This window comes from Perognathus longimembris, chromosome 17, assembly GCF_023159225.1.
Source record: "Perognathus longimembris pacificus isolate PPM17 chromosome 17, ASM2315922v1, whole genome shotgun sequence".
Classification (NCBI taxonomy): Eukaryota; Metazoa; Chordata; class Mammalia; order Rodentia; family Heteromyidae; genus Perognathus; species Perognathus longimembris.
In genome coordinates, this window is record NC_063177.1 from 15,391,887 (window position 1) to 15,463,975 (window position 72,089).

Consider the following 72,089-nt stretch of genomic DNA (forward strand, 5'->3'; position numbering starts at 1 on the left):
TAGCCATGGTTGACATAATTCCTTCTTCTGTCTGGTCCTTGAATTTGGCAGTCATTGGCTGGATGAGGTTTAGTACATACAATGTGTCTTCACTGGCCATCCCATAAATAGATTGTGATATAGTAACATTTCTTATTTTATATTTGTGCATATTAAATTGCCCATTATAAGTATGTATGCCATGATTTCCCTAAGATTTTTAGACAGAGTACTTGCTGCTCTTGTGTAGAACCATCAATGTTTCCCCTAGTAACCAGTATTATTCTCCCAGTAGGCTGATTGGCACCTCTGCTCTTCATATATTGACTTATATGACCCCAAACAGTGTTTAATAGGCTCACAGGCCAATTCAGTGAAATGGTTGTTAAGTCCTCACATAAAAGCACATAGTTTTGACAACTAGCACACATCCTTATAAACTATACTGTTAAATCTTTGTATATTCAGAGTTGTGTAGTTCCACATTCAATTTTGGAATCTATTCATGAGGACCAAAGCATTTCTATACCTATTAATAGCTTCTCTCCATTTTCTTCAGTGCGACCCACATTCATCCTGGGGAAGACCTTTCTATTTGAAGATTTTATGGATTTTATGGACTATTCTTGATATTTCATATAAGGAATCATACAATATATAAATTTTGCAACTACTTTCTTTCAATGAGAGTAATGTTTTCCAGGTATATTCATGAAACAATATGTGCTCATGCAGCAGTTGTTTGTTATGTAATACTCCACTGAATGGATATACCACATGGCATTTATTTTACCTAGACATCAGTTGATAGCTCTTTCCTTTTGGGGACTATTACAGATATTGCTCCTGTGGACATTCATGTTCAGGTATCTTTTGGACACATTTACTTTGGGTATATATCTATGAGTAGAATTTCTGAGTCCTATTTTGGTTCTATGTTTTAGCTTTTCAGGGAATTGGCACATTTTCCAGGGCAGCTGTACCAGTTCATATTCCCACTAGCAATCTGTTTAGACTTAAAATTTATTTACATTGCCACCAACATTTACATTTCATTTTCAAAACCAAGAATTATACTTGTGGATAACTATTTTGAAATGTGTTCCTTGAAAATAGTAATATCTTCAGAGAATGACTGATGATATAGAATATCATATATGTTTGTTCACTGCTTCTACATGTACCTTGGGAAAATATTTGCTAAATTCTATTGTCCATTATTTGGGCAGTACTGGGTTTGAACTCAGGAGCTTGAACCTGAAAAGCAAGCACTCTATCATTCCAACCATGTTGGCAGAGCCAACAGTGAAAATGATATAATCTTGGAAGAGTATATTACACAGTAACAGTAATGAACCCAATCATTAATAAAAAGATTAAGCCATGACCATGAATTCAAATGATATTAAATTGCAACAAAACATCTCTGCTAACCATCATGGGGCCCAAGAGTCTCTACCTCCCAGGGACGTCAAGTCTGGTGGAACTAATTAAAAGCTAATAATTACCCAGAACTTCTCTAGGGCCAATTCTGTCTTAATCCTGTGGTGGTTGATTACAGTCACTGATCCTAACTGAGTGTACTTTTGAGGATAGTAAGGATGGAGAACAGCTCAGAGACAGATGTTTACTCATTGTCTCTTTAGGGAAAAGGATTGGAGGCTTTTCAGGATAGCGCTTATATCCTAGGAGGTGAAGAAGGATGACTGAAAAAAGCATGAAATGAACAGGGAAAGACTGTGAATGCTCTCATAGATCTTATGAGAGTAAAAATTTAGGCTTTTTCTTGCAGACAATAGGAAGCAATCTGTGGTTTTCAAGCAGACACCACGAAAGAGCCATGCTTTGGCTTCAAGGATGGCATATCTTTCACTACAACCCACTTTTAACGGCTACAAAGAGAAGAGAGAAATGCATTTAAGAAGGACCAGATTTGCACAACTTAACCATATATGTGTATAAAGTATAGCTAAGAGAAATATAGAATAAGAAGATAACATAAGAGAAAAGCACTTCTATATTACTTGTTTTTTTTCTTCTATTGAAAAAGTATCCTGGTTTTTTTTTTTACCTCATTCAGTTGCTTTGAATTCTTTTTCTCTCTAGAATGTCTTAATATCACCCAAACACTCTTCCACTTCTCCATGCATTTCATATAACTTCTTAATTCTAAGGTCTTTGTTTCCCTGCACCTCATCATGTGACCATATATGGCACTTATGATTTAGTTTCACACTACTTCATTTCATATTTATCTTCATCTGGGCCTTCATCATTTGCATCAGACCATTACATAGTGGCTTAGTGGAAATTTCTTTCTAGGGATCTGTGTCCTCATTGGTATTGCATTTATTGGGCTATTTTAGTTTTTATTACCATTTGTTGGTGGCCTTCAAAATATGAAGTGTCCAAAGAATTCTCCAAGATTTTAAAACATGTCTTCCCTCCTCTGGTTGTATAAAGTTAGTTCTCCCACTGGTAATAAATACCATTTAACTCAAGGAGGGTGATAGTTCTGTTCTTTGTGTATTATTTATTTTACATGTACATAAAGGAGTCCATGTGATAGGCTCATCTTCCAGAGAAGAGAAGCCATTTTTCCATCCCTCAGCAGAACATATCTCTTCAAGAACTACATTTTTGTTCTTTTTGTTCAACCTGCATGGAATCTAGAATTGTTTCACAATTCTGTGTTTTCACAACTTTATTCAACCGAAATCATAGCACTCTACCATGCACCTCTTTTAGATGCCTTTTGTAGCTGTGACTTAGCGAGCACCGCACTGTCCCCGTCTATCCACTGATTTTCTTTTTTTTAAGCTTAAAAGCAGCTATTTATTCTAAATTTCCTTCTTTTTAAAAATTTTTTGATTTATATATATTTTTATTATCAAACTGAATTACCGAGAGGTTACAGTTTCATACATTAGGCATTGGATACATTTCTTGTACTGTTACCTCGTCCCTCATTCCCCCTCCCCCTCCCCCTTCCCCTCCCCCCCCCATGAGTTGTTCAGTTCATTTTCACCAAACAGTTTGCAAGTATTGCTTTTGTAGTTGTTTGTCTTTTTTTACCCTGTGTCTCTCGATTTTGGTATTCTCTTCCAATTTCCTAGTTCTAATACCAGTATACCCGGTTTCCAGTATACTCAGATAAGATACAGAGATAGTGTAGGTACAACCACAGGAAGGTGATACTACCCACTGATTTTCACTCTGGGACATCTCTGGCTCCACAGAGTAGATGTCATGGGAAATTTTCAGCATTCACAAAAGTACTAAAGCCTGTGATCCATCTCATACTGTTGCCTAGAGATGACATATTGATTGACATTATTATTTTTTGCATATAGATTGTCAGTTATGCCAGCACCATTAGTTGAAATGCCTATACTATTAATAAAACGTCCACCACTGCAGTGAAAGATCTGACACTTATAAATAGAGGCTTGTTTAGTTTATAGTTTGTAGGGAGTATAGGCCTATGCCAAGAGCAGCTTCAGAAATTGCCACCCTTTTGCCTATATTGCTTTATGGAATGGACAGTGATTGCAGAGCTTATGGGAAGGAAGTATCATATTCCAAACTGGAGTAGAGAGAAATAGACAGGAATCCCAGGATCCCTTTCAAGGTAGCCCACACTTTGATCTCTAAGAACTTCCAACAAGATCCTACATCTCAAGCTCTCACTACTGCAACCCTGGCTCTCATCCTTTACATACGGATTTTGGAGACATAATATCCAAATCATATCGACCATATTCTGCTGATTTGCTTTGGCAATTTTACTTGAAGATTACTTTATAGATTCTGTCCTCTCTATAAATTTTATAATCAGATTATCAGTTTGTACACAAAAACTTCTTTTTGAACTTTTTAAGGACTGCTGCATCTCTAGATCTATTTCAGATCTGACAACCTCTTTACAATGTTCAGACTTATAATCTATGAACAGAGCCTGTCTTCATTTCCTTACATTTTCTTTGAATTCTTGAATCAGTGTTTTTAGGATAGAGGTCTCATATATTTTATAGGGTTAAAAAGTTTAATTCAATTTCATTTCTTAATTTTATTTCAAAGTACAAAGTAGGATAACATATTTATGTTTGATTACATTAAGGAATGATTAAATCCTGCTGATTGACACACCTCACAACACTTCTTTTTGATTTAATTTACATATTTGTACAAAGGGGTTTCAATTCACCAAGTCAGAGTATGACTACAATGTATCTTGGTCAATGTCACCACTTCTATTGTTCTTCCCCATTTTTCCTAATTCCATTGTTACCCTCAATTTATGTGGTTCCATGTTTATATAGGTACATTCAATATAATGATTGTGATTGCCACCTTTCCTCTATCAATTTATCTTCTCTCTCCTGTTGCCTACTTCTCCTTGACAAAGCATGTTTCCATTTCCTGGTATTTTTTGTTAAACTGTTAGGTCAAAATAATAATTATTTTGGGCCTTTAGTCAATTTGGTTTTGTACATATGCACATAACTGTATACGTTTTCATGTATGTTTATATTTTAGACCAACTTTTAGAGAAAACTTCTTGTGGGAACATTTCATAGTTATGCTCTTGGAATTTTGGTAGTTCACATTACTTTTTAAATTATGATCATAAGATGCAACAAATCTTAAAAATGTATATCTCCTGTTTAAAGAAAAACTTGTACTCTTTCACAAACATTTCTCCAAACCTTCTCAGTCTCTGGTAACCACTATCCTAATGTCAGGAAGTTTGATAATTTGGGATGTTGCACATATGTTTATTTATTACAGTTATTTGTCTTTCTATACTTGGCTTATTGCACTTTATGTACTATTCTCTGAATACACCAGTGCTGTTACCATTGATATTGATTTTCTTCCTTTCAAAGGCCAAATATACTTCCATGGTATATATATGCCACATTATTTTTTTATCTATTTATTCATTGATAGGCACTTAGGTTACTTCTGTAGCTTGGCTTTTGAGTTTCTGGAGTACTATCATATCTGTTTGAATATATACCCAGGAGTGAGATTGCTGAATCACATGGTAGTTTGAACTTCAGTTTTGTTTATTGTTGGAAGAACTTCCATATTGCTTCCATAATAGCTGCACCAATTTACATGCCCATCAATAGTGATCAAACGTTTCCTTTTTTTCACCTCTTCATCATTTGCCTTTCATCATTTTGATGACGATAAGTCAGGTCTTCATTGTGCTACTCAGAATGGCATATGATTTAAAACTTAGAGAGAGCTAATTTGTGGTATTTTCTGTTCAATCTGAGGAACAGTTGACTAGAGGCAAGTAAAGCATGGTAAAATAGACAGCTATTAGTGGGAACAACTCTATATGTGATACCTATATTTTTAAAACAACAAAATACTGATCCAATATATCAAAGGAGATTTAAGAAATGGATAGATCCACCATTTTCCTGGACTGAATGTTTCAACTTTTCTTAGTATGTTGTGTGTTACAGTACTGATCTTGACATTCAACAAAATAATTCCAACAAGAACTTTTGTGTATAAGTTGATCCTAGGCTTATAAAATGTGTAAAGGCAAAGAAAGTAGAACCCAAATCAGTTTTGGAAAAAAGGAACAAAACAGGGGAAATCAGACTGTTTTCCAGTCTTACCAAAAACTGAAAATAATCAGAAAATGTAGTATTAAAGATTTAAATGTTATATAGTTATATATTATAGAATAGTGATATCTGTTTGTCTCTCTGAGTATTGAGAGTACAGAATAGAAGACAGAAATAAATCCCCTCATATATCTTTCATTTACTTTGTGTATGAGAGAGAGAAGAAAGAGAGAGTCAGTCCTGAGGCTTGAATTCAGGGCTTGGGTGCTGTTCTTGAGCTTTTTTTGCTCAAGTCCATCACTCTACCACGTGAGCCACAGCCACAACTTCACTTCTGGCTTTTGGGGGTGGTTAATTGGAGATGAGAGTTTCATGGACTTTCCTGCCTGGACTGGCTGTGAACCATGATCCTCAGATCTCAGCCTTCTGTGTAGCTAGGATTACAAGTGTGAGCTGCAGTGCCCAGCTCTTCTGTCCACATTCAACAAAGGCACAAACATAGTTGAGTGGAGTGTAGACTTTCCAACAATTGGTGCTAGGAAAAACAAATTTCCTTATGCAATAATCTCCTCAACTCATAGGTCTCACTCTCTTAAGATAATTCAAAGTGAATCATAGGCATTAGTGTTTGCATGAGTGTTGAGGAGGGTCCTCATGATCTCATTCTCTGTGGAGCCAAAGACATCCAGAATAGAAATAAGGAGCATGTGCAGAAGGATTAAAGTTGCATCTAGGAAAACCATTTGAAGCCATTGAAAAACTTATTCCTGAAACTGTGGTTGAAATACGAGTTGGGGCTGAGAGAACTTAAGGTAAAAGTAAGTTGTCAAAGGCTATCCTTTTCTGTCAAGGTATGTTTTACTGATTTGGAAGTTGAATATTTCACCCAAGCATTTTAGTATTATATTTGTCAGTTTTGCAACACTGTGACCAAAAAAATCCCCCTGACATAGCAAATAAGATGTATTTATTTTCAGAGGCTTCAATTTGATAGTCACTTGGTTCTATATAGGACTGTGGTTGGGCAATATACATCATGGTAGAAGGTCATGAGAGAATGAAACAGCTCATATCCTGACAGCCATGAAATGGAAGAATGAGAGAACAAGAGGGATGGAGGGAGGGAGAGAGGGAAAGAAAGGGAGGGAGGAAAGAAGAGAGAGAGAGAGAGAGAGAGAGAGAGAGTTAGTTAGACTGGGATAAGGCTGTGCAAGGGCCCAATCCCAGTGACCTACTCCCTCTGACTATGCCCTCCCTACTACTCCCTCCTTGTTCCCATCACCTCCCAGTAATGCCATCAAATAAAAAATCTATCAGTTGATCTACCCATTGATTAAATCAGAGTTGTCAGGATCCAATCACTTCCCCTGTGCCTCACCTGTGCACATTTTATTGAGGACAAAGCCTTCCATATGTGAGATGTACAGTGACATTTCACACTCACATCACACACATAAACATAGATCTCTTGAGAGTGAGACCAAGTGGTGGGGGGGAGAGCTAGAGATAGATAATGGGATGGTAGTGTAGTGATGGTGATAGTGGATCTTTTGAGATATTTTTCCTAGACAGATAATGCAGTGAAAGTAACAAAATGTGTGGTAATTCAGTTATTGGGTTTCTTTTTCACCCAAGAAAGAATGGAATATGAGCTGAGGGAAGGCTCTGACTCATGCCTTCCCATGCATTGGCATATATACAAAATTGGATCATAGAAGGCTGACTCCTGTTAGCAGTATAGGATGATGTACAGGGAGGCATGTTGTATTGAGAGACTGTGACTTGGAAATCTTTCGGAAATAAGAGCTTTTCATAGTGGTAGTCTAATTCAAAACATCTCATGATTTCATGTAAGCTTTTACATTGCTATGATATTTGAAACCATTCACAGTTTCACAAATTTCTTTTAACATTCTCAACCTTACCCCACCCTAAACTACACTCCAGCTACAGAATACTCCTAACAGTTCACTAATTCAATGACTAAGGAAGCATCTATGATGCTCTCCATGCCTTCCATATTCCAAAGAATGATGAGTTATGGTGAAGAGTCTAGCAAGTCACTGCTGCAGGACTCAAGGAAGATTTGCCCTACAGAGGTCTTGGGAAATCACTTTGTCTTTGAGTTACTTTAGGATCTGGGCTCCTCTGGGAGAAGGTTCCCTTAGGCCCAGGGATGAGTAGAAAGGGAGTAGCAGGAGTGATGCATAGATTGTGACCACAGAGACTATTGTTTCACATACCTGAACTGAATAAAAGGAGGAGGGTGGCAGGCTGGGCCACGGGAGTCATTCTCAGACATCCTGGGTGAGTCAAGCATGATGGTGACTGTGTGGCCTTCAATGGCCTTTGACATGATTTTCTCAGGTTGTATGATGGTCTACAGGATAGATGTTTAGATGTGACAACCTCTCTGTGTTATGGTTTTCTGCCGCTCAAGACTTTACAACATCCTACAAGTATTTTGTCTATTGTTTGCCAGTTACATTTCTTAAAGATAGCACCCATTAACATCACTGTGTAAGATCTTCATTAAGATGATGTCCCTAGCATGTAATGACAGCTCTCTGAGCGAGGTGGGCATTAATATTGTAACTCTTAAGCTCTGTTTCTTTTAAATAATCTGTAGTTTTAGAAATTCAAACAGTTCTCCTCAATTTTGCTTTGATTTTATGAGAATTCTCACCTGCAATTTAAAGGCAGTGTATGTCCAGCTCAGAGCACTTACTGTAACACCAGCTTTATTTAGATGTCAAATTGTAAAAATTGAACAACAGAATCAGAACTGATATTTTAACAGACTTCCCAAGTGATTCACATTTACGTTAAATCGTAGACACTCTGTCCCTGTGAATTCTTCTGTGTACTCTAGTCTCATGGGTCGGGGAGGTAGGAAGCTCATTTCCTTCTCAGTGAAGCTTCTGTAAGTGAGGATTCTGGTTTGTGACTCCAGCTCATGCACTTGACACCAGAGTTGAGCTCTCTGCAGGTATGAGGGAAGTGAACTGAGAAACCAGGTATATTATTTCAGGAGACATTTTTTTCCAGGTATAATGGGAGCAGAGAACATTTAAGTGCACTGTTGATGCACTTGAATTAAACACCATTATCACGAGGACGAGCCAAGCTCTTGGCCTCGGGCCTTTTCAGTGGAGGAGCAGCCTTCTAGCTCTTGTATTTCTGGTTGTTTTTTTCATATTTAGAGAATTCTCGGGTTTATTAGAGTTCTCAAGAAATAAGACCCATGTCATACCCATATATGTTCATGAATAGGAAGAGGGAGAGATGGAGAAACCAAGAGAAACACAGAAAACGAATTTGTTTAAAGAAATTAGCTTTTGCAAGTTTAAGAACTGGTAAATCTGAATGCTCAAGGCAGCCTATACTAATCTTGAGTCTGAAGGGAGCCTGCAGCTGAATTTTTCTCCTCTTTATAAGGCTGCAGACTTTGTTCATAAGATTCCCAATTAGCTGTGATTTTTTTTTCCAAAATGTAGTTTTATTATCAAGGTGATGTACAGAGGGGTTGCAGTTACATATGTAAGGTAGTGAGTACATTTCTCATCAAACTTGTTACCTCTTCCCTCATGTTTCTCCCACTTTCCCCCTCCCTATTTTTTACATAATGAAATTTAATCTGACTGAATCAAACTGTACTGACCTAAACACTAATGTCATTACAAAATGCCTTCATAGAAACATCAAGCCTTGTGTTTTCCTAAAGCTAGGAACCAGAGCCAAGGCACATTGGCACATTAAACTATCAAATAGGGGTATGGATATTGGAGAATGAGCTAAAATGAAAGCTTAGGGAATATGTTTTGTTTCTGCAGAATGTCTAAACTTACTGTATTGTATTCCCCTCCAATACCACTATCAAAGTGAAATGAAGATATTTAACTGCTGTTATCTGAATTAATAGTAGTAGTATATCTAAGTTATCTGCTATTTTCCATGCTTGCAAATTTACATCCATGGAATTTGTCACAGAACATTATGTAAAGTAAGCCTAGTAAGTTCTTGTTTTGGAAGAAATCACAAAAGTGGTTTCTCTAACTTGATAGACCTTTTCTGACTTTTTAGGTACAGGAATATATGTCTCATCCCAAAAGGCTAAATGTTGCCAGGTGCTAGCTTTGATGCATCCTTGAGGGCAGACATAGCATTTTCTACATTGTGTAGCGCCTAGTGGTAGGTCAACTCTAAACCTGTGATCAATAGTATTGTGAGCTGTGAGATGAATACAAGGAACTATGAGGTCATAGTAGCAGGTCTTACATAATCTGGAGAAACTGGGAAGGCTCAGCTGAGCAAGTCACACGTGCTGTACCTGCAGAGTAAGGGAGAGTAAGCCAGGTAAGATGAAGCAGAGGGAAAAGGGCTAGGAACAATGAAAGGAAGAAGCCTGGAAATTATGACTTAAACATCCAGCATTGCCTTGGGATGGCTGTGAAGGCAGATAGGGTTGTGATAGTAGCAAAGGATCTACTGATCAGATGACAGAAATGTCATTTGTGCCTAGAAATGAATGCTCCTTTTAAGAGCCGTGAAAATCTATCAAAATATTTAATCAAAAGAGAGATGATTAGATTTTCATCTTACAATGTACACTGTAAAAGAACATTGTTAGAGGGGAAGGGTATTTAATCAGAGAAGCAGACAGATGATTTGAGAGGTTTGAGTAGTCTCTGATGAAAGGTATCCATGTCTAGGATAGTGATGTGTGTGATAAAGACCAGATACATTAGGAAGCATATGATGTTCAGAATGGACTAGACTTTCTAAATTTGTTGTGCATTATGAGTGAATAACCCAATGGAATACAATCTCATTTCTCTGATTTGAGCCTGAATTCTTTTTACTAATGAGTGACTGGATCAAGATGTATAGGAAGGAAAGCAGACTGAAATTACCACGTTTATTTGGAATCCATTGTACTTTTCCTTTTCACTGCCTGTGGTATATTCCAGGGAAGATCATTATTTATCCTTAACCAGAGTTTGAAGTTGAAATCTAAGCCATTTGAGCACATGAGTTGTTTTGAGGGGGTGTATGTAGAATTAAGAGGAGAATATTTAGACAAATAATGGAGGAACATCAACATGAAAGGGAAAGACAGGGCAAGGCAAGATATAATTCCTTACTACTGTCATTCGGACAGGTAACAAGAAATCTAGTATTTGCTTGTTACAGAAGCAAATAGAGACAATGGAAAGGAAAAGGATCATGTTGAAAGAAGTGTTGAAAAAAGTCATTAAGAATTAAACAGATTATATATACAAATTTAGAGTTTAGATATTGTAGTTATTGTGATGATCATGAAATCAGTTATTACAGAATGCCTAAAAGACTATGTCTTACTAAATATGTTCTTTTCACTTGGATTTTTAAAGCACTTTATTTCCTTAAGAGATACTGGAACCACATCATGATGGGAAGGAATCAAACTGTCATCTCAGAGTTCCTCCTCCTGGGCTTGCCCATCCAACCAGAATACCAGCACCCGTTCTATGCCCTGTTCCTGACCATGTACCTTACCACCATTATAGGAAATGGCCTCATCATTGTCCTCATCCGACTGGACTCTCATCTCCACACACCCATGTACTGGTTCCTCAGCAACCTGTCCTTCTCTGACCTCTGCTTCTCCTCTGTCACCATGCCCAAACTGTTGAAGAATATGCAGAGCCAAGTTCCAGCCATCTCCTACTCAGGCTGCCTGACACAGATGTATTTCTTCCTGTTTTTTGCAGACCTGGAAAGCTTTCTTCTTGTAGCTATGGCCTATGACCGCTACATGGCCATCTGCTTCCCCTTACACTACACCAGCATCATGAGCCCCAAGCTGTGTGGGGGTTTGGTGGTACTGTCCTGGGTGCTGACCATGTCCCATGCCATGGTGCACACCCTGCTCGCGGCCAGATTGTCTTTCTGTGGGAACACTGTGATCCCCCACTTCTTCTGTGATTTGTCTGCTCTGGTGAAGCTGGCCTGCTCTGACACTCATGTGAATGAGTTGGTGATATTTATCGTGGGAGGGCTTGTTGTTGTCATCCCATTCCTACTCATTACAGTGTCCTATGTGCAGATCATGTCCTCCATCCTGAAGGTCCCTTCCTCTCATGGCATCCGCAAGGTCTTGTCTACCTGTGGCTCACATCTGTCTGTGGTGTCCCTGTTCTATGGGACAATTATTGGTCTCTATTTATGTCCATCAGCTAATAATTCTACAGTGAAGGAGACTGTCATGTCTATGATGTACACAGTGGTGACCCCCATGCTGAACCCCTTCATCTACAGCCTGAGGAACAGAGACATGAAGGGAGCTCTGGGAAGAGTTCTTTGTAGGAAGATTCCATTCCTTCTATGATGGAAACATTGGAATTGTGTATAATTTCATTCATCATATATAGTATAAACACAAGGATGCTTTTCTTGATTTTCCATTCATCATGAGGGACTTCTGTTAAAGAGGAATGCTTCATAATTGTTGAATATATAAAAGAAAGTTTAGCTGCATAAAGTTTTGACTTAGCTATACCTTCCTGTTTCTTCCAACCTTGGGAAACTACAGTGTAAGAATGACTGATCTTATGTGATCCCCTCTCCTTACATTCTTAAATGTCTCTAGGATCTTATCATCTATGCAAAACTCTCAATTTTGTGATTTATAACTTATTTCTCCATAGTCACAGGTTGGTAGTTATTGATATACAAACACCTCAATCTCTTAGACCCTATGTCACTGTGCAGTGAATTTTGCAACACTTTGTGCTATCTCCTCACCACCTTCATTGTGTGTGTGTTTAGAAAATTTCAATCTCTGTTTGCCTAACAATAAATTGTTTCTGATTTCATTGCTATATTTTTTATTATGTTTATATTGGAATTACCTCATACCCTGGAACTTTTTCTTCAGTAATAGAGAAAGAATGAGAGACTTGTTTTTAAAAAGTTCAGTTTTAAAAACAACTCTCCTGTACTTGGTATTTTGAACTTCACAAATAAATTTTAAACTTTTGTTTTTAATCTTCATGAAAAACCAAAGAGAGAGGATGCTATTATTGATTCACAGATTGAAAATGGAGTTAAGAAACTTCCCAATATCAGACTATTTATAGCTGAACTTTGTAGGATGGAAGACCATATGATTCTTGTTGTTGTTGTTTTTACCTCATTTTCTTCCACTGCAACAAGAAGGTGAATTGCCATCCTTTTAAAAAATCTTATTCATGGTCTGGGGATATGGCCTAGTGGCAAGAGTGCCTGCCTCATATACATGAGGCCCTGGGTTCGATTCCCCAGCACCACATATACAGAAAATGGCCAGAAGTGGCGCTGTGGCTCAAGTGGCAGAGTGCTAGCCTTGAGCAAAAAGAAGCCAGGGACAGTGCTCAGGCCCTGAGTCCAAGCCCCAGGACTGGCCAAAAAAAAAAAAATCTTATTCATATTCTAGCCATGGTCTATTTCTTTCATTGTTTCTTCTAAAACTTTTGTAAGTCATACTTATTTATCCTTTCTTATATTGTTCTGCCTCCCCAATCTCTATGAAGAACCCAGTTTTCATTCAGAGACCTTCCTAATTGTGTTCTCACCAGTCTCATTGTTGTCTTCACATGAAACTATAGGCAATTCAGTAATAGCACACCTGACATTGAATTCTATGCCCATCCGAGCCTTTTCTTTGTCTCATTCCTTATTTTGACATATGACCAAGATAAGGAATAAATATATCTAATTACTGCTGCTTTTTTTTTTGCCAGTCCTGGGGCTTGAACTCAGGGCCTGGGCACTGTCCCTGAGCTTTTTTTACTCAAGGCTAGAACTCTACCACTTGAGCCACAGTGCCACTTCCAGCTTTTTCTGTTCATGTAGAGGTATCAAACCCAAGGCTTCATGCATGCTAGGCAAGCACTCTACCATTAAAGCCATATTCCCAGCCCATTGATACAATTTTTTATATGAACTCACTATATGGCCATTAAGGATATTTTTATATATATATATAATACGCATATATATTATATATTCCAAATATATACACATTAACTTGGTTCTCTCAAGTTCATAAAACAAAATTGCTAAACATAAAGGGATAGTTCCACATACAATAATATTATTTAACCTGAATACCTCACTCTCATCAGTAGAAATATTAGACAAAAGGCTTCTTAGAACTGAACAACACTTTTGATAAAATTTACTAAACAGATACCTGTATAGACTTCTATTGTACAACAGATTACCCATTTTTCTCACCAGCCCATGGAACTTTCTTTAAAAATAGAGCTTATCAAGGAGTGACATTGTCCAATAAGAAAAGTACTCTTTACCTGACTTATTTAACTGTAACTCCTCTGTATAATGCCACTAAAATAACAGATTAAAATGTATGAAAAATAGATCCAAATCAATATTAAAAATAGATCCAAATCAATTAAAAACTATTGAAAGCATAAATTAAACAAAACACTTGAAGATGTGAATTAAATTCCTAGACTCAATTGAGAATGGAAACACAACCTATTACATGCTGTGCGATGCAGAAAAGGCAGTACTAAGAGAACATTTTAGTATAAATAGTGCCTGTATTTGAAACAACGTAATGATATAATACCTCAAACTATTAGAAAATGAAGAACAAGCCAACCTCAAAACCAGTAAGTGGAATGAAGTAATAAAAATTGCAGCAGAAATGAATGAAACAGACCAAATGAGCAAAGCAATGAAACAAAGAATTGATTCTTTGAAAAGATAAACAATCTTGACAAACTTTTAGCAGAGGAAGGCAGATGACCCACATTGGTAAAATTAGAAATTAATAGGGGCTTTTACAACAGATACTCAGACACAATAGATATTCATAAGATTGTTAGGGAATATTTTGAAAAAAAAAGTATACCCCCATAAAGTGGAAAATGAAGAACTGGATAAATGATGTATATGATATACCAAAACTCAACCAAAAAGATATAAACGGCTTAATTAGAGCTGTAACAAATAATGCAATTGGTAAAAGAAATGCAAATAAAAACATTGAGATTCCATCTCACCCCAGTAAGAATGTCCTATATCAAGAAAACTAACAATAATAAATGTTGGAGGCGATGTGGCCAAAAGGGAACCCTACTTCATTGTTGGTGGGAATGCAAACTGGCCCAGCCACTCTGGAAAGCGGTATGGAGATTCCTCAGAAGGCTAAACATAGAGCTCCCCTATGACCCAGCAGCCCCACTTTTGGGCGTCTACACAAAAGACCAGAAACAAGAACACATTAAAGCCACCAGCACAACAATGTTCATCACAGCACAATTTGTCATAGCTAAAATATGGAACCAACCCAGATTCCCCTCAGTAGACGAATGGATCAGGAAAATGTGGTACATATACACAATGGAATTTTATGCTTCTATCAGAAAGAATGGCATTGGCCCATTCGTAAGGAAATGGAAGGACTTGGAAAAAATTATACTAAGTGAAGTGAGCCAGACCCAAAGACACATAGACTCTAAGGTCTCCCTCATAGGGAATAATTAGCACAGGTTTAGGCTAGTCAAATCAGAGGATCAGAAGAGCCTAATAGCTATGCCCCTATGAATGCATAAGATAATGCTAAGTGAAATTAACTCCATGTTATGGAAACAAGTGATATATCACTGTTGTAATTACTTTCAACATGCCATGTGTAATCGTAGCTTCTATTGTTGATGATCCTTTTGTATCCCCTTCCTGTGGTTGTACCTGCACTATCACTGTATCTTAGCTGAGTACATTGGAAACTGTATATACTGGTATTAGAACTAGGAAAGTGAAAGGGAATACAAAAATTGAGAGACACAGAATAAAAAGACAAACGACTACAAAAGCAATACTTGCAAAACTGTTTGGTGTAAACCAACTGAACAACTCATAGGGGGAGAGGGAAAAAGGGAGGGGGAGGGGGGAATGAGGGAGGAGGTAACAAACAGTACAAGAAATGTATCCAATGCCTAATGTATGAAATTGTAACCTCTCTGTACATCACTTTGACAATAAATAAGGGAAAAAAAGTCAGTCCCAGAGAAAAAGAAAAAAAATAATGCAATTGGGTCAGGAATCTCCAAACAAAGAAAATCCTACAATTGGATGCATCTGCTACTGAATTTGACCAGACTTTTAAAGAACAAACATCAATTTGCCTTAAACTATTTGAAAAAAAATGAAGGGAAGAAATACCAACATAATAATTCTACAAAGCCAGTATTGCCTCAATACCAAAATAGTGAAAATATGGTGAACATGAATGTAAATTGTCAATAAAATATTTGAGAACTGGAACAACAGCACATTAAAAAAATCATCTACCATGATGTATTGGTTTCAGCATAAGGATGCAAGGATGATTCAACATATGCAAAACGGTAAGAATAATGCATCACATAATACCAGAAAAACTTACATCATCATCTCAATAGATGAAGAAAAATCCTTAGGACCAAATTCCACATTAATTCATGGTGAAAGCTCTGTAGAAGCTAGGAACAAAAGAAACATACTTCAACATAATAAATGTTATGTGTAACATCATCATACTAAGTGGAGAAAAACTGGTTTCATTTCTTCTAGTGTGAGGGATGTCTAGTCTCCCTAGGTTACAGTGCTTGAATTTATCACCAGAGCAGTAAGACAAGAGAAAGAAAGAAAAGGCATTCAAATAGGATAGAATGCAAATTATCATTTTTTTCAGATCCTACATTGAAAAGGCAAACTCCATCAAAAAGCTCCTAGATGTCATTAGCATTCTCAACAATGTAGTGAGATACAAAAATCAATATTCAAAATTCAGTAGCTGTTCTTTACACCAACAGGCAGAGAAAGACATTAAAACAATTTTATTACCAATAGCCACTTTAAAAATCCTAAAAATAAATGTAACCAAAGAGGTGAAATACCTCTACAATGAAAACTATAAAACATTGGTCAGGCACTGGTGGCACACACCTGTAATCCTAGCTACTCAGGAGGCCGAGATTTGAGGATCTTGGTTCAAAACTAGCCCCAGCAGTAAACTCCACAAGATTTATATCCAATTAACCACCAGAAAACTGGAAGTGGCACTGTGGCTCAAAGTAGTTAAGCACTAGCCTTGAGCTAAAAAGCTCAGGGACAGCACCCAAGCCCCGAGTTCAAGCCCCACAATAAAACAAAACAAAAAGCAATAAAGAGAGCATCAGAAGATGAAAAGACCTTCCATTGTCATAAATCAGAATATTTGGAAGAGGGCTGTAATCTACTGATTTGATGCAATCTCCATCAAAATTCCAATGCAATTCGGCACCAAAATAGAAAAAAATCAGTCTAAAAATTATATGGAAAAATGAAAGACCCTCCTCCCACAAGAACCAAATAAATCCTGCACAAAACTAGCAATGCTGCTAGGTGCTAGTGGTTCATACCTATAACCTAGCTACTCAAGAGGCTGAGTTCTGAGGACCATGATTCAAAGCCAGCCCGGGAAGGAAAGTCTATGACACTCTTATCTCCAATTATGCACCAAAAATAGTGGAGGTGGAGCTGTGGCTCAAATGGTGGAGTGATAGCCTTGAGAAAAAAAAAAAAAAGATCTGGGAGAGAGCACAAGCCCTGAGTTCAAGCTCCAGGACACACACACACACACACACACACACACACACACACACACACAGCCATGCTGAAGGTATCAAAACATTTGACTTTAAATTATACTACAGAGTCAGAGTAACAAATACAACATGGCTTTGATGTAAAAGATTCAGGAATATCAATGGAATGGAATAAAAGATCCAGAAATAAGCCCACACAGCTACTGTCATCTGATTTTTGACAAAGGAATAAAAAACATATATTGGAGAAAAGATTGAATCTTCAACAAATGGTAAAAACTAGATATCTACATATAGAAGAAATGCATCTGTGTCTTGTCCTCTACTAAGACTGAAGTATTGGATATTTTAATGACATGGACATTTCCACTTTTTGTCAGTTCTTTAATACAAGCTATTAGAGTTTTATACTTCTCAGTGTATAGAGCTCTTAATACCTTTGTTTAAATGTATTTCTAAATAATTTTGTAGTGACTTATTTTAAAATATTTTGGGATAGTTATTAGTATGTAGAATCCCTATTAACTTTGTATATTGATTTTGTGTCCTGTGCATTTACTGAATTTGTCTTCAGTTTGAACAGCCTTTCCCACACATATTTTACTAGTATCAATTAGTTGTACATGGGAGTCTCATTTTCACAGTTAATATATGTATACACTGTTCCTTGTTTAGACAGATTGCCTCCATTCCATTCCTCATACTCCTTTATCCCTTCCCAAACCAATATCAACAAGCTTCATGGGGGGAGGGGGAATGAGGGAGGAGGTAACAAACAGTATAAGAAATGTATCCAATGCCTAAAGGATTTAACTGTAACCGCTCTGTATATGCTTGACAATAAAAAATTTAAATAAAAAAACAAACAAAAACAAGCTTCATTATTCCATTTTTACACACAAATATAAAGTGTGTTGACCATAGCTGCCCCTTTTCACTCTCTCTGGTTGCCCTCTTTCCTTCTACCAGTATCTTTATCCCAGACAGGACCTGTTTTACATGTCTGTCATTGTTTCTAGGTCTGCATTATTATTCTCTGACATTTCCCATATGCATATATAGGACTTTAAACAGACTGACTCCTTTGCTTCCATTACCCCCTATTATTCAATTTCAGTGAGTTTTGTTTTTTTCCTTTCATTCACAGTTACTTGATATTGTTCACCTTCTAACATCTTTTCTTCCTCCTTTATAATCCCATCAATTAGCTGCACAATTGGACACATACATATAAATATAGACACAGCTCTATATGTAGATACATTTATAAATATAAATACTATATGAAAGTATACTTATAAATCTAGATCCACAAATGTAGATAGATGAATGTATTCTGTAAATGTACATAAAATAAACACAATTTTGGTACCCTGGATATTGTATTTATGTTTATCTGAATTAGGGAAACATCAAAATGGTGAGACAAAAGGGTAAATCAATGCAACAGTGATACTCCCAAAACAATATGTTGGAAAATAACTGTACAACTCGGGGGGGGGGTGTGGAGAGGAGCGCTGGTGGGGTAGGGAAGGTTGGAAAAATGGGGGAGGAGGTAACAAGTATGACAAGAAATGTACTCACTTCTTTACATATGTAACTGTAACCCTCTGTACATCACCTTGACAATAAAATTAAATAAAGTTCATTGGAATAAAAAGTAAACTTATGAATATACTCTATAGATTCTATATATTGGTAAATATATGCATGTGTGTAGGTAGGTATGTATATGAAATGTGACCTTTGTCCTTCTGGACCTGGTTCCATCTAACTCCCTGAAAATGACATAATGTCATTTTTTATGGCTGAACAAAATTACATTGTGTATAAATAGCACATTTTTGATCCATTAATAAGTTGTAGGGTATTTGGTACATTTCTATTGTGAGGTGAAGACATAGGCATTGGGATGTAGCATTTAGGCAGCTGTGCAAAGTTTAAATGAAACTTTACTTGAACTTATGTAACATTTATTATGTTAGATTTACTTATTGCACTGTAGTACCATGGCAGTCTGTCTGATACCCAGGATGACTAAAAAGTGATTGTCCACCAGGTAATATGTACAGGATGGATGTGGTGGATGAAGTCATCGTTCAGATCCATAACAGGAAGAAGAAGGTAGTAGGAGACCACAGTTGAGTGCAGGTAACTAAAAGCATGGGAACAAAATACATATAAGCAGAAATTATTATATGTGTAATACCTCTATTTTCAAAACAATAAAGACAAGAAGATTTAATAAACAGATATACTACTTTCCTGAAAGATTCAATTATCTAAGATGCTGTCTATATAAGAACCAATTTTAAGATTCAAGAAAATAATTGCAATAAGCACTTTCATGCACAAGTTAATACTAGACTTGTAAAATTTATGCAGAAAGACAAAGAAACTGATCAAACTCATTTTTGAAAAAGAAGAACTAAATAGGAGAATTCATATTCTGTTTTCCAGTCTTGTTATTAACTGACAATAATCAGGGAAATATGATATAATAGGAAAGATGGGAATGGGCATCAGTATTGACAGTACAGAAACAGATTCCCTCATAGAGTATCCATTGCTTTTGTCTAATCTCTAAACAGGGGCTGGGAATATGGCCTAATGGCAAGAGTGCTTGCCTCCTATACATGAAGCCCTAGGTTTGATTCCCCAGCACCACACATATAGAAAAGGCCAGAGGTGACACTGTGGCTCAAGTGGTAGAGTGCAAGCCTTGAGCAAAGACAAGCCAGGGACAGTGCTCAGGCCCTGAGTCCAAAGCCCTGGACTGGCAAAAAAAATTAACAATCTCTAAACAATCTATGAATAAATGTACATTATAAGTGGCATCCATGGGCATTTATCCATCCCTGATATCCTCTAACAAATAAACACATATGAGGAAGGTTCTAATCAGTCACTGATTTTTCCTAGTCAAAGATTTGCCCTACAGAGGTCTTGGGAACTCACTTTGTCTTTAATGAGTTACTTTAGGATCTAGGCTCCTCTGGGAGAAGGTTCCCTTAGGCCCAGGGATGAGGAGAATGGGAGTCCCAGGAGTGGGGCATAGATTGTGACCACAGAGACTATTGTTTCACATACCTGTACTGAATAAAAGGAAGAAGGGTGTAAGGCTGGGTCATTCTCAGTCATCCTGGGTGAGTCAAACATGATGGTGACTGTTTGGCCTTCAGTGGACTTCAACACAAAGGTCTTATTTTCTCAGGTTGTATGATGGTCTGCAGGATAGATGTTTAGATGTGACAACTTCTCTGTGTTAATGCTTCTCTGCCTCTCAAGTCTTCACAACATCCTGCAAGTATTTTGTCTATTGTTTGCCAATTACATTTCTTAAAGGTAGCATCCATTACCATCATTGTGTAACATTTTCATTAATATGATGTCACTTCTATGTAATGACAGCTCTGTGAGGTAGGTAGGCTTTAATGCTGCCTCTTTTTTTTTTTGCCAGTCCTAGGGCTTGAACTCAAGGCCTAAGCACTGGTCCTGGCTTCTTTTTGCTAAAGGCTAGCACGCTACCATTGATCCACAGTGCCACTTCCTGCCTTTTCTGTGTATGTGGTGCTAAGGAATTGAACCAAGGGCTTCATGCATGCTAGGTAAGCCACTCTACCACTAAGCCACATTCCAGGCCCAGTGATGTACCTCTTAAGGTTTATTTTCTCTTCAAGTAATCTGTGGTGTTTTAAAATTTTGGACAGGCCTTCTCTCAGAAATTGTGTTTGATTTTTCTGAGAAAATCCAGTAGCCTGTAATTTAAAAGTGGTGTACTCCTGTTACTTCAACCCAGTCCATTTGCCATAACATTTTCTAAGGTTGTTAAAGGAAGGAAGCTCTACCTTCGCAGATTCTTCTGTGCACTCCAGACTGAGAACTTCTGGTTCTGTGGGTCAGGGAGCTCATAAGCTCATTTCTTCCTTAGTGTAGCATCTGCAGGTGAGGATTCCGGCTTGTGACCCCTGGTCATACACTGGACACCAGAGCTGGGGCCTCCTCAGGGTTGAGAATAGTAATCTTTTGAGAAGCCATGTGTTAATTTTTAGTAGGTTTTTTCAACTGTAATATTGGTAGATAATGTTCACATGCAAACTGTTGGTATAGCTGAATGAAGCACCATTATAGGGGAAAGTTGGGGGTACTTATATCTTTTTATTGTGAAGGACCTTCATACATATCGTGTGTGTGTGTGTGTGTGTGTGTGTGTGTGTGTGTGTGTGTGTGTGTGGAGAGAGAGAGTAAGAGGGAGAGAGACAGATGCAGAGAGAGTGATAGAATGGAGCAGGGGAGATACACAGAATTTAATCATTTTAAGAAATTACCTCCCTCAGTCATGGGGACTGGCAAGTCTGAAATCTGGCTAGGCCAGTGGGCTGGATACCCAAGACATTTGATATTACAGTTGAGTCTATAGGAGGTCTGCAGCAGAATTATCTCTCTATAAGACTGCAGTTTTTGCTCTTAAGACCTCCAGTTGACTGTGCGAGTACCAGTATGTAATGAAGGCTAATTGGCCAAGCCAAACTGACACATTAAATTAACTATCACATAGTTTGTAGGTATTGGAGGAAGAACTTGATGGAATATTTTTGCTCCCCCAATAATTTCTAAAAATTTTACTGTGTCTTACCCTAATATTACCGATATATGCAATAAAGATGTTTAAATGAAGTCATCTAAATGTTTAAGAGCAGTGTATCTGAGTTGCCCCTATGAAACCCATGTTTGAGAATTCACTTTTAGGGAAATTGTAACAGAATGTCAACTATTAGGGCTGAAAGGTTCAGAGTAGTACTTGTTCTGGGAAGAAAGAACTGAAGTAGTTACTCTAACTTGGTAGACCTTTGATGACTTTAAAGGTGCAGGAATATTTGCTTTAGCCAGAATGCAGCTGATAACAGTAAATAGAATTTGGCTAAATCCAGGCTAAATCCAGACATAGCATTTTCTGCATGGGATATATAGTCTGGTGGAAAGTCAGCTATAAACCTATGATCAAGGGTGATTAGTGCTGTGGGGTAGATACAAGATGCCAAAGGAACAACATGTCTTCCATTGCTTAGGAAGAGAGGCGGTATTAAGCTGAGCCAGTCACGTTTATTAGATTCACAGTGTAAGCAGAAGCAAGGCAGATAAGATGGAACAGAGAGAAGAAAATGTTAGGAACAAGTGTGAAAGCAGGAAGCCTTGCAGTTATGATTTAACCATCCAGCACAGCAGCAGAGTGACTGGGAAGGTAAAAAAGGAGCAAGTAATGAAATGTTCTTTTTGTCTAGAATGGAATATTCCCATTGTCTTAATCAGGTGAGAGATGACAAGATTTTTATCTTACACTGTACAATGGGAAAGTAGTTTGTTGGAGAACAGTATTAGAGCTCAGAAGCAGGGAGACTATTTCAGAGACTCCTTCACTAGTCCATGAAGATAAGAGGTACTCCTTGTCTAGTGTAGTGATAATTTGGGATGAAGTATAGATGAATTAGGAACAGAGATAAGTTCAGGATCTGTAAGACTTATTAGGTTGGATGTGGGTGGTGAAAGGTATTAATCAACAAAATCAGATTCTCAGGTTTTGGGTTTGAGACTGGATTCCTTTTACTAAATATGTGAGAGTGGGTGAATTTGAGGTAAAAAGAAGAGCACACTGAAATTATGACTTTGATTCAGAATCTGTTGTCCATATGGTCTGTTGTATATTCAAGGGAAGACCATCATCCATCCATAGAGTATAAAGCTCTACAGGGTGGATAAATACTTAAGTAGAGCTTTCAATGACACCCTCATTCATTTGGGCAAATGTAGAATTATGAAAGCAGGTTTTTATTGAGAAATATTAACACATAAAGAACCAACAAAGCCGAAACAAGTTATGACACTAGGAATAACCAGCCGGCCAAGTAATTGAAAATCCAATATGCTTTTGTTCTAGAAGCAAATAAACAACGATTATAATAAACTGGAACATAAAAACTGGAAAATGTTAAGAAAAGTGAAAAAGTAACTAGTGATTGTAGAGGTTCTGCCTATGTTTAATGTTTAGAGGGATCTGACTGAGATTAATTATTGCAGAACACCTAACAGACCATATCTTATGGAAGTATATTTTTTTCAGCTGGGATTTTAAAGTATCCTGCCATTTTCCTCAAAGATAGTGAAGACTGATTGTGATGAGAAGGAATCAAACTGTCATCTCAGAGTTCCTCCTCCTGGGCTTACCCATCCAGCCAGAACATCAGCACCTGTTCTATGCCCTGTTCCTGACCATGTACCTTACCACCATTATAGGAAATGGCCTCATCATTGTCCTCATCCGACTGGACTCTCATCTCCACACACCCATGTACTGGTTCCTCAGTAACCTGTCCTTCTCTGACCTCTGCTTCTCCTCTGTCACCATGCCCAAACTGTTGAAGAATATGCAGAGCCAAGTTCCAGCCATCTCCTACGCAGGCTGCCTGATACAGATGTATTTCTTACTATTTTTTGGAGATCTAGAGAGCTTCCTTCTTGTGGCCATGGCCTTTGACCGCTACATGGCCATCTGCTTCCCCTTACACTACACCAGCATCATGAGCCCCAAGCTGTGTGGGGGTTTGGTGGTACTGTCCTGGGTGCTGACCATGTCCCATGCCATGGTGCACACCCTGCTCACGGCCAGATTGTCTTTCTGTGGGAACACTGTGATCCCCCACTTCTTCTGTGATTTGTCTGCTCTGGTGAAGCTGGCCTGCTCTGACACTCATGTAAATGAGTTGGTGATATTTATCGTGGGAGGGCTTGTTGTTGTCATCCCATTCCTACTCATTACAGTGTCCTATGTGCAGATCATGTCCTCCATCCTGAAGGTCCCTTCCTCTCATGGCATCCGCAAGGTCTTGTCTACCTGTGGCTCACATCTGTCTGTGGTGTCCCTGTTCTATGGGACAATTATTGGTCTCTATTTATGTCCATCAGCTAATAATTCTACAGTGAAGGAGACTGTCATGTCTATGATGTACACAGTGGTGACCCCCATGCTGAACCCCTTCATCTACAGCCTGAGGAACAGAGACATGAAGGGAGCTCTGGAAAGAGTTCTTTGTAGGAAGATTCCATTCTTTCTATGATGGCAACATTGGAATTTTGCATGACTTTATTCAGTTAACTGTACACATTAATATTCAATGTTACTACTGATTTTCTTTTACCATGAGGACTCTGTTTGAAAGGCACACTTCAGAATTATGAAATATACAAAGAAAAGAAGGTTTAGCTGAGTAGTTGAACTAAGGAATAGGATTCTTGATGAGCTGGTTATATCTTCTTTTTCTTGTTTAGGTTATTGTGAAAAACAGTATAAGAGCCAGTATTTTATGTAATCTCCATTTCTGTTAAGTGTCTCAGGACCTTTTCATTCAATCTAGACCTCTGTTCATTCTATGGTATAATTTTTAAAGCAATTCTGTATAGTTACAGGTTGATAATGACATCTAAGCATCAATCTCCTAACTTTTTGCTAATATCTCCTACATAGGCCCTCATATAGTCAATTTTACATCACTTTATTTGTGCTTCCTTGAATCACACTGACTTATATTTATATATCTAGAAAATATTTTCTGAGTTGCATAACCCTCAGTAAATTTTTAACCCAGTTGTTATAACATATTTTGTCTTTATATATGAATTACTTGATACCTGGGAACTTAATTTTATTCTTCAGTAATGGAAAAAGTATGAGAGGCTAGTAAAAAGCTCATCAGCTTGGTATTTTGGACTTCACATATGTAGTTTATACCTATAAGACTTCTTTCTTCCCTCTTAAGAAGGGGAGTAGATACTATCAGTGCTTTACAGCACGAAAAAGGAGATCAACAAGTTCACACATCCAACTGTGTTAAGAATTGAGCTTTGGGAATTTCTCATTTTATGGTTTCCTCTCATCTATCTCACTTCAGAAAGAAAGGAAATTGCCACTCACTTACACTTTTGTAATCACTGTTACATGAAGTAGATTCCAACCAGGATCCTTTCTTCTTCCCAACTGATAGCATTCAAGTCCATTTTTCATCCTGTCATGCGTTGTGCTGACTCCCTAAATCTCCACTCACAGTCTAGAGCTTCCTCTAGAGAATCCTGTTCTCATCTGCCTAGTGGACCCCTTCATATGAGTCTTTGTGGACAATTTAACTATAACACACACTATCTTGAATTCTATGCTCCATCCATGTTTTTACTTTGTCTTTTGTTTCATATCTTGTTTGATGATGTCACTTCCAATAAAGTTACCTGATACAATTTTTAACATCAAGATACTTTTTTAATTGGTGTTTTTGTGAGTTCTTTGTTTCATTTTCTTTTCTTTGTTCCTCCCTCCCTTCCTTTATTTCTTTTGGTGCTGAAGATTAAACCCCAGGCCTCGATTCATTAGCATGTTTTCCACCACTAAGCTATACTACCGCACCTTGTATTTAGTAAATAATTCTGATTCAGGTGCTCCTAGAAACAAGAACATTATCATATGTAATTACTATAGAACTATTGCTGAAAGTATTTATCACATCTAAGATTTTCTAAAAATTAATTTTAGGGTTTTATAAGTAGATGATCATGTCAGGGACAATTTGACTCGCATACAGGAATAATTTGACTTTTTCCTTTCTTTACAGTAGTCTATTTCTTTCCCTTGCCTCATTGTTCGAGCTAAGAATTCACCCACTGTACTTAATACAAGCAAAGAGACTAGACACCTCTGGTTTATTCTAGACTTTAGAGGTAATGCTTTCATTTCTTCACCATTTTGTCTGATATTGCTTATGGGTTTATCATATATACATACATATATACTGTATTATTTTGAGTTTTGTTTCTTCTAGTCATACTTCCTTCAGATATGTTATGATGTTGGGATGTTGAATTTTCATTCTGCTTAACCTACACAAAGGAGAACTGTATCTTTCCTGACTCATTGGATGCAATTATGTAATAAGTGATCTATGTAAGTGATCCATGCACATCTTGTACTCCCTCTCTGATGATATTTATGACCCTTTGTTAGGAGTCATCTCTGCCTTCTAGATTGGAGACTGCTTGACATCACAAATTATGTCTACCTTGACTACTGTTACCACACCACATGGCTTGGTGTCACACACATAGTTATTACTCAATAAACCTTTTTCAAAGGACTATATGGCTTAACCCATGGATAAAAATTCTTGTACATTGGCCAGGCACTGGATTGCAGTTCTAAGATGGCTTGAGGAGGAAAGACTGTGAGACTCTTATTTCTAATTAATCACAGAAAAACCTGGATGTGGAGCTGTGGCTTAAGTGGTAGAATGCTAGCTTTCAGCAAAAAGAAGCTCAGGGACAGTGCCCAGACCCCCCAGAATTCAAGTTTTAGGACTGGAAAAAGAGCAAAACTTCTTGTACATCAAGAATCAATTCATCAATTAGTACATCACTCCCTATCTCAAAGTCTAGCTTAAAGTCTAGCCAGGGAGGAAAGATCAATATATATGGATGTAACTGGATAACAAGACAATGTAATCAAGTATCACAGTATTCGATTCTGATAACTGTGCTAGGTGATAAACTGTAGAAGATAGAGAAGAGAAATAGTAGCATAGGCCTTCAAGATCAAGGGACACTTTCCAGAAAATGTTAGACTTGGAGTAGAGCCAGAATTCTGTCTTTGGACATGATTTGTTTATAAATGTGGCCCAGGATGGTGCGACATTACAGGAGAGGGAAAATACAGGATTTACTACTAATGAGCTTTGGGACCAGAGATCCCAGGTATCAGGGTACTGTAGAAGAAAGGAGTCAGAAGATGATAGCAGGGGCTCTGGCTGGAGATGCACAGTGTGGAATTGGGAGACAGGAAGCAGGTTTCAAAGTCCCACTCAGACCACCTGGGTAAGCTGGGAGGGGTTCTTGAACAGCCATTCTACAATCTCTTACCACAGATACTAGTATTCTGTAGCTCTATCATGCAATTATCAAAAATGGTTTAAAAGTAACTATCCTTACTGTTTTCCACTGTTGATGCAGTGGCCCGCATCTCTCCAAATGTAATAGGGAATCACCACTCTGTGAATGGGAATGAATAAATAGTATTCTTGTAGAATACTCTGTGCTTTTCAAAGTGTCAGCATTCTAAACCCATAGTTTTGTATGTCTGCAAAAGTCACTGAAGCTGGAGTATAGATGAATCCAGCCATTTTCCTCATGCTGCAAGCCAGCAGATGATGGTTGTAGGCTAGTCTAACTCCTAAGAGCCACTGAATATTTTATCTGGGGGATTGGTAGACAGTGAATATTCAAGAGACCATGTTTGGAGCCCCTTTCCATATAGCTAATTTTCTTTACCTGCCAATGTTCTGTCTTAATATGACTATATTTTGACTAAGGAAAGATTCAACTACTAACTACAGCGGAAGTTCCTTATATTCAGTGCTTCTTCACACTTCCTCTTATAACACTAAGGTGCTTACCTTCTTGGCAGGTAGAAATCAGGGCAGAGATATTTGGGAAAACACTGTATCCATATCACAGAACCTGATGATGATGATGATTGTGAGTCCTTCCAATACCACAGCACATTGTCTCAATACATAATATGGTTTTTTTTCTTTCCTATATCATGACAAGATTAGTATTGATATAGTCCCATTTACAATTAAGAGAAAGCTTAGCGTAAGAAAGCTAGTAGGAGTGGAACAAAGCAAAGGGATCCTGCACTAAAATGCTATCAAAGCCATGATGGAATCCTCCCAGTCTCAGCTCTTTTCCTTGATAATCCCTAGAATAGCTCTCCCAATTCCATTCCTTTTCTAATACTTACTTTCCTAACTATTGTCTTCTGGGTCATGAAGACTTAAGGGGGACTAGGGATGTGATTTTCATGTAGCTGAAATAATATTTATTTAGACAATAGGGAAAAGTAGAGGTGCCATTTTCCCATTGCGTCAATAATAAAAAATTGGATTTAATGCTTTGGGAATGTTTAAGATTTCCTTAAGATTTTAAGTCTCTAATGCTTTGGAATAGTCACCAACTGAGCCCAACATGTCCCACAGTTGGAGCAGCTCCTGGGTTCTAAATAGCCCCTGGGATGAGGCAGCATAGGACATGGGTTTGATCAGTTTTTCCCTGTCATCTCCTTTCCCACATCCACTGAGACAGCTGGTTGGAGGAACATGATAGGTGAGTGGATAATAAACAGGTGGGAGTCTCTTGGGGGCAGGAATGATACACACAGGCTGACAAGAAAGCAGGCATGGATGACAGATTTAGGCAGCACAGGGAACTGCCAAATGCTCAGGGTTGTGGTAATCCTTTAATTTGCTAATTCTTCACTGCTCCTTGCTCCACTGCCTCTTTAGCCTCCAGTGGCTGGCTAACATATTTCCAGAACTCTTCTGGACAAAAACAAAACAGGGCTAAAGTCTCAGTTCTGTTGTGAGATCTTGGGCAAGTTACTTGATGAGTACAAGTGTCTTTATCTAATAAAAAGAAGATAATAACATCTTATCTCATAAGGTTGCTGTGATATATAAATCAGTTCACAGATATTAATGGTATATTCCAGTATTTGGCAAGAATAAGCTCTGATAAGTTGTTGTGGTCTTGTTATCAGTACCATCACCACCACCACCATCATCATCATCATCATTACAATCACTATCACCACCATCATGCTTGTCATCATTCCTGAGTGGCAAAAATGGTAACTGACCCTCTAAATGAGATATTTATTGCATCCTTAAGCTAGAGACATACAGAAGTGTTTTCTAGCCCTTCTGCCTAATGTCAGATCATCCTTCCCTGATTCATGAGTACATAGAACATCCTTATAGAAACCTTGCATATTGTTGAATTTGACCCATAACTTCATATGCATAGTATGCTTTTTTCTATGTAAATACTTATTCATATACTTGGGAGAAGACATATAAAATAAGAAAATGAACTCTTAGGATTCCCATGTTTTACATAATCAAGAAAATATTTTTAAAAGTTCTGCAGTAAATATATGTGTCTGTGCATATATTCATATAAATAATTTTAATTTTAAAAGGTTTTATAAAGCAACATGAGAAGAGGAAACCAAACTATCATCACAGAGTTCCTCCTCCTGGGTTTACCAATTGATCCAAATTACCAAGAGTCATTCTATGTCTTGTTCCTGGCTATGTATCTTACCACTGTCCTTGGGAACCTCCTCATCATCATCCTCATTGGACTGGACTCTCATCTCCACACACCCATGTACCTATTTCTTTGTAACTTGTCCTTGTCTGACCTCTGCTTCTCCTCTGTGACCATTCCTAAACTGTTGCTGACCATGCAGAACCAAGTCCCATCCATCCACTATGCAGCCTGCCTGACACAGATGTACTTCTTCCTCCTCTTTGCAGACCTTGAAAGCTTCCTCCTTGTGGCCATGGCCTATGACCGTTATGTGGCCATCTGCTTCCCCTTACACTACACCAGCATCATGAGCCCCAAACTCTGTCTCTGCCTAGTGTCACTATCCTGGGTGCTGACCACAATCATCTCTTTGTTGCATACGCTGCTCATGGCTCGGCTGTCTTTCTGTGCTGATAATGTGATTTCCCACTTTTTTTTGTGACATGTCAGCTCTGCTGAAGTTGACCTGTTCTGACGTTCAGATAAATGAAATGATGATATTTATATTGGGAGGGCTTGTCATTATCTTTCCATTCCTGTTGATCTTTTCATCCTATGCACGAGTCGTGTCCTCTATCCTAAAGGTCCCCTCTGCCAGAGGCATCCGCAAAGCCTTCTCCACCTGTGGCTCCCACCTCTCTGTAGTGTCTCTCTTCTATGGGACAATCATTGGTCTCTACTTGTGCCCTTCAACGAATAATTCTACTGTCAAGGAAACCGTCATGGCCGTGATGTACACAGTGGTGACCCCTATGCTCAACCCCTTTATTTAGTCTTAGGAACCAGGACATAAAGGAAGCATTGGGAAGAGTCTTTTCAAAGCACATAATTCACTTTTCTCTACAAAAATGACTCTAAGAATTAAAATATGTTTTACAACCATGAGCTTAATATTTAAGATGAGCAGTATTTTGAATAGTAGAGTAGCTCTTAAGCTTGGTACCACTAATACAATGCCAATACTAACTTCAGGGGAGTTTTCTCAAGGTATTCAAGGGAAGAGTCTATCATACCTCTTGACTTTGTCACTGTAATTCAGGTGAGATGTAACCCAAGGCCTGATATACCATGAGTACTCTTTATTAAAAGTTGAATAAAATGATACCATCTAGCCTTCATATTTATGGTATTCAGAGGCTATAAAGTAGTTTTAACTTTTCTCCCCCATTCAAATTCCTCAGCTGCTTCAGGACTTTGCTTCTACAATTATACCTATTCAATGTCTTTCAATTTATTATGTACATGCAACTGAATTTTATTTTTACTTTCCAGGCCCATTTTTCCTCTTTCAATCTATTCAGTTCCTAGTTGTTGTTGTTTTTGTTGTTGTTGTTGTTATGCCTTGACTATTCATTTGCTTAATGTTCATATTCTAAAGTTATCTCCTCTTCTCAACTAACCAAATCATTTGTCAATTCATGATGAACTAGTTATTTTTATAAAAAAAATTTTTTGGCCAGTCCCGGGGCTTGGACTCAGGGCCTAAGCACTGTCCGTGGCTTCTTTTTGCTCAAGGCTAGCAACACTCTTCCACTTGAGCCACAGAGCCATGTCTGGCCATTTTCTATACATGTGGTGCTGAGGAATCGAACCCAGGGCTTCATGTATACAAGGCAAGCACACTTTCCGCTAGGCCATATTCCCAGCTCTATTTTTATAAAATTTATATTTGCATATGAACTCCTCTGTTGAATTAAAGTTGTGTAATCTAGAACTGGCCATAGAACTCTGCTATACATTGCTCATTTTACAGACAGTAACATAGTGGCCCCAAGTATACCATAATACAATATAGTGGCAGAAATGAAATCGATTTGCAATTCCTAGATATGTGTTTTTGTCCCCTGGAATATATACTGAAATAATTTAATAATTTCCTTATTTATTTATTTAGGCCAGTCCTGGGCCTTGGACTTGGGGCCTGAGCACTGTCCCTGGTTTCTTTTTGCTCAAGGCTAGCACTTTGCCACTTGAGCCACAGCACCACTTCTGGCCATTTTCTATATATGTGGTGCTGGGGAATTGAACCCAGGGCTTCATGTATACTAGGCAAGCACTCTTGACACTAGGCCATATTCCCAGCCCCACCTTATTTATTTCTTTTCTTACCAAGTATGTTATAATTGTCTTGAATACAGATGCCTTCTAATATCTCCAATGCATGGTTTAATGCTTTGCATACTTACCCTGGATGTAAAGTAAATATTGATTTAATGTATTTTTATGTTTTCTAAATGATGTTCTAAAACATCCTCTTTAAAAAACAAATCTTACTAATAATGGCAATATTGACTTTATTTTTTATTAAAAGTTATTGACTACTGAAGTAGTAGATACTAATTTGAAAACATCCAAATAACAAAGAAATAAATAAAGTAGAATATAAGGTTTACATGTATTCTTAACAGTTAAAAGTTGGGGAATGAGCTGTATTCTGGTAGCACACACCTATAATACTAATTATTCAAGAGGCTGAGATCTGAGTATTATAGATGAAAGTCATCCTGAGCAGACAAATCTGTGAGACTTAGCCCCATTTAACCAACTAATTGTTGGAAATGGAGATGTGGTCCAAGTTTATGAACTTGCTACTCTTGAGCACAAAAATCCAAATGAGAGCCTAAAGCTCTGAGTTTCAGATATTGCAAAAAAAAAAAAAAAGAGGAAGGAAGAAAGAATTAACCAACATGAAAGTAGAACACATCAATGGAGTAAAAAAAAACCACAATATTGATATCAATTAAGGTAAATGGAACAAAGGTATTTGCAACAATAAAAAGCAAAAATAAAGAGTCACATGGATAAAATGGAGCCAAGTGAACAGCAAAAGAGGCAATATAAAAATTAAAGTGAGGAGGGAAATGATTATTTGATCAGTATATGTGGTTTATATGCATTGAAATATTACAGTTAACCTTATTAATATAAGATTTACATGCTAATAAAAACAGATGTTACTAATGATAAAGATCAAAGGGAAAATATGGACATATGTTACATATTATTAAAAGTTTATTCAGTAAAACAAAAAGGATTGAATAGATTACAAATCACAAAAGAAGATGACCTTATTAGACTTAGGTCTTTGGGACATCTATTCTGCTTTTTTCTCCATTGAGCATTGAGAATACTAACGTTTTCCTCATTAAATCAATCTTCCATTTGATTGAGACATATACATGGAGCACTTAGGACAGTGCTTGCTACAAATGGTGCTACACTAAGTGTTAGCTTTTATTGTTTTTCATGACAAAAATATCCTTTATATCCTTTTAATAGCGAGTGATCAGAAAAACATTTAAATATTTATTAACATTTATAAGCAGGAGATTGATTAATCCATAAAATGTCTAGTCCAAGATTGAGAATGAAGGTGTTTTATTTGCAGTGCTATGACTATACCTCTTAGAAGTCTTCTTTCATATAAAAAAGAAATTGGAGATTTTTCATATATAAAATTATATTTATATTTCACAATAGGGTAGGAGAAGGAAAGGAAGAAAGATTTAATAATTGACTCTGGATGGCAGTAGAAGTTGATTTGGGTAGATGAAGAATTTTATCCATCTCCCCGTTTTTAATTTCTCCAATGAAAATGGTGCATATAGAACAAAAGGAAAAAGTTTAAGCCACTGTAAAAACACCCAGATCTTTAGCAAAGTGTGTCTAACAAACTCTCCTTAAAATCCCCCATCAACCTCCTGCTGCTCAGGCTTCTTCTCCACCTACTGCTGGTAAGTGGTACACGCCTCCTTCCCTCTCCACAAAGACTCCTTCCTTAATTTCATTGCCACCACCCCCCTTTTATTTGGTACATCCTGGGGCTTGAACTCTGGGCCTGGGGTGCTGTCCCTGAGTTCTGCAGCTCAAGGCTAGCGCTCTACAACTTGAGCCACAGTGCCACTTCCGGGTCTCTGGTGGTTAATTGGAGATAAGAGTCTCATGGACTTTCCTGCCCAGGGCTTGAACCGCGATTCTCAGATCTCGGCCTCCTGAGTAGCTAGGATTACAGGCCCGTGCCACTGGCGCCTGGCTTCCTTTCCCTTTTTATTCTTCCAGAATTTAAAAGCAGACCTTGCTTCAAGCCTTCAGACAGTACAGCAGCAGTGCTCTGTGCTGGGTTAGGGAGAGGGAAGGAGAAGAGAGAGGAGAGGACTCTGAAGGGGAGATGGAAGGGAGAGCGGAGAGGAAGGGAGAGGAGATTGAAGGGGAGATGGAAGGGAGAGAGGAGGAGAGAAGAGAGGAGAGGAAGGGAGAGGAGAGGACACTGAAGTGGAGTTGGAAGGGAGAGAGGAGGGGAGGAGAGAGGAGAGGAAGGGAGATGGAGGCTTTGGGAATGCAGAGGTTGAAATGTTGGTTAACGCTCATCTGCCTTTATGCTGCTTGGGAGGCAGCACTGCGGCGGAACCCCCTCTTCAGGGCGCCCTTGACCTCCTTGTTTCTGAGGCTGTAGATGAAGGGGTTCAGGGTCGGGGTGACCACGGCGTAGACTACGCTGGCCAGGCGGTCGTAGCGAGCGGAGTAGGCCGCTGATGGCCGGAAATACACGGAGAGGACGGAGCCAAAGAAAAGCACCACCACCACCAGGTGGGCCCCGCAGGTGGAGAAGGCACGGCGCCGGCCTCCTGCCGAGCGCACGCCCAGCACCGCCGCCAGGATGCGCGCGTAGGAGAGGGACACGAGGAGCAGCGGGCTCAGCACCACGGCCAGGCCCTCGGAGAAGATGGCAGCCTCGGCCGTGGACGTGTCCGAGGTGGCCAAGCTCAGCATGACGGTCATGTCACAGAAGAAGTGGCGCACGGGCGCGGAGCGGGGGTAGGAGAGCGCGGCGATGAGCAGCGTGTGGAGGAGCGCGTGCAGGTGCGCCACGGCCCAGGAGGCCGCCACCAGCGCCGCGCAGCGCCCCGGCGTCACCACCGCGCCGTAGCGCAGCGGCCAGCACACCGCCACCGCACGGTCGTACGACATGGCGGCCAAGAGGTAGCTCTCCGTGATGCCCAGAGCCACGAAGAAGTACATCTGGGCAAAGCATGCCTGGAAGGACACAGCCTGCCCGGGGTGGAGCAGGACGGCCAGCAATCGGGGGACTGTGACCGTAGTAAAGCAGACATCCACAAGGCTCAAGTGACCCAAGAAGTAGTACATGGGGGCGCACAGGGCTCTATCCGACCTCACCAGCACCACCATGCTCAGGTTGCCCAGGGCATTGAGCAGATAGACACCGAGGAAGAGCAGGAACAACAGTGGGTGAGCGTCTGGACCATCCATCAAGCCCAGGAGGAGGAACTCTGGGGGGGATGTGAGGTTGCCCAGAGCCATAGGGTGCCAGGTGGAACCTTGATGGGGAGAGATGAGACAGTCCAAGTTTTGGGAGCTTCAGGTAAACTTTTTGTACATTCACATTCCATGTATACATTTTTGTTTGTCCACAGAGAGTATATATAAAATGGGTATGTGCATACACACACGCACATATGCTTGCTGAAATGCAGTGAAAATCACATTGCTTATCCAACGATCTCAATTTTATGAAGAAACTAAACTTCAGAAAATAGGTAGAGGGTAAATCCCAAACTAGAATAGGTTAAACCTCACTTTGAGTCCTGGATATGCCACTAAGGTAATGTGAGCTCTCTGAGCTTCCACTTCTTCTTTAATGAAGACAATGCTAGTATCTATCACTGGAGTTGGTCATGAGGATAAAATAAATGGAAGGTTTAAAGTACTTAGCACAGTACCTGACACATAATAAATGCTCAAAATATTTACCATACCATCATCTTTAGTTGTTTGGACAAACTGGGGCAGAGGTAGGAACTAGGCCATCCAAATAGCAGTCTAAAATATCTTCAGAAAAACTTACTGCATTCACTATTCATTTTCACCACACATTGAGTGCTGCATCAGGAACTGACAAATGTGTTCTGTAACCAGGCATGTTTTAAATACCAGTTTTGGAGTCATATGGTCTCTTTTGCATCTACTTGGTTCTGCCATTGTAGTGCAAAAGCAGCCATCCATGATATGTAAATGAATGGCCATGGCTATGTTTCAATAAAGTTAACAAAGTAAGTGGTGGGCTGGATTGAACCAAGGGATATGGTTTGCTGCCCTTGTACTGGACACTGAGAGCAAGGAGATAAGCTTCTTACCCTCAGTTTGGTCTAGAATATCGTGCAGAGCTATTAGTACTTTTCTAATTTTATAAACCAAATAGTAATGAATTATTCTTCTTGGAGGAATTTGGGGAGAAAATAGAGAAGTGGGACGTGAACCGGGTCTTGGGGAATGAACAGGATTTCATCAAATAGACATACTCTTCTGTAGGCAGAAAAAGCTTTCTAGACAGTGAAAAGAGTTCATGTGGTACAGGAAGGATGGAGTCAAGAAGCTGAAGCAGCTATGTTTAAAAGGACAGTGCTTGACCTTGATCTGGCCTCTGTGCACAACACAGCTGGAAAGAACATTTCTGAATTTCCTAGTTAATAAGGTGACTTTCATGATCTCAGAAATAATGCATTCCTTTTGTCCTTCCTTAAAACACAATATCCTTTTCTCCTACTTCTCCAAAGTCTCTAAAAATGTTTTCTTGTGCGCTGGAGATATGGCCTAGTGGCAAGAGTGCTTGCCTTGTATACATGAAGCTCTGGGTTCGATTCCTCAGCACCAGATATATAGAAAAGGGCCAGAAGTGGTGCTGTGGCTCAAGTGGCAGAGTGCTAGCCTTGAGCAAAAAGAAGCCAGGGACAGTGCTCAGGCCCTGAGTCCAAGGCCCAGAATTGGCAAAAAAAAAAAAAATGTTTTCTTGTTAAAATAATCTGCCCACTGTTTGCCAGGAGGTAGAGTCAGCCTTTGATGAGGGTCCAGAAAATGAATGGACAGCCGTGAACTACATCGCACTAACATGTCCAGTGGTCTGACCACAAAATCTGTCCACTAATATATATGGAATGAGGCTATTTGAAGAGCAGTGGTTGATAAAAGATATAAAGGAGAGGGGATGCTGGCAAAGTTCAGTGAGCACACCTGTCAACCTCCAGGACAAACCCAGAGTCTATCTGAATGTTTCCATATCTCTCTATCATCACTGTCTGCAAACTTTTCCAGGTAACAGAATTTTACCTGTGAACCACCCTGCTAGACTCATGCAAATAGAGCCAAGATGTTGGCAGCCCTTCAATCCATTCTTCTTGACTGTTCAAATTCTCCTTTGTAGAGCCCATGACATTCACTTCCCAGCTTCTGCTTAGGCAGGTACATGATGCAGGAGAAAGGGCATGCTTTTGAAGTTAGAGCACCTTGGATCTCATCCTGACTATGTAACTATGCAGCTGCTTTCATTTAATATCCCTCTCTTTAAAAAATCATTAATTCCTCTCTTAAACAGCTGCTTGCCAAGGTTAAATGAGGTAATGCATATACTTCAGGATTTGGTACAGAATAGATGCTGATAGATTTTACTGCCTTTTCTCTCAAAGTCTGATGGCTTTTTTTCTACTCTCTCATGGATTCTTGAGATAAACCACTCCAGAACTAAAGGGTTATAGTTGGATTTTCTTGATTGCGCTGAAACTTTGTCTTGTAATGTCTCCAAACGGCTTCAGTTTGGAGATATAAAGTTAACAATGCCAGGTTTGCTTTTTCTGAAGCTTTTGACTTAGTGATTGAATGAATCTATTCAAGATCTACTAAGTGTTTTATTTCTTCAACCCGAACAACACGTCTGCTTTATATCCTTTCCTTTTTAGTATGTACTAATCCTGGGGATTGAACTCAGGAAGCTTTTATGCTCTCTACCACTTGAGCCACAGCTCTACTTCTGGCTTTTTTGGTGGTTAATTGCAGATAAGAGTCTCATGGATGCTCCTGCCCAGGCTGGCTTCAAACCATGATCCTCAGATCTCAGCCTCCTGGATAACTAGGTTTATAGGCATGAGCTACCAGCACCCTGCAAGATCCTTTCTTATATGACCTAATTTACAGGTTTCTTTCATTCTTATCACTCTTTATTTTATTCATGCTTTCTTAACAGGAATTGGATAATGTGGTCTAGCTAAGTTTGGGCTATGAGGGTGCCTTGGAGCAGTGGAATAGCTCAGCCATACAACCCATGCTTGTTTATTGAATGACTGACTGACCTAGGTTAGGTGTTGTACTAGGGCACTTGGGGATACAGAGTCAAGTCAGCCATCGTCCTTGACTTCCAGCTGTCAGTAGGGTAGTAAGCTCCACATTAACTTTGTGAATGGACTAGGGTTGATTCTTTTTGCCTGTCTAATCTAGGGAAAGATTCCAAAAGATAAATGGGATTCAACTTGGATGTGGGAAAGTGAGTTAAATGTGACCATATATACAGATATTTGGGAGTGAAACGGGTACCATAGAAGAAGGTGAAGGCATAGGAAGACGCCTTATGTTGGGACTAGAGGTAAAATGTGTCTCTTCCTCTGTATGCTGTGTAGAGATGGAGATGGAGTAGAGAGAAAGACAGGAACTCAGGCAAGAAGGTAACAAGGATATGAATTCTCTCACCTGCAGGGCAGCAAGCCAGACCTCAGCCCTGTCTGCAGCGTGTGTGGGCTGTCCTCCCTTCTGGCCAGAGATCTCCAATCTTGAGGGCAGATGCATTGCTATCCATTGCAGCCCAGAGATTTAGGTGTGGTCCTGTGGGCTTGTTTACACCCAGTCTTCATTTGCTGATATTCAAATGACTTTTGATGCTGTGACTTGCTCTTCAAACATCACAGAATATTTTTATACAATGTAACTTTTGATATGGCAGATATTTAGTTACCTTTCCCATCTCACCTTTGGCTTTGCACAGGACTTTGTCCTAGCTCTCCTGGCAATCAGGGATGGCACTACAAAGATGTGGCATCTCAGCAGCAGCAGCGTTTTCATCATTCACTGAACAGACAAGGGGAACAGACAAGGGTGAAAGAGAATTTTACAGAGACTAGCACATGCAAATGAGTTTACAAGGAAAATCTTAACGGAAGTTACTGAACTTCTTTGAGCATCTCTTTCTTTCTGTTTCTTCTTCTGGGATAATTAAGAGCATGGCATTGTGGTACGTGCCTCTAGTCATAGCTACTTAAGAGGCCTAAGGTCAGAGGATCACTTGAGCCTAATAATTTGAGACCAGCCTAGGAAACCTAGGAAACATTGCTTTCCCTAGAAAGCAAGTAGGATGTTTATACTATCCTCATCATCACTTAGTAAATGCCCGTGGCTCCTAACCTAACTACTTTCAATAATGAGGTTAGCTCTTCTTGAAATACTCAGCACACAGGATTGAGTTCCTTGCCTCTCAATGCTGCTGTTGATGAAGAGCCCTTCCTGAGGCCCAGGTATGGCTGGTGTTGGTTTGAAATGCTTAACAAGTATTTATTTAAAGTAGAAAAATGATGCATAAGATCTAAAAACAGTAGCCCTTCACTCCCAGGAAACTTGCTGCCATAAACCTTCTGTGATGGACCCTCTATATAGTAAACATTCAGTGACATCAAGATACAGAAGTACATGAAGATTCACACCTGTGCAAGGATTCTGATATCCTGACACATCCAAACATACAAGCGATATACTCACTACGATAATAACACACGCTTGCAGGCACACATGGACTATAATAGTCACTTATGCACAGATATAGAAAGGTCCACAATTCATGCCCTAGAGAAAAATATTCAATATTAACATGAAGACAGAGATGGAAACACAACATTCCCTCCCTCCCTCCCTCCTCCCCCTCTCTCTCTCTTTCTTGCCTCTTGCCACAGTTATTCCTGCCTTAACAGAGTAGGAGTGGGCAGTGATTAAGGAGCAAAACCTTCATCTGCATCATTGTAGTCATTCCTGGAGGGTTCTGTCCTCATCCTTGAATCCAGTCTCCTTCCGGATAATCCAGATACTTGTCTAGATGACGTCCCAAGTAGCTTTCTCTTCAACACAGTTTTGACCCAAAACAAGACCTTTTTATTTCTCACTCATTTTCTTTCTCCAACTCATTCAGCAGTCTTTAATATTGCATCTGTTCCATGCCAGACAGGTACTTGAACACCAGTGCAGGAAGAATTTCAGAATCATAGTAAAAGAGTTTTCCTTGCTCAGACAAACATATATACAATCCCCCCAGGATACCAAACTCAAATACAGTGACAACAGGGGCTAAACCATAGGAACAATAAACAAAAAGAAAAGGAATTTTTGCAGACCATGTCTGCAAAACAAAAAACTTCTTGTCATATGTTATTTCCACAGGTTTGGGTCAGCAACCTTACATTATGTATCTAAAACCAAACAACTACTAAACATAAAGAGGTCTAGAATAGACAATAGCTCAACAGCTATGTACATATGATCATATAAGACAAGGATAAGCAAAAACAACTCCAAGAGAAGGACACAGGAGGACTCTATTGTTGACATTACATTTAAAGTTCTAGGTGAGTTTCCTTTGGTGTACGTCACGTGGTTACTGTATATGATTTTGGTACACTGGGTATTGTATATATGCCTACCTGATCTAGGGAAGGGAAAGAAAAACAAGGGTGTAAGATATCATAAGATATGAACTCACTGCCCTACTATGTAACTGTACCCCTTTTGTACAACACACTGCCAACAAAATTTAATTAATAAAAAAGGGAAAAAAGAAAAATCATTGATAAGAAAAAAAGAAAAAGAAATAATTTCACATAGTATGTTAAAAATAACAACAATGACAAACCACTTGTTTCCATATCTCGGGGTTCATTTTGCTTAGCATCATCTTATGTGATCATATGTACATATCTATTGAGCTGATTATCTGAATTAGGGAAGGGAAGGGGAACATCAAAATGGTGGGACAAAGGGTAAAAGGCAAATCAATGCAACAGCAATACTTACAAGACAATATGTTGCAAACTAGCTGTACAACTGGGGGTGGGAGGTATTGGGGAGGAGGGGAGAGGGAGAGAAATGAAGGCAGAGGTAGTAAGTTTGACAAGAAATGTACTCACTACCTTACATATGGAACTGTAACACTTCTGTATATCAGCTTGACAATAAAAATTAAAATAAAAAAGTTTGCCCTCTTATCTTGCTATCAGACAACTGACAATGAGTTTTAAGTGTCACCTTCCCCATATCATAAGCAGGAGAAGCTAGGCCCATAGAACTCTGTGACTGAAAACCATTCAGCCATCTGATTGCTGAACCAGCCAAGATTCCAACTACAGGCTCGCAGTCCCACATGTAGTTCAACCCACTTCCATGCACTCGGCACACACTGGCCAGTACTCCCTTAGACACTTGATTTACCTTCTTTGTCTTCCTGCTACTGATTATTCTCCCTGCCAGCAAGCCTCCTGTCTGACATCCCACCTGTGATTGTGAGGGGCTCTGCTGTCTAGAGCACATACTCAGAGGATGGTCTGCTTGCAGCAGAGGAAGAATTGGCTTGCTAACGCCCTGGAGAAGGTTTTCTACCACCGCCAATGTGGGAGGAGTGACCTACAGGCAGAGGAGGTCACCCACTAATTAACCAAGAAAGTCTATGGGGAGCCATAGTGGCCTCTGCAGCCCTCAGCCCCATGAGGACTTCTCCACTCTCAGCCAGCTTGGCTTCTGCTCTCCTGTGCTGCTAGGGACAGAGTGGGAGAGGAAGAACAAGAGTTTGGGGAATGTATACTTAGACAGATGCTTCTCAGTGTGGTAGCCCATTTACTAAAGCACTGTGCTCAGAGAATGCCCCTCCTCTGACTCCTTTCTAAAGTGAAGAAGGTTAAAGACTCACAGCCAGGATCCCTGGGCTCTTCCTCCCTAGCTTTCCCCACCTGTAGCTATGACCACTGTCCCTAGACTGCTGCCTCACTATGCAACCTTGTAGATGGCGGAGCTCCTCCTGATTGCACCCTGAGGAGAGCACCGTGACAGGAACTAGATGCCTGTCTCCCAGTATGGACTTTAGAAGCTCTTCCCTGAACCCTGGGCATACCCCAGGCCTCAGACAGCCCACCTCAGATCCCAAGGAGAGAAGGAAGGAAGGATCTAGAGTTCCTGGCAGTCACCTCAGGCCAGTAGGACTAGAATCAGGGCACAGGAGCCTCATCTCCTGTGTGGAGCTCCTCTTGATGGACTTGAGGTTTGCTGCCCACTCACTCCCTAGTCAACCTATGCATGCCATGATCTCAGAGCTGTCCAGTGAATTCCAGAACAAGATGGTTTATGTTCTCAGTTCCAAAGTCTTCCGAGTGCCCTGATGTCCTAGCTGGACCAGTGTCTCCTGAGAACAGCCCCCTCCCCTTGTCTTCCCTTCCTCTACCTGGAGTGACTCCTAATGCTTGTGGAGTTGAGAGTCCGATCCCATAGATGAACTTCCCTAGCTCAACTATTGGTTTACGTAGCATTTATCCATTGTCCATGGCATGGACAGCCCTTATGGTCTCCCATGAGTCCCAGAGAAGTCTTGGAATGAGGGAGGTATTCAGGTTCAATGGACTTGCTCTTAGGCAAGCCACTTCTTTATGTGTCTAAATTTCCTCATTGGTAAATTCAGAAGTATGAACTGATGGTGTGTGATTATCCCTTCATGTTTGAGTATATATAACTGAAGATGTGACCGTAATGTTAAGTTTAAAAAGAGAAGACATGGACACAAATGATTACAATGCAGGACAGTAAGTGCCATAGGGGCTTGAATAGAAGAATGGAATGGTTTGGGAATATGGGAAGTATCTGGGAGCCACGGTGTATGTAGAAGGGACACAGGAAAATGCCAGAGAAGGAAGGAAGATGCTCCTGCAAGTTCCTAGTAGGAGAGAAGCATCCCAAGTTTGTTGAGACTCTTGCAAAGTTATGCTCTTAATTTCTGTAAGAACTTGAAGAGTTTTAAAAATACACAAATGACACTTGGTTTTTTTCCCCCAGATCAAGGGAAAAGATTCCATGCCAACCCTTAGCTTCTTTGTCATGCAGGAATGGTGAAAATAGTTTCAACTCCTCTATTACATTTTAACAAAATTCCAGGGTACTCTCCCCACCCCTACATTAGGACCTCAAAACATCCTCCCGGCTGTCCCTGTTATTTCCTTTTTTTTTTTTTCCAGAAGTGCTTCATAGCCTCACAGTGAAAAGTAAGTTCAACCACTTATTAGATGTAGGATCTTGAGGTAGGTATTGTTATTGTTACAGTTTAAAAAATCAAATCCTTTATAAAATTCTTTTTTTTTTGAGACAGTCACACTATCTAGCCCAGGTTGACCTTGAACTTGTAATCTTCCTGCCTCTGTTTACCAAGTGCAGGGATTGTAGGTATGTACCACCATGTTGGGCTTGGGTCAGATTTCATTTAAGTGCTTTTAGTTTTGAGTTCCTTGTCTGTGTGACAGAGATAATACTAATATTGACTGCAAAGGGTCATTGGGCAGATTCAATGGACACATAACACCAAAGCACGGGACTTGGTTCACTGTGAAATCCACAGTGTCTAGAACACCTGCATGTAGCATGTGGCTTCATCGGTACTTACTGAATGACTGTATTAGTAAGTGCACAGAGTACATGAAGCTGGGAGCAGACAAATGAAGTGAGAAAGGCTGGGCGAATACAGTCATTATATTCCATGTTCACATGTGGAAATGGAAGCACAGAGCTTGAGAGGACAGAAGGCATTGGGAAGATGGGGGAAAACAATGGGAAGGGTGGTCAATTAAGATGCATTAAACTTAGAAACTGATTTGTTCAATTGAAACTCCTTGTACATTATTTAAAGGTAATAAAAAAGAAATTAAGTAAATAAACCAAATAATACACAAAGCCTGAATTTTAACTACCTAATCATTTTAGGTATATAGTTCTAGAATTAAGTATTGTTTTGCTCTCCAAATTTACTTATTTTAGAAAAATATTCTCCCCTCCACTTTCTGCTTCTACACCTTTCCTTCAGCATAGACAAACATACACCTATCACCTACCTAGTTTTATAATCTGTCGCCATCTATTCATCCACCCACACACATACACATAGTAAATATATAGAAATATATATTTCTATGGCAGAGGATTTTGTATCCTAGCCAAGCAAGTAATTGCATTTGTGTTATTCTGTTCTAATAACCACCTGATGGTGGGTGCATTTCCTTTTCATTTTCAAACATAGACTGTAAATTTTAAAATATTGACCACATCTAGTAAGCTTTGCAGAACTTAAATTTTAAAACACTGATCACATCCAAGCTGAAGTTTGCAGTTTTTCACAAAGTAGACATGGCACAAGCTATTTAATCATGGTTATAATAGCAAACAAATTAATTGTTAAGGATAGGATGTCAATTGAAGCCCTTTTTCTCTCTTTGAAGATTTTCCTAAGAATCCAGAGAGAAAATCAGTGTCAAAGAGGTTAACATTTCTGTAATTACAGTTGTAGAAAAGAATGCCATAAAGTAAACTTTTTACTAATTACCAGAGGCTGAAGGTGTGTCAAAACCATAGTGATATATTGCCATTACTGTTTTTAATGTTCATTTTTCTTTTTTTAATTTATAGTTCTGTAGAAAACAATCTATTTTAATTTCCTTTGGTCGTTCAGTGCATTTTCTACAATGATCTCAGGTGTACCTGTGCTACCTATGTGTTATGATTTTGAGCTGTAAGTACTGTTTTTTCAAATGAGAAAATAAATCTGCATGAATAATGCACTCTTTGTTGGGGGGGGGTTGATTATTTTTAACCAAGCATGTTTTTTAATGGTTATCTTCAAATAGTTGTATAAAGGGATTTCAATTTAACAATGCCAATTTAAGTATACAGTACATCTTGATCAGAGTCACCCTTTCCATCATTTCTCCTTTTCGCCATCTACCCTATCCCACTCATCTTCTCAAGTTTCCTACTTCAGTTTCCATATATCTGCATTGAGTGTTATAGCTGTATTTTTTACCTTTCATCTTTTCATCTAGTCCCTTCATTCAAGACATATTTCAGCTTCTTGGCATTCATTTTTTTGGACTGTTAGTGGTTCAAAAGGTTTACTTTATGGGATCTCATTTCTGCATATACTATCTTTTAGTTTGATGTGTTTGCATATGGTCCTCTGTTTTCTGGTATGTTTATGTTTTAGATCTAACTTCCACATATGAAAGAAAGCATGTGCCTTTTGTCTCTCTGAGTCTGGCTTACTTCATTCAATGTAGTTTTTTGCCAATTCTATTTCTATGCAAATGACATTATATTTCCTAATGGATGAATAAAATTCCTTATACATAGATCTCATTGATATCTGTACATCATTATTGATATGTACAGTAATATATTTACAGTATATACAGTAATATATTTACACATTTTAATTATATACATTACTTACATACATTTTATTGATTGTCTTTTCAATTGTGGGGCAGAAGGATGCATTCTTTTTTTTTTTTTTTTGGCCAGTCCTGGGGCTTGGACTCAGGGCCTGAGCACTGTCCCTGGCTTCTTTTTGTTCAAGGCTAGCACTCTGCCACTTGAGCCACAGCGCCACTTCTGGCCATTTTCTGTATATGTGGTGCTGGGGAATTGAACCCAGGGCCTCATGTATACGAGGCAAGCGTTCTTGCCACTAGGCCATATCCCCAGCCCCAAGGATGCATTCTTGTCTCTGTGTCTTGTAGTGCAGAAGAAGTTACATGAGTGCTGCCATCTTTAAAATAGAGTAACCATAGAATAAGGAATATGCATTGACACATCTGAATCTCAGAGCACGAAGCACACTATTAGGCATAGAAAACATTGTAATGTAGGAATCAAGACTTCCCACTAGGCAGTCCATAAAGAAATAATATCAATTTGTCAAAAATTGTCAGGGGAGGCTAGGAATGTGGCTTAGTGGTAGAGTGCTTGCCTAGCAAGCACAAAGCCCTGAGTTCGATTCTTTAGTACCACATAAACAGAAAACACTGGAAGTGGTGCTTTGGCTCAAGTAGTAGAGCACTAGCCTTGAGTAAAAAGAAGCTAAGGGACAGTGCTCAAGCCCTGAGTTCAAGCCCCAGGACTGGCAAAAAAAAAAATTGTCAGGGGGTTCTTAATAGAAATAACTTGTTGCTTTATCCCACATCTGCATTTACATAGATTTCACTGTTGATAACTAAACATTTTTGTTCCTTCCAAATTACTTTTGCCTCTGTAGACCATTACATATTAATTATAACTCAACACGGAGAGCAAAACTGACAGGACTATACACAAAATTGCAATTTAAGGAACCAAAAGGAAGTACCTTGGCAGGCTAAATACTCCCACCAAAGATGCTCACTTTTAAAAATAATAGTGTGAAGGAAATGAAAGAAATATCCAGCAAAATGTTTAAAGGTCTTCAATACTCTTAAAAAAACATTTGAAGGGAAGACAATATTTTCAACAAGGATATGTTATTCTCCTATCTCATACTATTCAGGATCCAGATTTATGTAGAGATTTGAAAGTACGACATCTACCTGAATGCATACAGATACAGATATATAGATATAACACTATATACATAATATATACACATCAACTGAGATAATATATATATAGAGAGAGAAGTTTATATTGATATTTATATATATTCAGATTAGACCTACAAGTGTTGAATGATAACTTATGAAGACTTTCAAGAGAATACGTGTCTCTAAGGGAGAGGTTGCTGATGTAACTTTTTGCTGCTGGGCAACTGAATGAGCTGGAATTGCCACACTGGAAAGCCTGCCAGCTGTGGCAGACTGGAAGTCAGGTTCTGGTAAAATGATATATCCACAGATATTCTCATCTGCTGTTTGCCGGCAGCTGTGCCAGTAGCTGATTAAAGACTAGAGTTCTGGTTTACACAAGCAAAATTGGTGTCAGTATCTTGTCCAGTGCTTAAATACAGAGTAAGTAGGCTGTGATGTTTCTGACCTGATGTGGTCCCAGGTTATAGTTTTGGGCAACAGTTACTTGGTGAATGCTTTGACCCATGTAGTTTCCATCATGTGAATGAACTGAATATATCTGCATTGGAACCCCAGCAAATGTAAATGGGTAATATGCTGGAGGACAGAGCTTTGAACACACTGAACACACGAACGCTTCATTCACCAATTTATATAGTTCCAGAGCTTTTAAGACGTTTACATTCAACTCAGAAAATTCTGAATTCTTCCTACCAATATCTTCAGGTTTCTCATTGATAACTGAGCCTTTCTCTTGGTAGATATCTTTTAAGTCCAAGAGGCCTTGGAAGTTTGGCCTTGCATCTGTTAGATCCACACTCTGGAGTTTCTGCAGGGTTTTGTCCTATTCTCATCTATATAAATAGGCTCAGATTCTGATTTCAGACTCTGATATCATCATCAATTATATTCAGTCTGTCCACTGCTGTGGCCTGAGACTCTATGTTTAAATTCGCTGTTATAAAAATTTGATGGGGGGGCTGGGGATATAGCCTAGTGGCAAGAGTACCTGCCTCGGATACACGAGGCCCTAGGTTCGATTCCCCAGCACCACATATACAGAAAACGGCCAGAAGCGGCGCTGTGGCTCAAGTGGCAGAGTGCTAGCCTTGAGCGGGAAGAAGCCAGGGACAGTGCTCAGGCCCAGAGTCCAAGGCCCAGGACTGGCCAAAAAAAAAAAAAAAAAATTTGATGGGAAGAGTCCTGTTCCTGTGTGATTCTCTCCCCAAACTGGCATCACCATCATCAATAGTAATTTCACCACATTTAAAGGGGGATTCATTGTCCTCAATGGATTCGAAATCACATGAAGTTCTCACAATCTGTGCAGCCTTATTGTTTTAGCTGAATTTCTGCTTTGGATGTAAAGGTTTTGTGTCCATGTGTTGCTGTTTCTGCCATCAAAAGAATAATAGCTTTAGCAATGCATTCATATTTTTTGTTCTTGCTACATGACCTACAGCTCTTGGAAGTGGCTGAAAAAGTCTGAGAACCTGCTGGAAGAAAGAGTAATTCCTTCCTTTCATAGATTGGATAGCTGCAGATATTAAACTAAATGGAGGGTCTTTCTGAAATTCTTCTGACCATGCCACCACTGAAGATTTTATTTTTTCACATACTTTAGGATGAACCTTAGTTTTTACAACAGCACATACTTCTCTTGAAAAATCACAGGATCATAACTGCTGAATGAATATCGTCCCACAATTTTCCCCAAGAAGAGTCAATGCCTGCAGAGCCATGTGAAGAACCTTATGATTTACTTTTTCCATGATGTTTTTGGGTAATCTTCTGCTCCACTGAGTGCTCCCAACTTGGTCACAAATGTCCATAATAAGATTCCAGTCTTCTGTGACCTTACGTTCATTTGTGACTTTTTCCATTTTTTGCTCAAGTGGGTGGGCACTGGACAGAGGTCAAGGCCCAAGCTCTCCTAACTGTGGTCTGGCTAAGGCTCCACAGAGGCTTCCCTCTAGGTGAAGGGCACTTTTGCCCTTAGCTGTCTAACTTCGTGCCTGACAGACTGGCCCCCAGTTCATGCTCTTCCCTCGCCCTGCCTACAACCCCTCTACTGGGGAAAGGTCCCACCAACCTTGAGCATCTTCCCAATGTACTTGTCGCTGCCATCTTCCAGGAGGAGGCCACAACCCCCACCCAGCTACTTGCAGAGGTTAGGCAACCACCAAGGCCACCTTTGCATAGCTAGGACCCTGGAGCCGCACAGCAGAGGACATTCAGGGTAGAAGTTGTCACTTCTGCCAAGATTTCCTCCTTAGGTTAGATAGAACCAAAAAAGGGGTGTCAGGAAGTGGGGGTGGGGGGATGAACCAATACTCTAATGCAACAACTTCATAAAGTAAACTGCTATTATATTCATTCTATAGATGAATGGTGGCTGAGCTATGAGTTTCTAAAAATTGTGCAACATTTAATGGAAGAATCAGGATTTGCATCCTGTCTGCAAATGGCACTCAGCATGCCAGTGTTTCCGACACTCTCCTGGGAGCCTTGGGGTTGATATTCAACCCTCAAAGCCTCAACAGTGGTCTGCATGGTAAGGGAAAATACATACTCCATCAATGTCCTGGAGATTCGATGGTAAGAAAGAATCTCTTTTCTGATTTCCTTTAAGAAGAACCAGTGAACTTTGGGAAGAACCAGAAATTTGGCCAAAGATATGGGGAGGCATAAAATAATTTGGGCTGTGGTGCTATGGTGCAGGAAGTTTCCATGCTGAGTGTAGGATATAAATCCAGTCTGACATGTCTTTGCCTAAGTAATGTGGTGTGTTATCTGGTGGAGGAAAGAAAAGTAGAGAATGGTGAGTGCTAGAACCATAATTCTCAAAGTGTGGTCCACAGGCCAGCAGCAACAGCACCATCCAGGTACTTTATTAAAAGTGAAAATTCTGGGGCCGGGAGTATGGCCTAGTGGTAAAGTGCTCATCTCGTATACATGAAGCCCTGGGTTCAATTCCTCAGCACCACATATATAGAAAAAGCCAGAAGTGGCGCTGTGGCTCAAATGGCAAAGTCCTAGCCTTGAGCAAAAAGAAGCCCAGGGACAGTGCTCAAACCCTGAGTTCAAACACCAAGACTGGCAAAAACAACTACAACAACAAAAAAGTGAAAATTCTAAAGTGCAATATGGAGGTCAGATCTGGCCAGTGCCATCATTGGCTACATGGGAGTTGTACTATCTGGCACCTTGTCTTGATGGGTGTGCCTGGATTCCTAGAGGAAGGGAAGTCACATCACCCAGGTAATAGGTAGTCCCAAATCCCTGGAAACAGGGGTAGGCACTTGGCCTACAGGTCTACTGAACTTGTCAGTCCAGTGCCCGGGACTGGGAGCTTCCTGTGACCCAGCCCCCTGACCTGACCCTATTTAGGGTCAGGCCAGCTCAGGGGCCATTACACCACACCACATGTCTCCATGTTCATGTCCTGTGTCCTGTGTCCTGGCTTGTCTCCGGGCACCATGGTGTCCCAAGACAGCTCTCCATTGGAGCTGGATTGGTTTGTTGGTATGGTTTTTGTTCTTTCTTTCCTCTTTGGTCTGTTTCCTGATAGTGTTAAGTGTATTTCTGGGCTGCAGACCTTTGTAACAACTGGCTGCCTGCAGACTGCTAATGCTTTAATAAAGATTCCAACATTCAGTCCTTCAATGTGGCTTCTCGGATAATTTACACATATATAACAGAAGCTGCTCTAGACCCACACTATCAGAAGATGCATCTGAGAAAACATCGAGCTGTCTTTTTACAATGATCAGGTGCACACCAGGTGAGCTTAGTGTGGGAGTTGTTGAGGAAACATTCTCACTGGCTAGAACTACAGTATATGATCAGAAAGGAAATAGGAAGATCAGGATAGCATGAGACATCAAGAGGACTGAAAGTAGGTCTGGAGCAGGTCAGGAAATGTGAGCGAATTTAGGATCTCTTTACTATGACTTCACATAACTCCCTTACTGGTTATCTCATATATATATATATATATATATATATATATATATATATATATATATATATATGATATATGAATCATATACTTTCTTACAAGATTGGGATCATTGCAAAATACTTTCTTGGATAAAAGTAAATGTTTCCATGAGATTAATTTCAACAGATAGCAAAGAAAAATCTCCACACTTTTCAGACTTATGCAGGAAGATTTTTTTTCTTTTGCAAGCAGCACACGTGCATGCACACAGAGACACACAAATCCTGCTCATCTCCAGTCCTTTCCTGGTGATGCATGTTGAGCTTGCAGAATGAGGTAAACATGCATGTCTCAAAGACAAGCATTTTGTAGATAGTAAGGTGGGAAGTAAATATCTCTAGCAACACAAATGCTGAAGACCTGGGGTCTGGAGAGAACGTGGAGCAGGCAGAGGACCTTTCTTGTAAATTAGGCCCATCCCAATGTGGAGCTCTAGAGCAAGAGCAGGATCAGATCTGCTGCATTGAGAGAACCCAGGAGAAGAATTTCCACACTGAAAGATAGTAGAGAATATTATTTCATTAATCCTGGCCCCCTGGCCAAGAGATGTGTACTGACCTGAAAATTGGAAACCTAGGTGAGAAGCTAGGTGTTTAATATCTTTCTTTGTCATAGATCCTAATGTGTGAATTGTTTGGAATAATATTTGCAACTCACTTTTATAATAGTTTGGTCTGGGTATATTATCATAAAATACATTTATTTTTCTTTCTTATTCCAAATGAGACCTGAGGTGGGTCTCAGTTTAGAGCTATATTCAGATTTTAGGCCAGTCTCATTCCTAGACATTTACTAGTCTGGCCATATTCTAAGTCAACAATGTCCAACAGAAACATGAAGAGAGCTACCTATATAATTTTACCTTCTCTAAGCCACATTAAAAAATATCTTACTTTTAATTTGAAAGTAAAATTAATTTAATAATTTATTTTATTTAACCCAATGTATAAAACATTATTTTGACAGGAAATCAATGTAAGACTTATTAATAGCATGATTTGTATTCTTTTGCACTGTTTTCCCAATTTTTACACTTATAGCATATCTCAATGCAGATGCTAAATTCATTAAGGAAAACTTGATCAATTTGGAGGTTTAATAAATCAATTGGCGGGGGGTATGAGGGACAAGGTAACAAACAGTACAAGAAATGTATCCAATGCCTAACGTATAAAACTATAACCTCTCTGTACATCAGTTTGATAATAAAAATTTGAAAAAAAATCAATTGACAAAATAGATTCACTTACCTCAACTTACAGGTTTCCCACAAACAAATGTCACTTTAAAATTTTAAAGTTAAATAAATAATTCAATTTCTCAGTTGTACTGGCTATATTTTACTTGCTCAGTGATCACGTGTGGTTAGTGGTTCCCATACTGCTAAATATAGATGTGGATCAAAACTTCCAGCTTACCCCCAAATAAGACTCTTTGAACCCCAGCCCTCAACTCCAGGCTTACCAGTTCTGAGAGGTAACTTAAGTCCATGGGAGTTTGTCATCTTGTAGGTCCTGTTTTGGCACTTCAAAGATACATTTTAAAATATTTCCTCCAGCTTTTACAACTGTCCACAGAGGGCTATTTAGCCTCATGTTGTAAAGAAGCAAAAGTCCCTTTAACTTGTTTTTGCACACAAATCAACACTTTTTCCCCACTTCCACTTTGGAAACCTATAGATAGTTCTTTTTATACTTGTGGTTTGAAATTTCCCACTGATTACACTGGAGTGGATGTACTTCTTATTATTTTAAAAAGTGTACATGTTTTGTGAAGTATTTAGCTTTTTAGTATTTAGTATTTCTTTTTGGTTCCTTAAATTGCAGTTGGGTTTTCAGCCTTGCCATTTTCACTCTCAGTGTTATGTTGAGCCATAATTAAAGCTAGATAATTGCTTTTATAAACTTGACATGGAGAAAACAATTTGCAGTACAATAGTAAAGATGAAAATCCCAAATATTTGGATACTTAAGTACACAAAAGTCTTTATGAAAGACATCATTAGCATTAAAAAAGAAGAAAAAACTATGATGTACTATCTATGGCAAATTATTAAAACTTGCATTAATGTAAGTAGAACAGCATAATCTTTCTCATAAAGAAATATGAGTTAAATGGTGATTTCTTTAGCTGACATTATCTAGAGTTAAGAAGGATTAGGAAGGGTCTTCTCACTCTGAATTAGTAGAAAAGTCAGATGGGAAAATCTCTCTATGATAGTTTGTTAAGTTCCAGCAAATAAGCATTTAAAGGTCTACCAAAGGCTGGCTCCTAATAATGAAAAACTGGAAATGAGTCCAGGTAGGGTGCTGATTAAGGGAATCATGGATATAACCATTTATATCATGGCGGGTAGCTTAGTGGTAAAGGGCTTGCCTATGATGCACAAGGTTCTGGGCTCAACAACAACAACAACAACACACACACACACACACACTGATATAGCAATTGAAAAATAATGAAAGAGATGCATTTGTTAATATAGTTTTTTTTAAGGTTATAATAAAAAGAATAGAAAGGAGCTTTCTGGAGTGTACAGAGGTGAGAAGAAAAATGCTAATAACCAGCGAAAAAGAGAATGGGAAGCTTCATGTTTGCTGGCAGGCTGGGGCATGCCCAGATACTTTCCTTCCATTCACAACTTGTTAATGAGTCTTGCTTACCAAAACGACCCATTACTAATTGGCCTCTTCTATTCTCCCAGGTCCAAGTTTCTTTCAGACTAAGGACCAAAAAGAAAGTAAGTCTTTTTCTGAGTATCCTTTCCCTCTGGTCTTATTAGTAATGATACAGAAGACAATTCACAAATTCCCAGTCTTCTTTCAGCCCTTAGGCCTCATTATCCTGAACTCTCATCTGGGAGCTAATTAGAGGATTCTGTTTGTGAAGCTTCTAAGGACTTCAGTCCCTGATCCCAGTCCTGATGCTTCCCCCATGGGAAATGTTGGATGGATGGATGCTTCCCGTGGCCCTTTGGAGCTGAGGAAGTTAGGACAATTTATCAATTAGGTTTTTCTTATCTGGCATGTCAAAATATACTGAAGAGTTTGGGAACGCAAACGATTAATCATGCTCCTGGGACATGTGTGTGGGAGACACAGCAGTGTCTTCAGACCCTAGCCATTCATTAGTTCATTCAGGAAGTAAAGTCAGGTGTGGCACAGAGGCCATAGCAACTGGGAAATAGGACTGGGGTAGATATGAAAGAGACAAAGAGGTTAAACTCTAGAAATATGGTAACTCTATAGGAGGTAACACCATACTGCGCCAGTTCAATAATTCTGAGTTCAAATCCTCTGAATAATCATTTGAAGTACATGTTACAGTTCCCCACTTGTCAGATGAGAAATCCAGAGCCCACCTGCCAATGTCATATGGTTAAGAAAGAGCAGTACCGGGCTGGGGATATAACCTAGTGGCAAGAGTGCCTGCCTCGGATACACGAGGCCCTAGGTTCGATTCACCAGCACCACATATACAGAAAACGGCCAGAAGCGGCGCTGTGGCTCAAGTGGCAGAGTGCTAGCCTTGAGCGGGAAGAAGCCAGGGACAGTGCTCAGGCCCTGAGTCCAAGGCCCAGGACTGGCCAAAAAAAAAAAAAAAAAAAAAAGAAAGAGCAGTACCTAGCCCTTCCAGCTCTTCTTTAATGTGGCCTCCATTGAACCTAGTGCAGCAAAGGACCTGGGCTTCTAACTTGCATCCTGCCATCTGGAAGATAGCAGATTCAGCTGGGCACTAGTGCCTCACGGCTATAGTACTGGAGAAATCTGGAGGTCTGAAGTAAGGAAGGAGCCAGTCTCAGCAGAAAAGTCTATGAAAGTCTGTCTCCAAAATAACCAGCAAAGAGCAGGGATGGAGGCATAACTCAAATGATAAGAGTATCAGCCAAGTAAGCAAGAAGAATGAATGGGAGGCCCTGAGTTCAAATCCCAGTACTGCCAAAAAAAAAAAAAAAGATGCATGCCTGGACAACTACATATAACTACCAAATAAAGTTCTGAGCTACGTTCACACGCTGAAGTCTTTGGTTCCCCAGAGTCAACAAATAAATGAAAAACAAAGTTAAATGTTTTCTGGCTGATATTTCAAGATTCCTTTCCTAGCTCATTGCTTTCTGTTTCAGTATTGCTTGCCTTCACATCTCTATCTGACTACCATCTGCCATCACTTCTGTAGACTTCTGTCCAATCGCGGATGCCTAAGAACCAGCAGACTCTACCCACTGAAATCTGTTGTGTGTGAATTGTTCCTAGGTTTATTTACCTGTTCCTAACTTTATTTCCTGTCCATTTAATTGTCCATAGTCCCTCCTTTCCTTCCACCCTTTGGCATCTTATGAGGGTGTGACACAAAAATATGTACAGCAGATATTGCTCAGTTTAGCCAGTGGTAGCCTGCATGAAACATCCTGAAGGACAACCTGCACCTAGAGTGGGCTGTAAGGGAAATAGGATTGGGAGGCCAGTGGTCAATGAGAGAATTGCAGTTTTTTACTCCACTTATTCCAGTAACATTTGAAGTTGTCCATTGAATTCTGTAGTTAAAGATAAAAATTGAAAAGTACTGACAGACAAAGTGTGTATGTGGGGGGTTTTAGAGTATTTCCTTCTCCAGTCTTCCAAGTGTCTTCTGTCAGCGTCAATCTTGAGAAAGCTATGTGGACTCATCCATCCCTAACAAGGCCACCATGTGTGCTTGCTGGGTATTCAAAAGCCTGGAAAAGATACAGGGTCTATTTTGAGAACTCAATCCATGGCTCTTCCTGGTCAATACCCTCTTCAGGTCTTCCTGCCATTTTCTTGCCAGTAAGGGACTTATTCCTACCACTCCCCACCACCACCACGGATCTTTGTTTTCCCTGGACTCACCCAGAGGAAAAAATGTTTCTTCTTTCTTCAATGGGGAACACCTCTTGCATCATAGAGGAAAGTCTAGTTAGAAGTTCATGTTTCTTAGTTCTCTCTGCTCCAAATGGTTCTTGTGTTTAGAGGTCCCAGGGATTCTAATTGCCATGTTACTCTATACTTGATCTTTAAGAATTTGTTAACAACCCAGCCATATTTATAGCATTTTGGTCAAAGGTGAACTCATTCTTTCTCCTTTCAAGGCCTTATCATCTGTTAGAGTAGAGCGTACCTTATTGCCTGTAATCAAAACTCTAAATTAGATCAAGAACAGTTGGGATTTTTTATGTTGTTTGCCTTTTTTTCTGTTAGTAGCAGAGGAATGAGATTACCTCTGGCTTTCTGCATCCCAAGTGGAACTTCTTTGCAGGTTGGGATGGAGGGAGAAACCGAGCTGTCTTGAAAATCAAGTAAGATGCCAGACCTGAACGTATGTGAATTGTGAAGTACCACTTGCAGGCGATGAATTATTGTTACTATAGTTAGTTGTATGTATACATGTTCCATATGCTTCCCTCCACAGTTTTCATACTAGCCTTTAAGGAAGAAGCTTCTACCTCTTAATAATAATAATTTTTTTTTCTTTGCCAGTCCTGGGGCTTGAACTCGGGCTGGGTGCTAACCCTGAGACTCTTTGTGTTCAAGGCTAGCACTCTACCATTTGAGCCATGGCACCACTTCTGAATTTTTCAGAGTAGTTTATTGAAGATAAGAATCTCATAGACTCCCCTGTTTGAGCTGGCTTCAAACTTTGATACTCAGATTTCAGCCTCCTGAGTAGCTAGGATCATAGGAATGAGCCACAAGAGCCAAGCTTCTTAATAATATAATTCACAGAGATATCATACTAATAACATCATAGTAATAATTAGAAATGATTCTATTATAATCACTAACAGAGGTGGCATTGATCAAGATGTATTGAACTCATAACCTGATATACAGGATTGTAACCTCTTTGTACAACTACTTAATAAAAAAAAAAAGTGCAATTGGCACAGTATCTTGCCAGGACAGACTGAATTCTTTGAGAGTAGAGGCTGAATTTTAGTCTCTGAACTTGCTTTTCTGTATCTCTTTAAAAAAATGAACATATATTAGTTGTTCAAGGGAGCTTCATTTTTATATATCTACATTTTCTTACAGTGTACCCTGATCAGATTTCCCCTCCATTGCTCTCCCTCCTCTCCCTCCACTTCTGAAAACAATTTCAAGGTTTTACTTTTCTATTTGCATACAGGTATACCAGTATATAAGGTACTTCTATTAATCACTGTTACCCTCTCCATTTACCCTCTCCCTCCACTAGTACTTCTCCCCTCATACTATGCTGTTTTACATTCCTGTCGTTCATTTTTTGTTGTATGTTGGTTGTGCAAAGAAGTTCCACCAAATTTCACACATGAATTTCTTCCATTAATCAGATTTACCCCGCTTAATAACTCTGTCTCCCCACCCACACTTCTTTCAGCAGAGTACAAGAAATTCTGTAGGCTATCACTAAGCATTTGTTGGGTGAATGAGTAAATGAAAATAATAGATATATGCATAATAAACAGGAAGAAAGAAAGAAAAGAAGGAAGGAAGGAAGGAATGGGAAAGGAAGGAAGGAAGAAAGAAAGAAAAAGAGAGAAATAATGGAAAGAAGGAAGGAATGGAGGGAGGAAGAAAGGAAGGAAGCAAGGAAGGGCACATACACAGAGTGTGACATTTAAAACTATGAGTATTACAAATTTACCCTGGTTTTCAGGGCTTGAAATTTTCCCAAGTAATTGTTATGTCTCTGGACCTTATAATAAACATGTAAATCCTATTATTGCAATACATATTTTTTTTATAATTTTCTGTACATTACCAGTTCCCCAGGGCAGGTACAGTGAGTAGACATTGTTAACAATCCAATAAATTATTTAAATCACTAGTTAACAAGGGAAAAATAATTAACAGGGGAAATGACCAGGGGGTAGCAATTACTTAGAACCCACTACTTAATATAGTATACATATTCCCTCTTATAAATCCTTCAGTGAATACTTTCTTCTAACAATAAATCTGTCACTATATAGACAAGCAACCATCTCTGCTTTTACTGTTTCATTTCCCACATCTTTTGTGCCCACCCCATCAAGGAACTCTTGTTCTTAAGAATTTTAATCCACTTTCTTTTGTTGGTGTTTTGCTTAGAAGCAAAAATGAAACAAACAAAACCTAAGTCACCCATAATATTCTGCTTATCCATTGGCTCTGCTTTTGCATTGGTGGTATCCCTTTCCCAGTCATAGCTGAACTTCTCCAAAGAGCTGTCTTCACCTGTGATCTTCCTTCCCTGACTTCCTACTTGCTGGGTCTTCCCACTGCATCCACTTCTCCTCCCAGCACTGCTCTCAAAGGGACCCCAAGCATTCATATGCTACCTGGGGTGAGTTTTTTTCTAGTCAATGTGGCAAATTTCCACTTAATTTTTATTAGCATATATTGATTGTTAAAGGGGGTTTCATTTAGATATATCCATCCATACATTCAATATGCTCCAATCAAACTCCCTCCCTCCTTCCATCTTTCCCCAATCAATCTTCCTTTCTCTTTTCTTAAAACAACAGATTTCACTGTTCTATTGTCATAGTGCAAACAAAGTACTCTGACCATATTCCTTTTCTTTTAGCTTCTCTTTCCCTTCATTATGAAAAACAAACAATACTTTAGAAATATGTTGTATTTATATAAAAATAGTTTCTAGCACTTTGCTTTAAATCTATCTAAGATAAGTACTATCTTAGGTAGGTTGTTGAGGTCAGCTGCACCTTTAAGGGGCCACAGCTGACCTCAGCCTGTCCCTCCCCTTCCTGTCTTTGACAGGAAGAGAAGGAAGTCTGACATCACTTGAGGGACAGCCCCTTGGGACCAATCAGGGGCCCCTCTCTTGTGCCCGCCTTTGGGGTATATCTGGGAGGCTCCTCATTTGAATAAACAGGAGCCCTAGAGGTTTTCTCCAGGGACCCACGCGTCCGTGTCATTCTTGGTGGTTTTGGGGCACCCTGCGACCACACGCCACCGAGGCTACCCGTGGCCATCGCTCCCGCGTGAGTGATAATGGACCACCCAGGAAGGGGCGAACAAGCCCCTTCCCCCCCCAAGCGAGGGGAAGTCGAGAGAGAGAGAGCCCACAGTAGGTAAATAGATTTAATTTTACTAGTGACGAACTTCAAGTAGGGTGCTGAGTTACGACATTTGGACTATTATATTGGCAAAGATACAGTAATTAGTCACTGGAAGTATCATTTTTCAGTTCCAAGTCTACTCATATGTTTATGAAGGCCTTGAAGAAGTTCATATCCTTTGACCCAGGAACTCTTCTAATGGTTTTCTGTCTTTAGCAACTAAAGAATATATATAGACCAATGCACAAGGGTGGTTATTGCAGCATTCCATACAACCAATTTATTTGAACCAACATAGGTTCAGCATAGGAGGCTTTGGGCCTCAACCTCTCTAAAGGTGTTTCTTAATCTATGACTTGTAAGTCTGCATCTACCTTGTAAGATTATGAGGATTAAATGGCCTACTAGAAGACAATCACTTAGGACAGTAACTGACACCTGGGGATCATGAGGAACGTGACAGCTGTTATCATTTTTATTGTACTTTCTTTCCTCATCTAGAATGTCCTCATTCCATCATACCCACACTCTCATGTATGAATCTCAATGACTCTAAGAAGTGCTAAGTGGAGCCAGGACATTGTTTAAAGCCAGAGCAAGTGTCCCTTGGGGCTACCTCCTCAACAGCACCCTGCGCAGGGCCCCCTGCACATCGGGGTTCCTCAGGCTGTAGATGAGTGGGTTCAGCAGGGGACTGATGACAGTGTTGAGGATGCCAATGCCCTTGTCCTTGTCTGAAGCCTCCACGGAGCCCAGCCTCATGTAGCTGAAGATGCCTGTCCCATAGAAGATGCCCACCACGGTGAGGTGGGAGCTGCATGTGGAGAAGGCCTTCTTCCGGCCCTCGGCAGAGCGGATACGTAGCACAGCAGCTACCACATGGGCATAGGAGACCATGATGAGGACCAAAGGGGCTACACCCATGAAAGCTGCTGCTACAAAGAGCAACTTCTCATTGAGTCGGGTGCCAGAGCAGGAGAGCTGGAAGAGCTGCGGAAGGTCACAGTAGAAGTGATTGATCACATTAGGGCCACAGAATCGAAGTGTAGACAAGGCGACAGTCTGGGTCAGTGCATTACTGAAAGAAAAGACACAGGACATACCCACCAAAGCCTTCTGGATTCCCCAGCCCATATGGGTACTGTAGGTGAGAGGTTTGCAAATGGCCAGATAGCGGTCATAGGCCATGACAGTCAGCAGGAAGCAGTCTGCTCCAGCCAGCAGATGGAAAAAGAAGAGCTGTGTGAGGCAGGCCCCATAGGGAATGCTTTTGTCACTGGACATGAAATGCTTCAGCATGGCAGGGACAGTGACACTGATGCACCCAACATCCAGCACAGATAAGTTTCCCAGGAAGAAGTACATGGGTGCGTGGAGTTTGGGCTCAATAATGATAGCAGCCACAATGCTGAAATTGCCACCAATAGTAGCTACATAAGCAAGAAGGAAGATGACAAAGAGGATGGGCTGGAGAGCTGGAGTCTCTGTGAGACCCAGCAAGACAAACTTAGTCACATGGCAATGATTTCCAGAGGCTCCCACATCCATGGCTCTCATTCACCAGCAGACTGAGATAAGTTTGAAAGTAGCAGGAAAAGGATGTCTTGACATGAAGCACCAAACATAGCAGTGTCCAGGAGAGGCCTTTCTTAATGGAAAGAAAGTTAAAGATGGAGACATAATAGGGAAAGCTATGAAAAACACAACTTTTAATGCACACACATTTTCAGTCTATGATTTGCTGAATCCATAGATACACAACTCACAGATATGGAGAGCTGACTAAGTTATGGCAGGACTGAGAAGGCCATTGTGGTCTACATTGTCAGAAAATGAACTTGGAAAGCCAATGACTTGTGATGGACTTTTCAGAGAAAAGTGATGCTCAATGATGCTATATTATGGGAGGTATTTCCAGCTCCAGACAACTGGTGACAACTAGCCTTCTTGATTTCCTAAGCAGAATGATTATATTGCATTTCTCAAATCAGAAAATTTGACTCTGAAGTACTAACTTTTTTTCTGAATAAGAAGCACAGGAAAAGAACTTTGAGCAGGTGAGAGTTAGAAGGCTTAAGTTCCAAGGTGGGTTGAATGGATTTGCCATACAGCTGCCTCTCTGGATATTGAATTAAACTCTCTCATGGCTAGATTCTTGAGAAAAAAAGATACACACATCCCGATTGTCCTCTGCCTCATGTTCTACTGCCCAGTCTTTTGCTCTTCTATCTCTTGAATCTAATTACACATCATCTAACCCTCATGTGCTCTCATGGGCCTGATAGCCAGCCAGGACTGTGGTCTGTTACAGAGCTGCAAGCAGCCCATATGCATGGCCACTTTGATGGTGACTCCTCTGCCACTAGCAAGTGGCCATGGGAAGAGAGTCCTCAGTGATTCATCTCACCGAGGTGTAGATATGTGAGTCACAAGGAACCTAACTCACGTGGAAAAGACCATTATTGTAGACACTTCCCACCCCCAAGAGCAAAAAGCATTATCAGAGGAAGATATGTCCTATTGAGAAGAGTCCTCAGGTTTGCAATGGGCCAAGCACCATCAAAAGAGTATGGTCTTTATTACTTTTTTCATGCACATGTTTAGCCATTTCCTCAAACTTCATCACTCCAAAGCTGAACTACTTGCTTTCCTCCCTGCCTGCTTCTGATTCAACTATTTTCAGAACAGGCTTGCTATTATCCCACTTTGTGTGGCTCAAAACCTTAGTCCTCACTGTCTCCTCCCTCCCCCTTCCCTCTCACAGTCAAGCACCCCAGCACCAGTGCAGCCTCCAGGGAAAGGGAGAATCCATTTCAGGCTCAGGAGTGAAAGTCACATGCAGCAAAGGGGGTCTTAGAATGGCACTTACACAGTTAAAAGGACAGGAACTTCTTGGGCAAAGAGAAGGCCAGGTAACCCCCACATAGGGAAGAGCTTATAAAGGACAGAGCACCCAAAGATATAAACAACATAGCTGACATCATTTTCACTGGGGGATTTTTCTTCTCCCCATTGCTATTTACCCCTTGGGGACCTCAGAAATTACCTTCCGGGAGTTATCCAGAGCCAGCTAAGCACCTGTTTTTGCCAAAGTTTCTAGTTATGTCCTTCTTGGCTGGTGAAATTCATTCATTTATTCAACAAATGTGATTTTCCTATGAGCCACTGCTCTCATTTGCTACATTTTATAGTTCAAGTGACTCTCACAAAGAAAATCTTCCTATTAATGTGTATGAATTGTGCAGTATTAATAGGCTTAGGGTGATGTTTCCATACATGCATGCAGTGTCACTGAGATATTCCAGTTTCCATGTTTTCAGCCCCTGATGCCACACATTACCTTCCCAATTTCTAGTAGCCATTCTTCTAACATGCAAGAAAACATCCAGCTCTCATCTTTCTGGCTCATTTTGGTCAACAGAATGTCCTCCAGGTCCATCTATGTTTCTACAAATGACATAATTTCATTCTTCTTCATGGCCAAATTGTGCAGCTATATAACATATTCAGAAAGTTACCATGTAGAAATGTACAGTGTCAGGGACAGTTAATTACGACTTCTCCTTTAGGGGAACTGGGGATTTAATTCAGGACCTCACATTAGATTAGGCAAACACTTGACTACCTGAATCACATTCTCAGCCATTTTGTTCTCTCTCTTTCTCTCTCTCTCTCTCTCTCTCTCTCTCTCTCTCTCTCTCTCTCTCTCTCTCTCTCTCTCTCTCTCTCTCTCTCTTTTAAAACAGAATATGTTGCTTTTGCCTGTGTGGGCTTAGAACAAAACACTCTCATCTCCACTGTTATGGCAACATGAACCAACAGAGATCAAGACCATTTTATAGAGGGGATAAAGGACTTTAAGCTGGGGACCTCAACTAGGCTAGTGCCAGAAAGGGTTCAGATCCCGAGTAAGCGGAAACCATGGGTTTTGTACAAGCTGGTTACACACACACACACACACACACACACACACACACACACACACACACACACACGACAGGTCACTGATCAGAAAAGCAAAGATTGGGGGTGGGGATGTGAGTGGGGGGGAAAGAGGGGTGGTTGTGATGTCAACTCTAGGCCAGGTGTGCAATTTCTACCTTGTGGGCTTTCTATTAGCAATCCAGAAAGCCTTACCTGGTCTTCCGGAAACCCACATTCCAGCATACAGCTTCACCAAGCCACATTCTGGCAAAAGGGCCTTTGCTGGGAACACAGTTACTAGGAAGGGGTAACTATGTCTATTCCACCACCACTTCCAAGAGCTGGGGTTAGAGTAATTCACCACCATGCCCAGCCTAGGTAGTTTCTTTTATTCTATGGATCCTTTGCTGCCCCAGAACTATTTACTGAAACATCTATCCTTTTCCTACTACTCTGTCAGCCACCCATGCCATCTGCCAAATTTCCACGTTTCCAAGATCTGTAAGTTGCTGTTTAGGTTCATTTCACAAATTTTGCTCAAATACAACCTGTCTTAATTACCATTCCTTTTAAAAGGTTATAATGGGGAGGGGCAACAAGTGAGACTGAAAGTCACATAGGATATCAGTAGCTTTTCACTAGAATTAGAGTCCAGAGCTGAGCACTAGAACTACCAGAATGAGCATGGCTTATATGTGGAACCTTATTAATTCATCCCCTACATGACAGGTGTCAGGAACTTTGAACTGGGTGAGGGGAGTACCTATGGCTTATATTTGTAAGCTTAGCTACTTGTGAGGCTGAGATCTAAGGATTGAAGTTCACATCAGTCCAGGCGGCAAAGTCTGTGAGATCCTCATCTCCAACTAATCACCAAAAAGCCAGAAGTGGTGCTGTGGTTCAAATGGTGAAGTACTAGCCTTGAGCAAAAAGCTAAATGACAATGCCTAGGACCTGAGTTCAAGCTCCAGGGCTCCAGTGTGCAAGCGCCGTGTGCACACAACACACACATACTCCTCTTTCTCTCTTTCTCTCTCTCTCTCTCTCTCTCTCTCTCACACACACACACACACACACACACAGAACCCAAAGTTGAATAAGTGGCCATTCTTCCTTTCTCAAATGGCTCATCTATAAGTGGTGGCACCTATAAATGATGGCATCTATAAATGCGTACTGTATAAGGAAGACACTAAAGAGTGGCTACGCACATTAAAGTTTTGTGAGCAGAAGCAGATGCAGTGGTTAGATGATGGAAAGCCATGGAAATGTCATTTAAATCCTGTTTTGGATCCAGATCCAGCTGTGCCTCATCCTAGGTGAAAAATATCAGGCAACCTTCTGAACTTCTTTGAGCCTAAGTTTCCTTCTCTATAAAGTAGGGGAAATACTGAAACTATGTCAAAGAGCTGACGGGAAGATCAAGGAAGGCAAAGTGCCAAAATAAACTGAACATTAGTGAACACTATTTTATTATTATTGTTTGATGATCCCTTAACAAGTACTTCACATCTGCTATCTTATTTAATTTTTCAGACCAATCCAGAGTGGCTGGAAATATTTTTCTGTTTGGACAGATAAGGAAGTCAAAACCCAAAGGAGTTTGGCAGCTTTTCCTAAATGACACTGTTAATAACTAGAAAAATATGCCTGTCTACCACTCCGGTGCTTCTCATGTTGTGTGAGGCTTCCCTGGGAATATGTGGAGAAAGAGCTGGGATTCTGTAGCTGAGGAAAGGCAAGTTCTCCACCATGTGGAAAATTCCTGCTTATAAAGGGAAAAGGTCACTGAGGGAGGGTCACATCACCCCTCCACATTCTCAGTCCATTAACCTCATCACTAGAGCCTTCAACTTCTTAAGTCTGGGCCCAGGCAACTCAACTCTATACCTGGGGACCACCGGGGCCATCCTAACTCAATTAAGCTCTTCTACTTGGACTTCCCAAATTATAATGGATGTTCCCCAGGTGTACTCCAAGCCCCCCCCCACTAGCCAGGTCCCGAAGGAGAAAGTATTGCAATCCTGAGGACTCATTGGGATGCTGAGTTTGGAGAAAGTATCTCCCTTTCGCTCCCTTCTTGTGCCTCCTTCTCACCTGCAAGTCTAGGAGTTGGCTTCTCTCAACTCAGAGCTCCCATTGGTACCTGGGATCTGGAAAAAGCAAAGTATTTGTTCTGAAAACTCTGGGCTGGCCTCATCACCACCTTTAGCTCTATGAATGACTTTGTGAAGATGAATAAATTCTCTGGGCTTCATTGTGCTTGTGTGATAAATAGAATCAATAAATCCCAACTAATATGATGAAACTGATGTCTGAGGGATTAGAATAAGGAGTTGGGAGTAAGGGCTTTTGGAGAATATCAAGAATATCACAAAGTCATGCAACCTCATTACTGTGTGTATTAAGCTTGGGTTGTTTTTCAGTGTGTGTGGCTCTCCATAGTATCATTGCTTCCTGGGAGGACTAATTTCTAAGGTCCCTAGAGGATAGCTAGGATGGGGATCAGGCCCCAAGGCAGGATGATCTCATATCTCCTTTAGTTATCTCCTTATATATGGCCCTTCCTTGCTCCCTGGGGCTAGGGCCTTCTCAGTGCCTTCCCCTCTTCCTTGTCCTTCCAAACAATCCTTTTTGGCTTCAGTACCTGTAATAAGGTAAGTATTCTTCAACTCCCTTATGCTCCTGGAGAAGGCACTTGAGTTTATACCAAGTAAGTCAAACTACTTATTTCATGAGGATTCAACAGGAAAATAGCCTTGTTCAGGATCACACAGCTACAAAGATACAGACCCAAGGCCCTCCTACTCCAGGGCACTTTGCCTACCTTGGCAATATCCTTAGATGACACTTGCCTTCTGCTTCTATTGGAAACAAATGGCATTCAGAGACTGCAGCTCTTCTGCCTGGGCCTATTCCTTGGGAGCAATCCCAACTATCATTTTGTAGTGGAGAGCCTGCTGATTCCCCATCATCAGACACAGGAAGGGTTTAGATAGAATGTAATGGCTACTCTGCTAGGTCAGCCTGAATGGCATGCTGGCCACTTGAGAGTGACAATCTAGTAGCACCTTGTCAGCTAAGGTTATCACTGTGACCTTGTGTAAGACAGACTTCTTGCATCCATAGATCTCACCCTAGAGTCTTGGTAATGACAATTATGTCTCACCACTATAGATTGTCATTAGGATTCTTCATGGGGTGCAATCTTCATGCCTCCTACCCCTCCTAATTGTCAAATTCTTTGGAGCTGTTTAGAGGAAAAGACATATGTCATGTGAACAGATGGTTAAACTTTTCTAATGAGTCCTGACACATGCCCCATCTAGACAAGGAGAGCTGAAATTCCTACAGTAGCACATCTGAACCTTTTACTCAAATAGTTGCATCAGTCTTTCATCTTGCATAAAGTCCAGCTAATCGCAAAAACACCTCTCAAACCCAACAGCCCAATCTAATCCCCTGCTCCACTGAAATCTTGTTGAACATTAGTTAGAAAGTTCATACTTTTTCCCAGAGTACTGAATACTTACTGAGTGGAAACTATGATGACAGGCATTGCAAACGAAAAGCTACATGAGGCGTAGATCTGTCCAAAAGCCACAGGAGAGAACCAATGTGCTCTACAGAGAAATTATCATGCAGCAGGTTAATGAAGATTGTAGCTGTGTGATACACAATTACAGTGCCTGGAATTGAGTGGGAAGGAGTTTGAAATGGGGAAAAATCTTTATAGAGGAGCCACATTTTGGTTGAGTCAAAGGATTTGAGAAACTCAAGTTAGTGAAAGGCATTCAAGATAAAACAGTTTTAATAAAGATGGAGAAGTAGGAAATCAAAGACTTTGGAAGCAAGAAATTTAAGACATTGGCTTAAATTGCATTGGAGAAAGCAAGTAGTAGGTAGTTAAGTTATTCTTTCATTATTTAATAAGTGTGGGAGCTACTTTGCTTTTCTTCATATGTCAATGATTAAAGTACTTATCAAATAAAGTTTAGACCTGTGATTAGGACCTACAAGGGGGCACACTGGGTATGGTTGTTGATTTAAGGAGCTCTAGGAGACAGCACTGGGGTGCTGCACCCATATAGACTCCCCTACCCAGTAGATGACACCAGAGCAAGGGCATCTAGTGTGGATTCTGACATTAAGGCTTCTGCAGAGCCTGTGTATCTGAAGCTGACACTCTGCTTTAGTCTCATCTAGAAAATGAAACACGGAGAAAGGGGGGCCTCTGCGGGATCTAGACTAGAGGATCAGCTGCTGCTAAGAGAGCAGGGATGGCAGAAGGGTCTTCTTGCTCAGAGGAGTACATGCAGAGCTGTGCCAGAGAGAACTGTAAAACATGGAATTTTTAAAACAACTCTTTAGGTCGTGTACAAAGAAGTTGCCATTTAACAAAGAAATTTATGAATATAATGCTTACTGATCAGTGGCACCATTTCCAACTTCTCACCCATCCCTCCCTACCTACTTCTTCCAAACTCTTCTTAATTTTGTAGGACAATCGTTGAATTCTTGACTGCATTCTCTCCCTTTACTCCTCTTCATCTGCCTACTCCTCTCTCCTTGACTGCACACCACCTCTTTCAAGTACCTGTTTTCTGGTATTTATTTGGTTAAACTTTGACTTTGCCCTTCTAAGGAATTATACTACCCTATATGTCCCTTGAATCTACCATATTTCAGTTAGTAGATTTGTACACACTTGCATACCACCCAGCATGTTTACTTATAAGTTTATAAGCTAATTCTTTTTTTAAGTTTTTATTACCAAACTGAATTACAGAGAGGTTACAGTTTCATATCTTGGGCATTGGATACATTTCTTGTACTGTTACCTCGTCCCTCATTTCCCCTCCCCCCTCCCTCTTTCCCTTTCCCCCCCTCCATGAGTTGTTCAGTTCATTTACACCAAACAGTTTTGCAAATATTGCTTTTGTAGTTGTTTGTCTTTTTTTACCCTGTGTCTCTCGATTTTGGTATTCCCTTTCACTTTCCTAGTTCTAATACCAGTATACACAGTTTCCAATATACTCAGATAAGACACAGAGATAGTGTAGGTACAACCACAGGAAGATGATACAAGAACATCATCAATAGTAGAAGCTACAGATACAGATGGGACATTGAAAGTAGTTACAACTGTGATATAACAATCATTTCCATAACATGGAGTTCATTTCACTTAGCGTCATCTTCTGTATTCATAAGGGTATAGCCATTGGGATCTTGTGATCCTCTTCTGTGACTTGCCTAAACCTGTGCTAATTATTCCCTATAAGGGAGACCATAGAGTCCATGTTTCTTTGGGTCTGGCTCACTTCACTTAGTATAACTTTTTCCAAGTCCTTCCATTTCCTTACAAATGGGGCAATGCCATTCTTTCTGAGGGAGGCATAAAATTCCATTGTGTATATGTACCACATTTTCCTGATCCATTTGTCTACTGAGGGGTATCTGGGTTGGTTCCAGATTCTTTTTTTTTTTTTTTTTTTTTTTGGTTCCAGATTCTAGCTATGACAAATTGTGCTGCAATGATGGGTCTTTGTTAAGGAAGTTCCGTCTTGCGCCAAGGAGCCCAAGTGTTTCTCCTACTCCTTCCTTTAGTGTTTTCAGGGTGTCTGTTTTGATTTCGAGGTCTTTGATCCATTTGGAATTGATTTTGGTGCAGGGTGATATATAAGGATCTAGTTTTGTTGCATGTGTTGAACCAGTTTTGCCAGCACCATTTGTTAAAGAGGCTATCTTTCTTCCAAACTATTGTTTTAGGTCCTTCATCAAAGATTAAGTTGGCGTAGTTCTGTGGGTTCATTTCTGGGTCTTCAATTCTGTTCCATTGGTCTTCAGGCCTGTTCCTGTGCCAATACCAAGCTGTTTTTATTACTATAGCTTTATAATACAATATAAGCTAATTCTTGCTTCCACATATGAAGAAAAACATGCAATCATTTTTCTCTCTCTCTCTCTCTGAGCCTGACTTATTTCACTTAACATAATTTTTTCAGGTCTTTCCATTTCCTTACAAATGATACAATATCATTCTTTCTAATGGGTAAGTAAAGTTCCCATGTGTGTGTGGGGGGGGGGTATGTGTTTGTGTATACCACATTTTCTTGATGAATTTTTTTTTTAGAATAAAAGGAACTGAAGACATTCCTAAAGCATGTTAAAACAGAAGCATCATTTACCCTGCCAGAAGAGATGGGTCTTTTTTCACTACATGTCATTATTAAGATTGTAGATGTATGTATTATCAAGAATATGCAACTAGGAACTCATAATAAGTTTCCAAATGGATTTGGTCGGTTGTCTTGTTGCATCATGGCTCAACAATTTTGTAGTATCAAGAAAGACATGGGCTAGGAATATGGCCTAGTGGCAGGAGTGCTTGCCTCAGATACATGAAACCCTGGGTTCGATTCCCCAGCACCACATATATAGAAAATGGCCAGAAGTGGTGCTGTCGTTCAAGTGGCAGAGTGCTAGCCTTGAGCAGAAAGAAGCCAGGAACAGTGCTCAGACCCTGAGTCCAAGTCCCAGGACTGGCAAGAAGAAGAAGGAGAAGAAGAAGAAGAAGAAGAAGAAGAAGAAGAAGAAGAAGAAGAAGAAGAAGAAGAAGAAGAAGAAGAAGAAGAAGAAGAAGAAGAAGAAGAAGAAAAGAAAGACACATTCTGTCAATGCTAGAATAGGCACCAGAATGCAGGGATTTTTTAAGTCCTACTATCCTTTCTAAGAGCTCTAAACACTTCATATTTCATCTCTGCTCATCTCCAATAATCTCCAAAAGAAAATTTTTTAGGGAATAACTTAGTTTTCCTTTATTCATATGTCATGAATAACTAGACATTGAATACATTTGACTTATCTCCTAAGGCAAAGTGTAGCATTCCATGGTGTGGGTGGATCTTTGTCTCATACTCTTTTTGGACATGGATGTATGTCTTCTTTTCATAATTGTCTGTTCAAATCACGTGTGTGTGTGTGTGTGTGTGTGTGTGTGTGTGTGTGCACGCATGCGCACGCCAGTCCTGGGTCTTGAGGCACTGTTCCGGAGCTATTTTTGCTCAAGGCCAGCACTCTTCCACTTAAACCATAGCTCCACTTTCAGCTTTTTGTTTTTTTTGAAGTTAATTGGAGGTCAGAGCCTCACAGACTGTACTGCTCAATCTGGCTTCAAATTACAATCCTTAGATCTCAGCCTCCTGAGTAGCTAAGATTACAGACATGAGCCAACAGGGCCCTGCACTCACTCACTTTTAAATTAGACTATTTGAGTTTTTGCCACTGGGTTGAGTTCCTTCTGTATCCTGGCTATGAATCACTTGTCAGATGAATAGCTTGAAAATATCCCCCCCCCCCCACTTTCTGTTGTCTCTTTACGCTGTTGATTGTTTGCTTCTTATTAAAATGAAGGTTTCTTATACTGATATAATAGTGTTATATTTTTCTTTTGTTGGCTATGCTATTGGATTAGAATCTTATGTAAATATTTTTTCTATACCAATGTCTTAAGCTGTTTCCCCTATGTTTTCTTCTGGTAGTTTTAATTCCGGTTCTTACATTTAGATTTGTGATACATTTTTAGTTGAGTTTTATCTCTGATGAGAAATAGGGATATTGTTTCATTCTTCTGCATGTCTATGATAGATTTTTCAAATGTTTGCTTTGGTACCAGGAAATTCTCTTGTGTAGTTGGTTAGAAGCATTGATCTTGAGCTGGCCAGCAGATGAATTTCTGATAGCTCATACAAATTCTCTGATAGCCTCATTGTTATGGGGTCAGCAAACATACAGTAAGCTGATCCTTCAAAGGTACCATTTTGAACACAGAAAACCCTACATAAGTACATTCTGTCTTTCCTCTAACTCCATTAACTCTAACCTAGCAATGGGAAAAGAAATTGTAGATATTCTCCATGATCTCAGCCTTCAGGAAGTACCCAAGAATCAGTTACTTTGTGCCCAGCTCACTGAATTCAGTTATGTGCACTGGCTGTACAAGGCCAACAGTTTGCTAGAGCTGTTGGTCAAACATTTGACAGGCACTAAACTGATACTACTGGTGATTCCAGCTAAATGCCACACAGTGACTTACTAACATGATGTTTGAGATTTAAGAGAATTCCCTAATGATTGGTACTATATTTTCATTATTCATAGGTCATGGCAAATATAGTTCCAGAGAGAATGCCTTTGTTATTATTATTCCAAGGACCAAGTACTGTTCGATAGCTATTATTTTAAAAGATAATCAGAATGAAAAAAAATCAACAAACATTTTTTTGATGGCAGGTAATAAACATTGTGAAAATACCCATCTTCTGCTAAAACATGCTGCAAGTTTCCATTGATGGATACCACAGTGATTAATTTTTGTGGAAGCTGGTAAACTAGTAGAATATTTTGTTACAGGTGAATTTTGTATAAAAAGGGCATTGTGTAGTGAATGGTCCTTTATTACATCAGAAAGCATCAAGGCAAATGCAAGTAGTATTGAAGATCTTTATTTAATCTAATGAGATGTGGCACATTAGACCTTCTAAAGACTGCTAATCTTAAGAAATCCAAACAGGTGCAAGATTTATGCAATATATTAATGAAACCCCATATGTCATCATAAAAGTTAACTTGATTTGTTGTAGATCATCTGAAGGCAAACATAAAAATGGAAAGAAAGGCCAGGTGCCAGTGGCTCATACCTGTATTCTTACCTACTCAGGAAACTGAGATTTGAGGATTGTAGTTAGAAGCTGCCTGACAGGGAAGTCCATGAGACTCTTATCTCAACATAACCACTAAAAAGGCAGAGGTGGAGCTGTGTCTCAAGTGGTAGAGCATTAGTCTTGGCAATAAAAGATCTCAGGGCTAACCTCCAGACTCTGAATACAAGCCCTAGGACTGTATGTCTCATACAAATAATAAAATATCCCCCAAACTCCTCCATGAAAAAAAAAGAAAAGAAAGGAGTCTGAAACCTCCTGTATTCTTGAATGTTGGTGAGCTTGAAAGTGACAGAGTTAATAGATGAGTTTGGGCCTAAGGCATGACATGAGAAAATACACACTGGGATAGTTGGGAGCTTACCCTGGGGCTTGGCAAATAGAAGAGGTCAGTTGTGAGGATTGATTCCTTCCACTTTGGCATATCTTATCACAGGGATTCATGGAGCCAGAATGTAGGGGCAATGGTACCACAGTCACTGAGTTCATCCTACTTGGCCTGGTGGAGACACCTGGGCTGCAGCCAGTTGTCTTTGTCCTCTTCTTCTTTGCATACTTGCTCACAGTCGGAGGAAACCTCAGCATCCTGGCAGCCGTGGTGGTGGAGCCCAAACTCCACACTCCCATGTACTTCTTCCTAGGGAACCTGTCAGTGCTGGATGTGGGGTGCATCAGTGTCACCATTCCCTCCATGCTGGTTCGCCTCTTGACCCACAAGCGTACAGTTCCCTACGGAGCCTGCCTCACACAGCTCTTCTTCTTCCATCAGTTGGCTGGGGTGGACTGCTTCCTGTTGACAGCCATGGCCTATGACCGATTCCTGGCCATCTGCCGGCCCCTCACCTACAGCGCCCGCATGAGCCAGGCGGTCCAGAGGATATTGGTGGCCGTGTCCTGGGCTTGTGCCTTCTCCAATGCCCTGACCCACACCGTGGCCATCTCCACACTCAACTTCTGTGGCCCCAATGTGATCAATCACTTCTACTGTGACCTCCCACAGCTCTTCCAGCTCTCCTGCTCCAGCACCCAACTCAATGAGCTGCTGCTTTTTGGTCTGGGAATCCTTATGGCAGGCGCACCTGTGATTCTCATCGTCAGCTCGTACATACACGTTGCAGCTGCGGTTCTCCGTATCCGCTCCGCTGAGGGCAGGAAGAAGGCCTTCTCCACATGCAGCTCCCACCTCACCGTGGTGGGCATCTTCTATGGGACAGGCGTCTTCAGCTACATGAGGCTGGGCTCCGTGGAGGCTTCAGACAAGGACAAAGGCATTGGCATCCTCAACACTGTCATCAGTCCCCTGTTGAACCCACTCATCTACAGCCTGCGAAACCCCGATGTGCAGGGCGCACTGCGCAGGGTGCTCCTGAGAAAGCGAGACCTGGCATGAGGGATGTCCTGGGAGACCAGAAACCATGGGAGCGATCCCGGCCTTTCCTAGATGCTTGAGCAAGAAAGATCTCGCTCATTACTTCTGTTAGGAAGAAATATTCTTGCTCCTTGCTGTGGCTCTACCTGGTAATGGTTCTACAGACTTTGGCTAGTGACTGTGTGGCCCTAAGAA

The 72,089-nt window shown here is 40.0% G+C and overlaps 5 protein-coding genes and 2 pseudogenes across 6 annotated transcripts; 4 read left to right on the forward strand and 3 right to left on the reverse strand.

Annotated features, from left to right (window-relative positions):
* Positions 1–10,998: 10,998 nt before the first annotated feature.
* Positions 10,999–11,940, forward strand: LOC125365388 (olfactory receptor-like protein DTMT). The gene has a single exon (XM_048365417.1). It carries the CDS (start codon positions 10,999–11,001, stop codon positions 11,938–11,940), a length of 942 nt encoding a protein of 313 aa, XP_048221374.1.
* A 7,337-nt stretch (positions 11,941–19,277) lies between these two features.
* Positions 19,278–24,303, forward strand: LOC125365397 (olfactory receptor-like protein DTMT). 2 transcript variants are annotated; one of them, XM_048365427.1, is made up of 2 exons: positions 19,278–19,288; positions 23,370–24,303. In XM_048365427.1, the coding sequence occupies exons 1-2, from the start codon at positions 19,278–19,280 to the stop codon at positions 24,301–24,303; spliced, it is 945 nt and encodes a 314-aa protein (XP_048221384.1). The 2 variants fall into 2 exon arrangements, with proteins under 2 accessions (XP_048221384.1, XP_048221385.1); XM_048365428.1 differs by lacking the exon at positions 19,278–19,288 and having other exon boundaries at positions 23,365–24,303.
* Positions 24,304–29,276: 4,973 nt separating this feature from the next.
* On the forward strand, positions 29,277–30,147 carry LOC125365396 (annotated as a pseudogene).
* A 3,601-nt stretch (positions 30,148–33,748) lies between these two features.
* LOC125365395 (olfactory receptor 1L6) lies at positions 33,749–34,693 on the reverse strand. The gene has a single exon (XM_048365426.1). It carries the CDS (start codon positions 34,691–34,693, stop codon positions 33,749–33,751), a length of 945 nt encoding a protein of 314 aa, XP_048221383.1.
* A 3,514-nt stretch (positions 34,694–38,207) lies between these two features.
* On the reverse strand, positions 38,208–47,723 carry LOC125365821 (annotated as a pseudogene).
* Positions 47,724–58,490: 10,767 nt separating this feature from the next.
* On the reverse strand, positions 58,491–59,426 carry LOC125365893 (putative olfactory receptor 3A4). Its single transcript, XM_048366185.1, has one exon. The coding sequence runs from the start codon at positions 59,424–59,426 to the stop codon at positions 58,491–58,493; it is 936 nt and encodes a 311-aa protein (XP_048222142.1).
* An 11,541-nt stretch (positions 59,427–70,967) lies between these two features.
* On the forward strand, positions 70,968–71,915 carry LOC125365415 (olfactory receptor 3A1-like). The gene has a single exon (XM_048365450.1). The coding sequence runs from the start codon at positions 70,968–70,970 to the stop codon at positions 71,913–71,915; it is 948 nt and encodes a 315-aa protein (XP_048221407.1).
* Positions 71,916–72,089: the final 174 nt, after the last annotated feature.

What these genes read in the sequence shown, in the direction of transcription:
- LOC125365395 (XM_048365426.1), bottom strand. Translation starts at nt 34,693, where the DNA reads ATGGCTCTGGGCAACCTCACATCCCCCCCAGAGTTCCTCCTCCTGGGC.
- LOC125365415 (XM_048365450.1), top strand. Translation starts at nt 70,968, where the DNA reads ATGGAGCCAGAATGTAGGGGCAATGGTACCACAGTCACTGAGTTCATC.
- LOC125365388 (XM_048365417.1), top strand. Translation starts at nt 10,999, where the DNA reads ATGATGGGAAGGAATCAAACTGTCATCTCAGAGTTCCTCCTCCTGGGC.
- LOC125365893 (XM_048366185.1), bottom strand. Translation starts at nt 59,426, where the DNA reads ATGGATGTGGGAGCCTCTGGAAATCATTGCCATGTGACTAAGTTTGTC.